The sequence below is a fragment of the Lepus europaeus genome, chromosome Y, assembly GCF_033115175.1.
Source record: "Lepus europaeus isolate LE1 chromosome Y, mLepTim1.pri, whole genome shotgun sequence".
Lineage (NCBI taxonomy): Eukaryota > Metazoa > Chordata > Mammalia > Lagomorpha > Leporidae > Lepus > Lepus europaeus.
This window is the reverse complement of record NC_084851.1, coordinates 7,970,241-8,042,329: the sequence shown is the minus strand read 5'-3', so window position 1 is coordinate 8,042,329 and position 72,089 is coordinate 7,970,241. Positions and strand designations below refer to the sequence as shown.

Sequence of the window (72,089 nt, the reverse complement as noted above, 5' to 3'; positions counted from 1 at the left end):
TTAATGAATATAAATTTCCAAAGTACAGCTTATGGGTTACAATGGCTTCCCCCCTCCCATAACTTCCCTCCCGCCCGCAACCCTCCCCCCTCCCACTCCCTTTCCCCTTCCATTCATGTAAAGATTCATTTTCAATTCTCTTTGTATACAGAAGATCAGTTTAGTATATATTAGGTAAAGATTTCAACATTTTGCCCATATAGCAGCATCAAGTGAAAAAACTACCATTGGATTACTAATTATAGCATTAAATAGCAATGTACAGCACATTAAAGACAGAGATCCTACATAATTTTTTTTTCAAAATAATTAATTTTCTATGCCATTTCCATTTTAACACCAGGTTGGTTTTTTTTTTTTTTCATTTCCAATTCTCTTTATATACAGAAGATCACTTCAGTATATAATTAGCAAAGACCTCGTCAGTCTGTGCCCACACAGAAATGCAAAGTATAAAAACACTGTTTCAGTACCAGTCATAGCATCACTTGGCTTTAGACGACACATTAGGGACAGATCCCGCATGGGGTGTAAGTACACAGTGACTCCTGTTGCTGACTTAACAATTTGACACTCCTGTTCATGGCGTCAGTAATCTCCCTAGGCTCTAGTCATGAGTTGCCAGGGCTATGGAAGCCTTTAGAGTTCGCTGACTTTGATCTTATTCCGATAGGGTCATAGTCAAAGTGGAGGTTCTCTCCTCCCTTCGGAGAAGGGTACCTCCTTCTTTGATGGCCCCGTTCTTTCCACTGGGATCTCAATCACAGAGATCATTCATTTAGGTCTTTTTTTTTCCATGATATCTTGGCTTTCCATGCCTGCTATACTCTCATGGGCTCTTCAGCCAGATCTGAATGCCTTGAGGGTTGATTCTGAGGCCGGAGTGTTGTTTAGGACATCTGCCATCCTATGAGTCTGCTGTGTATCCCACTTCCCATGTTGGATCTTTCTCTCCCTTTTTGATTCTATCAGTTAGTATTAGCAGATACTTGTCTTGTTTGTGTGATCTCTTTGACTCTTAGACCTATCAGAGCTATCAATTGTGAGCTGAAATTGATCACTTGGACTAGTGCGATGGCATTGGTACATGCCACCTGGGTGGGATTGTGTTGGAATCCCCTGCACATTTCTAACTCCACCATTTGCGGCCAGTCCAATTGAGCATGTTCCTAATTGTTCATCTCCTCCCTCTCTTTTTCCACTCTTAGATTTAACAGGGATCACTTTTCAGTTAAAATTTAAACACCTGAGAATAATTGTGTGTTAATTACTGAGTTCAACCAATAGTACTAGAACAACAACAACAACAACAAATACTAAAAAGGATAGAGTATTACATTGTACATCTAAAGTCAGGACAGGAGCTGATCAGTTCATTGTTGCTTATAGTGTCCATTTCACTTAACAGGTTTTCCCTTTGGCGCTCAGTTGTCACCGATCAGGGAAAACAAATGATATTTTTCTCTTTGGGACTGGCTTAATTCACTCAGCATGATGTTTTCCAGATCGCTCCATCTTGTTGCAAATGACTGGGTTTCATTGTTTCTTACTGCTGTATAGTATTCTATGGAGTACATGTCCCATAATTTCTTTATCCAGTCTACTGTTGATGGGCATTTGGGTTAGTTCCAGGTCTTAGCTATTGTGAATTGAGCTGCAATAAACATTAATGTGCAGATGGCTTTTTTATTTGCCAAATTAAATTCCTTTGGGTAAATTCCAAGGAGTGGGATGGCTGGGTTGAATGGTAGGGTTATGTTCAGGTTTCTTAGGAATCTCCAGACAGACTTCCATAGTGGCTTAACCAGTTTGCATTCCCACCAACAGTGGGTTAGTGTCCCTTTTTCCCCACATCCTCTCCAGCATCTGTTGTTGGTAGATTTCTGAATGTGAGCTATTCTCACCGGGGTGAGATGGAACCTCATTGTGGTTTTGATTTGCATTTCTCTGATTGCTAGTGATCTTGAACATTTTTTCATGTGTCTGTTGGCCATTTGGATTTCCTCTTTCGAAAAATGTCTATTGAGGTCCTTGGCCCATCTCTTAAGTGGGTTGTTTGTTTTGTTGTTGTGGAGTTTCTTGATTTCTTTGTAGATTCTGGTTATCAATCCTTTATCTGTAGTATAGTTTGCGAATATTTTTCCCATTCTGTTGGTTGCCTCTTCACTTTCCTGACTGTTTCTTTCGAAGTACAGAAACTTCTCAATTTGATGCAATCCCAAATGTTAATTTTGGTTTTGACTGCCTGTGCTGTTGGAGTATTTTCCAGGAAGTCTTTGCCTGTGCCTATATCTTGCAGGGTTTCTCCAATGCTCTCTAATAATTTGATGGTTTCGGGTCGTAGATTTAAGTCTTTAATCCATGTTGAGTGAATTTTTGTGTAAGGTGATAGGTATGGGTCTTGCTTCAAGCTTCTGCACGTGGAAATCCAATTATCCCAGCACCATTTATTGAATAGACTGTCCTTATTCCAGGGATTAGATTTGGATCTTTGGTCAAATATAAGTTGGCTGTAGATGTTTGGATTGATTTCTGGTGTTTCTATTCTGTTCCATTGGTCTATCCATCTGTTTCTGTACCAGTACAATGCTGTTTTGATAACAACTGCCCTGTAGTATGTCCTAAAACCAGGTATTGTGATGCCTCCGGCTTTGTTTTTGTTGTACAGGATTGCTTTGGCTATTCGAGGTCTTCTGTGTCTCCATATGAATTTCAGCATCATTTTTTCTAGATCTGAGAAGAAGGTCTTTGGTATCTTGATGGGTATTGCATTGAATGTATAAATTGCTTTTGGGAGGATAGACATTTTGATGCTATTGATTCTTCCAATCCATGAGCATGGAAGATTTCTCCATTTTTTGGTATCCTCTTCTATTTCTTTCTTTAAGGTTTTGTAGTTTTCATCGTAGAGATCTTTAACGTCTTTGGTTAAGTTTATTCCAAGGTATTTGATTGTTTTTGTAGCTATTGTGAATGGGATTGATTTTAGAAGTTCTTCCTCAGCCGTGGCATTGCCTGTGTATACAAAGGCTGTTGATTTTTGTGCATTGATTTTATATCCTGCTACTTTGCCAAACTCTTCGATGAGTTCCAGCAGTCTCTTAGTAGAGTTCTTTGGGTCCCCTAAATAAAGAATCATATCATCTGCAAAGAGGGATAGTTTGAGTTCTTCCTTCCCGATTTGTATCCCTTTAATTTCTTTTTCTTGCCTAATAGCTCTGGCCAAAACTTCCAGAACTATATTGAATAGCAGTGGTGAGAGTGGGCATCCCTGTCTGGTACCAGATCTCAGCGGAAATGCTTCCAACTTTTCCCCATTCAATAGGATGTTGGCCGTGGGTTTTTCATATATTGTTTTGATTTTATTAAGGAATGTTCCTTCCATACCCAGTTTGCTTAGAGTTTTCATCATGAAAGGGTGTTGTATTTTATCAAATGCTTTCTCTGCGTCTATTGAGAGAATCATATGGTTTTTCTTCTGCAGTCTGTTAATGTAGTGTATTACGTTGATTGTTTTGCGAATGTTGAACCATCCCTGCATACCGGAGATGAATCCCACATGGTCTGGGTGGATGATCTTTCTGATGTGTTGTTGCATTCTATTGGCCAGAATTTTATTGAGGATTTTTGCATCTATGTTCATCAGGGATATTGGTCTGTAATTCTCTTTCAATGTTGCGTCTCTTTCTGGCTTATGAATTAAGGTGATGCTGGCTTCATAGAAAGAATTTTCGAGGATTCCCTCTTTTTCGATTGCTCTGAATAGTTTGAGAAGAATTGGAGTTAGTTCTTCTCTAAATGTCTGGTAGAACTCAGCAGTGAATCCATCTGGCCCTGGGCTTTTCTTTGTTGGGAGGGCCTTTATTACTGTTTCAATTTCTGTGTCAGTTATTGGTCTGTTTAGGTTTTCTATGTCTTCCTGGCTCAATTTAGGTAAGTTGTATGTGTCCAAAAATCTGTCCATTTCTGATAGATTTCCCTGTTTGCTGGCATACAAGTCCTTGTAGTAATTTCTGATGATTCTTTTTATTTCTGTGGCGTCTGTTGTTATGTTTCCCATTTCATCTCTGATCCTATTGATTTGGGTCTTTTCTCTTCTTTTTTTAGTTAGTTGGGCCAATGGGGTGTCAATTTTGTTTATTTTTTCAAAAAACCAGCTCCTCGTTTGGCTGATTTTTTGTAATGTTTTTTTGGATTCAATCCTGTTGATTTCTTCTCTGATTTTAATTATTTCTCTTCTCCTACTGGGTTTGGATTTGGTTTGCTGCAGATTTTCTAGGTCCTTGAGATGACTTGAAAGCTCATCTATTTGGTGCCTTTCCAATTTCTTGATGTAGGCACCTATTGATATAAACTTTCCTCTTAACACTGCTTTTGTTGTATCCCATAGGTTTTGGTATGTTGTGCTTTTATCCTCATTTACTTCCAGAAAATTTTTGATTTCTCTTTAAATTTCTTCTATGACCCATTGTTCATTCAGGAGCATGTTGTTCAATCTCCATGTGTTTGCACATGCTCTAGGGATTCCCAAGTTGCTAATTTCCAATTGTATTCCTTTGTGGTCTGAGAAGCTGCATGGTATGATTCTAATTCTTTTGAATTTGCTGAGACTTGCTTTATGGCCTAGTATGTGGTCAATGCTAGAGAGGGTTCCATGTACTGCTGAGAAGAATGTAAAGTCCTTAGATGTAGGATGAAATGTTCTGTAGATGTCTGTTAGATCCATTTGGGCTATAGTGTCATTTAAATCTACTGTCTCCTTGTTGATCTTCTGTCCTGTTGATCTGTCTATCTCTGAGAGTGGAGTATTGAAGTCCCCCAGTACTATTGTATTGGGGTCTAAGTCTCCCTTTAAGTCCCTTAACAAGTCTTTTAAATAAGCTGGTGCCCTGTAATTAGGTGCATATACGTTGATAATCGTTATATCTTCCTGTTGAATGGATCCCTTAATCATTATATAGTGACCCTCTTTGTCTCTCCTAACAGTTTTTGTGGTAAAGTTTATGTTGTCCGATATTAAGATGGCTACGCCCGCTCTCTTTTCATTTCTGTTGGCGTGGTATATCTTTTTCCAGCCTTTCACTTTCAGTCTGTATGGTTCATTGTTGGATAGATGGGTTTCTTGTAAGCAGCAAAAGGATGGGTTTTGTTCCTTAACCCAATCGGCCAATCGGTGTCTTTTTACTGGACAGTTCAAGCCATTAACATTCAATGTGACTATTGAGAAGGAGTAACTTTGCCCTGCCATTTGCCAAAGATATTTTCTAATATCTGGTTTGAGATTCCTGTGATCTTTTGCTCTGAGGTTTCCTTCCTTTACCTTCTTTCATATTGGTGACTGTGTTTCTGTGTTTCTGTATGTAATACATCTTTAAGCATCTTTTGCAGGGCTGGACGAGTGGCGACAAATTCTTTCAATTTCTGTTTGCTGTGAAAGGTCTTAATTTCACCTTCATTCACAAATGAGAGCTTTGCAGGATATAATATTCTGGGCTGGCAGTTTTTCTCTCTTAGTACCTGGGCTATATCTCGCCATTCTCTCCTGGCTTGTAGGGTTTCTGATGAGAAATCAGCTGTAAGTCTAATTGGAGATCCTCTGAGAGTAATCTGGCGTTTCTCTCTTGCACATTTTAGGATCTTTTCTTTGTGTTTCACTGTGGTGAGTTTTATTACGATGTGTCGTGGTGAGGATCTCTTTTGATCATGTTTATTAGGGGTTCTCTGAGCTTCCTGTACTAGGATGTCTCTGTCCTTCTCCAAACCTGGGAAATTTTCTGCTAGTATCTCACTAAAAAGGCCTTCTAATCCTTTCTCCCTTTCCATGCCTTCAGGAACTCCTAGAACCCGAATGTTGGGTTTTTTAATAGTATCCTGTAGATTCCTGACAGTATTTTTTAGATTTCTGATTTCTTCTTCTTTTCTTTGATTTGACTGTTTCCTTTCCTGTTCTCTGTCTTCTAAGTCCGATATTCTCTCTTCTGCTTCATCCATTCTGTTTTTAAGGCTCTCTAATTTGTTTGCCATTTGATCTATTGAGTTCTTCATTTCATTGAGGTTTTTTGTCAGTATCGCAGTTTCCTGTTCCACTAATTTTTTCATTTCATTTTGATTCCTCCTTAATATTTCATTTTCTCAAGAGAGATTTTCTATCTTGTCCATTAAGGATTTCTGTAGTTCAAGAATTTGTTTTTGAGAACTTCTTACTGTTCTTATGAATTTTTTGAAATCTGCTTCTTGCATTTGCTCTATCTCTTCATCTTCAGAATCTTGCATTGGCGTGTCTTGTTCACTTGGGGGCGTCATAGTGCCTTCCTTGTTCTTGGTACCTCCGCTTCTATGTTTCTTGCTTGGCATGTTAGAGATAATTTGTGGTGTTTTTGTTTTTGTTTTTTTTTCTCTCGTTATACTATGCCTCTAAGTGAGCTGTCTGTTTTGTTGGAGCCTTAGGGGCTGTGATGGGTGTGGCCAGAGAGCTATGCTTGTTTCTTGAGGTTTAAGGCTGTGTAAAGAGCGACTCTCCCAGATTACTTGCTCCTTGCTGGGACGCTCTCTCTCTTTTTTTTTTTTTTTCTTTTGACTCAGTTGGGAGTGGAGTTGAGGGTAGTTGAAATCTAGCCTCTGTGAGTATTCGTTTGATCTACCCCTGGGACCATACACAGAGTTTATGCAGCCCTCAATGTGTTCTCCAGTTTCGCTAAAGATACTGAGTTTGGCTGAGCTTTACATATGTAAAATCGCGGTGCTCTTTGTTTTGCTTGGTGAGTGAAGGGAGAGGCCTCTGTTCCCCCTCCCCCCAATGTCTCGGACTTCTCAGGTCTTTGTCTTACCGTCCTCCATTCCCACGTTGGCGAGATTCTGTGGCTCTGGCTCCTCTCCCGCCGCTGCCGCTCGGCTCGTCTTGGTTGGTTTTCCACGCGGTGGGTTCCCTGTAAATCCTCTGTGTCTCATCCACAAGATCCGGAAGCGTTTCCTCTGCAGTTTTTTTTCTTGAGTCTTTTCCTGAGGCTACAGTAATTCCACTTTTCTGAAAGTTTATTTTCCCAAACTAAGGCACACGTCCTCACTATCCGCCATCTTGGCTCCGCCCCCCCTATTGTCTTATATTTAAAATCTATCATCTATACCAGCTCTCAAAAGTTCCTACCATCACTTGTGCCTACACCATGTGCCAGTCATATGAATTTCCACCCCTGTGTCTATAGCAGAACTTTCTTTGCTTGTCTCCACTATACATTCAATGATGATCTTCATGTCCTCCAGCCCCTCTGCCTGTAGCCTTGATCTTCTCTCAGTTATCACATCCCTTGTTCAGAATGGTTTTGAGCCTACCATGGAGTCACTTTATTTCCTGAGCTTCCATATCATGCAAGACTTTAGATATCTCTATGCCAGTGCTTGAAGCAATTGTCTTTATCAGATGTATCAATGCCATTTACCTATAGCCATTGTCCTCCTTATATTTCTGGAAACAATATTACCACTTCCCAGGGTTTTTTCCTGTGTCTGTATGCCCAATGACTACATTCTAAACATCTCATATGTGTTCATCTGTTCTCCTTCAAAGGGCTCCAGTTACTTTGATGGCTTGGTTATCTGGTTAATTACTAAAAAGTGATTTTACTCTATAAGTTTTGGCCACTGCCATATATATATATATATATGACCTGGAAGAAACTCCTGGTTCCTGACTTTGGATCAGTATAGCTCCTGCTGTTGCAGCCATCTGGGGAGTGAACCATGGGATACATGATGTCTCTCTCTCTCTCTCTCTCTAACTCTGCCTTTCTGTAATGCTGCCTTTCAAATCAATAAGTCTTAAAAATAATAATGGGGGATTTTAACACCTACCTTTCATCAATGTACATATGAACTATTCAAAATTAAATGAAGAAATATGACTAATCTCCTAAGAGACCAAAGGAACCTGACACCTTTAGTACAGTTCCCCCACAGCTGTGGAGTTTACAAACACAAGATTGAACATGTCCCTTTTGAACACTGGAAAAAAATGGAAATAATAATATCTGAGGAATAAATTAAGATCACAGCACAATATATCCAAATTTATGGGATGCAGCAAAAGAAATGTTAAAAGGAAATGTTACACAAGAGCAAGGAAGACACTATGACGCCCCCAAGTGAACAAGGCATGCCAATGCAAGATTATGAAGATGAAGAGATAGAGGAAATGCAAGAAGCAGATCTCAAAAAATTGATAAGAACATTAAGAAGTTCTCAAAAACAAATTCTTGAACTACAGAAATCCTTAATGGACAAGATAGAAAATCTCTCTCATGAAAATGAAATATTAAGGAGGAATCAAAATGAAATGAAACAACTAGTAGAACATGAAACTGTGATAGTGACAAAAAACCTCAATGAAATGAAGAACTCAATAGATCAAATGACAAACACATTAGACAGCCTTAAAAACAGAATGGGTGAAGCAGAAGAGAGAATATCGGAATTAGAAGACAGAGAACAGGAAAGGAAACAGTCAAATCAAAGAAAAGAAGAAGAAATCAGAAATCTAAAAAATACTGTCAGGAATCTACAGGATACTATTAAAAAACCCAACATTCGGGTTCTAGGAGTTCCTGAAGGCATGGAGAGGGAGAAAGGATTAGAAGGCCTTTTTAATGAGAAACCAGCAGAAAATTTCCCAGGTTTGGAGAAGGACAGAGACATCCTAGTACAGGAAGCTCAGAGAACCCCTAATAAACATGATCAAAAGAGATCCTCACCACAACACGTCGTAATAAAACTCACCACAGTGAAACACAAAGAAAAGATCCTAAAATGTGCAAGAGAGAAACGCCAGATTACTCTCAGAGGATCTCCAATTAGACTTACAGCTGATTTCTCATCAGAAACCCTACAAGCCAGGAGAGAATGGCGAGATATAGCCCAGGTACTAAGAGAGAAAAACTGCCAGCCCAGAATATTATATCCTGCAAAAAAAAAAAAACCTGGTGTTAAATTGGAAATGGCATAGAAAATTAATTAATTTTTTAAAAAAAATATTATGTAGGATCTCTGGCTTTAATGTGCTGTACACTCTTATTTGATGCTATAACTAGTACTCCAACAGTTTTTTTTTTCACTTTGTGTTGCTATATGGGGGCAAACTGTTGAAATTGTTACCTAATTTATACTAAACTGATCTTTTGTATATAAAGAGAATTGAGAGTGAATCATGATGTGATTGGAAGGGGAGAGGGAGTGGGAAAGCGGAGGGTTGTGGGTGGGAGGGAAGTTTTGGGAGGGGGAAGCCATTGTAACCCATGAGCTGTACTTTGGAAATTTATATTCATTAAATAAAAGTTTATTAAAAAATAAATAAATAAAAAAAGGAAATGTTACAGCAATTAGCATCTAGATCAAGAAGTTTGAAAGGCATCAAATAAATGGTCTAACAATACATCACAAGGAACTAGAAAAAAAGAAAAAACCCAAACCCCAAATTAGTAGGATGAAAGAAATAATTAAACTTGAAAAAAATATAACAACACTGAACATAGATTCAAAACGTTTCAACAAGATACTAGCTAATCAACTCCAAAATGTATCAGAAAGATCATCCATCTGAACCAAGTGAGATTTATCCTTGTTATGCTGGGTTGCTTCAACATTCCAAAAAAAGTGAGCTCCATGAATTCAAAGTAAATAGCCTAAATGCCCTTCATGAAATGTTAAAGTTTCATGATTATATGTAAAGACTGAAAAAGACTGCTAATAGGAGTGATGGAACTGGCACTAGATGGTTATCAGATAGTATGAATATGAAATTTGCTCAGGAAACTTCTAGAATTTAGACAGATGATGCCTTACCAGAGAAAAAGCAAAATAATATACTCTGAAATTTCTTGTGCTAGATTTGACATAAATTAGGTTGAGTATTTAGTCAGGTGGTAGATATAAATTCAAATACAATGGATAAATGGGCATATTTCTATGCATATTATACTTTGCCTACTGGGTATACCAGTGGGGAATTTTGTAGGAGCAGAATGGGTTCACAAGGAGATATAATGGATATAAGTAAAATAGTCAAAATTACTTTAAAATACATAAATGTTGCAGGCATTTAAATCAGAGTAATTTTAAGTAGTTTATTTCTTTTTGTTTGTTTGTTTAAAGTTTTATTTATTTGAGTTACACAGAGGAAGAAGGTGATAAAGAGAGAGGTCTTCCATCTGCTAGTTCACTCTCCAGTTGGCCACAATGGCTGGAGCTGCACCTATCTGAAGCCAGGAGCCAGGGATTTTTCTAGGTCTCCCACACAGGTGCAGGGGATCAAGGACTTGGGCCAACTTCTACTGCTTTCTCAGGTTATAGCAAAGAGCTGGATCATAAGTGTAGCAACCAGTACATGAGCTGGCACCCATATGGGATGTTAGCCCTGCAGGTGGCAGCTTTACCTGTTATGCAACATTTCCAGTCCCAGTTTATTTTAATATATTTTTTTCTTTTTGAAATTTTATTTAAGGTATACAGGTTTCCTGTGTTTCATACATACTGATTTAGGAACATGGCGCTATGACCCTCTCCTCCCTCCCACCCTCCATCTCTTCTTCCTCCTTCCTCTCTTATTCCCACATATAATCTTGAAACTGTGGAAATAGTGTCTCAATCTAATGCATGGGCATTTTAAAGTGAATCACAAATGGTGAGACTAAAAAATAAACATGTGTAAAAGGTATTTCATCAAATATATAAGAGTATATCATCTTAAATTATTTGATAGACCATGTAGATGGAAGTTGCTAGGACAACTCGAACAATTTTCAGTGAATTTATCACATTAAAATGTAAATTCCCAAAAGAACAATCCTATATTTGTAGTGAAAAGATTGGTGTGCTTATTAATATTGATAATATGGGATAAAAATAGCAAAACAAAAGAAAAAAATTTTTAAAAATCTGATGGATATGATAAAGTAATTTTCTGCTTTGATCCCCCTTACCAATAATGAATATTTCATGGTGAGCCATAATTAAAAGACAAACATATGCATGCATATTTGCTGAAATGCAAAAATATGGTATGATGCATTTTGGAAAATTTTTAAAAAATAGAAGTTAGTTAACAGATCCAAGAATATAAAAAAATAAAAAACTGAAACATACATCCACTACTGATAATGATTCTGCTGGCCTTTGAATGCTTAAATCCTGTTAACCTGAGTTAGGACAACTTGCAGCATTTAGAGCAAGATCATGTAATGATAAAACAACTCATGGTATCTCTGTGAGGATGGTCATAAAGTACAGTTTTCTTAGCTATCTATTCAGGTAGGAATAATAAATTCTAAGATAAAAATGAGAAAATGTCTCATTTATAGTAGATGTTTGATTTTGATTATAGGATGTAGTAACTAACTTGATAAAATCAGTAATGGAGTAACAATTCTCTATAAAGGATATAGATATAATATTCTTAAAGTTGCATTCAAATTGATAATGAAAATTTTGAGATTTTAAAGCAATAAAATTTTATGTTGCCTAGTGTGCTAACATTTTATTCAACATGTGAGTACCTAGATTCAGAAAATTTTAGCAATACTTACAGACACCTCATAAACTGAGTGTATCATACAGCATAGTAGCTGTGGTATGTGCACAGTTACCTAATAAGTACACAGAAAATTATGCTAACATAATTATTGACTCCAGGCAAAACACAAAATTGCATGAAAAGCAGAAATATGGCTTGTTGTTACATTGTTTTGTGAGTTCACTGCTCACAAGACAAAACACATGCTTGTGGGAAACATTAGATCCTCTAGATCAGGCATCTGGGGGCTGGAGATGGGCTGGAATGAAGAGGTCACTGGGAGCTTCAGTCTCCCCACAGCTTGGGGATGAAGATTCCCACTTTAACAGGGAGGGCAGGAGCAGGTCATTTACCCAATGAAGGTTAGAACTATCTGATTCTTCACAAATGAGGTTAACAGCCCCAAAAGAAAAAGATGATGCCAATTAAGGCATGAGAAACCATGTCTGAGAGCTCTAAAATCATGGTAGTTGGCATACTTAGATATTTTCTAAAGCAGGTAAATGTGACGCTAGCCTGATTGTCAAGAGAAACAAACTTGGATGAGTGCATGCAAAGGTCCAGGAGAGAGTCCATTAACAGCACACATAACTTATCTTGGCCCTACCATGTCCCTATATTTCACAGTTCCCATTGCCCCATAACTGCTCAGTGCACTCTCATCATCATACCAGGCTTATCCTTGGGTTTCCTGTCCTGAGTTTCTTCTCATTTATTTTTGACATGACTTGCAATCTGGAATAACAACATAAGGACTACCTCCAGCCTCCTAGTGAAGATATTATACTCATCCATCCTCATCCAAGATCTTGACCAAGATATCTTAAACTATCTAATAACATCAGAAAACCATGAACCACAAGACAGCACTGTGATTGCTACTGGAGTTGCTGCACAGAGATAAGAGTATGTTCACAGAAAACACAAATTTCTATTTAGAAAACTTCAAAGAATGAAACAAAAAGCACTTGGAATAATAAGTGATTATGGGCCAGCGCCGCGGCTCACTAGGCTAATCCTCCGCCTGGTGGCGCCAGCACACTGGGTTCTAGTCCTGGTCGGGGCACCGATCCTGTCCCGGTTGCCCCTCTTCCAGGCCAGCTCTCTGCTGTGGCCAGGGAGTGCAGTGGAGGATGGCCCAAGTGCTTGGGCCCTGCACCCCATGGGAGACCAGGAGAAGCACCTGGCTCCTGCCATCGGATCAGCATGGTGCGCCGGCCGCAGCGCGCTACCGCGGCAGCCATTGGAGGGTGAACCAACGGCAAAGGAAGACCTTTCTCTCTGTTTCTCTCTCTCTCACTGTCCACTCTGCCTGTCCAAAAAAAAAAAAGTGATTATGGACATGCTGTAGAATTCAAGTTTATTAAATAAACAAGTAAAAGAAAACATAATTTGAAGCTTTTTCTTTTAAGATTATTTCAATTTTTAAAATTTTTATTTAAGGTATAAATTTTCTTTATTTCACATAAACAGATTTAAGAACATACTGATACTTCCCACCATAACACTCCCTCTCCCCCATGTTCCTACTCCTCTTCCTCCTATTCCTACTCTTAATTTTTAGAAAGATCTATTTTCAGAATACTTCACACTCATAAGATTAGCCCTACGCTAAGTAAAGAGTTCAAAAAATACTATGAAAAGAACCACTGTTCCTTAACAGTAGAGATGAGGTCTGTAAGCAATCATCAAATCTCAAAACATTGATTTCATTCCTATGGATGACCTTCTAGGTATTCCATTGGTGATTGCAGTTCAGGGAAATTGGAAAGGCATGACATAAATGAGCTATATATGTATCTCAAGGTTCTAGAAAAACAACAGCAAACCAAACCAATATAGAGAAGAAATCAGCAAAATTGAAACCAAAAAATATAAAAATCAGCAAAAGGAAGAACTGGCTTCTTTGAAAAAACAAACACAATTGACACACCATTAGCCCAACTAGACAAAAAGGATAAAGAAACCCAAATCAATAAAATTAGAAATGAAAAAGGAAATGTAACAGACACCACAGTTAAAAAGTCATCAGAAATTACTACAAAGAGTTGTTTACCAACAAACTGGGAAATCTATCAGAAATGGATAGATTCCTGGACACATACAACTTACCTAAATTGAACCATGAAGACATGAAAAACCTAGACAGGCCTATAACCAAGTCAAAATTGAATCAATAATAAAGGCCCTCCCAACAAAGAAAAGCCCAGGACCAGATGGATTCACTGCTTAATTATATTACACACTTAAAGAACTACCTCCAATTCGTCTCTAGTTATTCAAAACAATTGAAAAGAAGGGAATCCTCCCAAATTTTTTCTATGAAGCCAGCATTATCTAGATTCCTAAACCCAAAGAAATTCTGGGTTATGTACACCATAGAATACTACACAGCTTTAAAAAAATGATATCCAGTCATTTGCAACAAAATGGATGAAACTGGAAACATCATACTTAGAGAAATAAGCCAGTCCCAAAAGTATAAATATCATATGTTTTCACTGATCTGTGAGAATCTGTACAGCACCTAAAAGTAAATCTGTAGAAGTGAAATTGACATTTCAAAAAGGGATGATTTGAACAGCCCTTGTCTTGACTGTTGAGGACTTTTTTTTTTTTTCACAACACTTGTTGAACTCTTTTTTTAACATAGACTTAATCATACATGTATAAAATCAATTGAGGATGGATGTCTATAAAAAAGACAGTGGGAATAAGGGGCGGAGTAGGGAGTTTACAACTGTAAAACTGTAGAGTTTTGTATACATTCCTAAGGAATAAATTCTAAGGAAACAATTTTAAAACTTGCCTTGGAACTGCAAATCCCATTAAGCTTGGTAGTAAAAATACCATGTTAAGTGTTACATCCAGCATTAATTGTTAAAGTGAACATATAGATAGAATTAAGTGTTAAAGTGCTCATCTAAATAGGATCAAGTTCTGGTAATAATAATAATAGATAGAATTAAAATGGAGAGAATGTTCCAACATGCAAGCAGTCCACACAACAGATTCATAAAATTACAATCTATTTAAATGTAATTATGACCTCAGAATCAGCCCTTAAAGCATCCTGGCCTGAAAGAAAAGAACATGAGAGCATTTCATACATGCAAAGCCAGGACATTGTGGTAAAAATGTTCTACATGAAAGATCTCTGTGAGTGAGACCCCAAAAGAAAGAAGGGGCCATCAAAGTATGTACTTTTCTCTGAAGGGAAGAGAGAACTTCCACTTTGCTTATGGCCTTGTATAAATACAGACAGAATTTGAGGTTTCTTTTTTAATAATTTTATAAATTAATAATTTTATTAATAATTATTTATTATTTAATATTTATTAATAATTAGTAATTTTATGATAATATATAATCTTATATAATATAATAATTCATTAATAAATATGAATTTCAAAAGTATAACTTTTAGATTAAAATGGTTTTTCCGCCATAACCACCCTCCCTGCTGCAAACCACCCCATCTCCTACTTGCTCTCCCATCCCATTCTTAATTAAGATTTATTTTAAAATTATCTTTATATATAGAAGACCAAGTCTATACTAAGTAAAGATTTAAAAAGTTTGTACCCACACAAAAAACAAAGTACAAAGTACTGCTTGAAGACTATTTTTACCATTAATTCCCATAGTACAACACATGAAGGACAAAGATCCTACATGGGGAGTACGTGCACAGTGACTCCTGTTGTTAATTTAACAACTGACAGTCTTATTTATGACATCAGTAATCACCTGAGGCTCTTGTCATGAGCTGCCAAGGCTATGAAAGCCTCTTGAGTTTGCCAACTCTGATCTTATTTAGACAAGGCCATAATCAAAGTGGAAATTCTCTCCTCCCTTCTGAGAAAGGAGTCCCCTTCTTTGATGGCCCCTTCTTTCCACTGGGATATCATTCACAGAGATGCTTCATGTAGGTCATTTTTACAACAGTGTCTGACTTTTCCATGCCTGAAATGTTCTCATGGGCTTTTTAGCCAGATCTGAAAGCCATAAGCGCTGATTCTGAGGCCAAAGTGTTGTTCAGGGCATTTGTCAACCTATTAGTCTGCTGTGTGACCTGCTTCCACATATTGGATGATTCTCTCCTTTTTAATTATATCTATTATTATTAGCAGACACTTGGCCTTATTTATATGGTCCCTTTGACACTTATTCCTATCCTTATGATTAGTCATGAACTGAAACTGATCATTTTGACTAGTCAGATGGCAACTTATGGGATCCCAACTTATGTGATTTGGAGTCTCATGGCAAAATTAAAGTTTACCCTTAGGGGTAAATCTGAAGGAACCTGTGCCAAACTGTATATCTTCTCCCTCACTTATTCCCACTCTTAGTTTTACTTGGGTCAATTTTAAATTGGATTTAAACATCTAAGAATAGTTCTGTGTTAAGTAAAATTTTAAACCATTGGTATTAAATAGAAAAAAGTATAAAAAGAATAAAATATTGAGCTGTTCGTTGACAGTCAGGACAAGGGGTGATCAAGTCATTGCTTCCTATAGTGTTAGTTTCACTTCTACAGGTTTCTCTCTAGGTGCTCAGTTAATTGTTACAGAATAGGGAGGACATATTACATTTGTCCCTTTGGGACTGGCTTATTTTACTCCACATGATGGTTTCCAGATTCTTAATTTTATTGCAAATGATTGGATTTCATTTTTTTTACCACTGTGTAGTTTTCTTTAGGGTACATATCCCTTAATTTCTTTATCCAGTCTTCCATTGATGGGCATTTGGGTTGACTCCATATCTTACCTATTGTGAATTGAGCTGCAATAAACATGGAGGTGCAGATAGCTCTTATTTAATTTCCCTTTGGTAAATACTGAGGAGTGGGATGGCTGGGTTACTTGCTAAGGCTATATTCAGATTTCTGATATATCTCCAACTGTCTTTCATAGTGGCTTTACCAGTTTGCATTCCCACCAAGAGTGGATTAGCATGCCTTTTCCCTACATCCTCGCCAGCATCTGTTGTTCATTGATTTCTGTATGAAATCATTAGAATTGGGGTGAGATGAAACCTCATTGTGGTGTTGATTTGCATTTCCCTGATGACTAATGATCTTGAACATTTTTTCATGCGTCTATTGGCTGTTTGGATTTCCTCTTTTGAAAATTGTCTGTTCAAGTCCTTGGACCATCTCTTAAGTGGGTGTTTGTTTTGTTTTTTGGAGTTTCTTAATCTCTTTGTAGATTCTGGATATTAATCCTTTACCAGTTGTGTAATTTGCAAATAATTTCTCTCATTCTGCTGGTTGCCTCTTCACTTTCCTGACTGTTTTCTTTGCAGTACAGAAACTTCTGAATTTGATGTAATCCCAGTTGTTAATTTTGGCTTTGGCTGCCTGGGCCTCTGGGGTCTTTTCCAAGAAGTTTTTGCTTGTGCCAATACCTTCCAGGGTTTCTCTGATGTTTGCTAATAATTTGATGGTGTCAGGCAATAAATTTCGATCTTTATCCCATGTTGAGTAGATTTTTGTGTAAGTTGTAAGGTACAGATCTTGTTTCACACTTCTGCATTTGGAAATACAGTTTTATCAACACCATTTGTTGAATAGACTGTCCTTGCTCCAGGAATTGGTTTTAGCTCCTTGATCAAATATATGTTGGTTGTAGATGTTTGGACTGACATTTGTTGTTTATATTCTGTTCCATTGTTTTTATGAGTTTTTATGTTTTTATATTCTGTTCTATTTGTTTTTATGAGTACCAGCTTGTTTTGATTATAACTGCCCTGTATTATCTCTTGAAATTCAGTATTGTGATGCCTCCAGCTTTGTTTTTATTCCATAGGATTATTTTATCTATTACTTTAGCCATGTGGATTTCAACATGCAGAAATATGAACCAAGACTCCTACCTTACACCTTACACAAAAATCCACTGAACATGGATTAAAGAGCTAAATCTACGACTTGACATCATCAATTTTTTAGAGAATATTAGAGAAACCCTGCAAGATATTGGCTCTTTGAAAAGAGCCCAGAGACACAGGAAGCCAAAGCCAAAGTTAACAACTGGTATTACATCAAATTGACAAGTTTCTGTAATGCATAAGAAACAGTCAGGAAAGTGAAGAGGTAACCAACAGATTGGGATAAATTATTTGCAAATTATGCAACTGATAAAGGATTAATAACTAGAATCTACAAAGAGATGAAGAACCCCTACTACAACAAAACAAACAACCCACTTAAGAGATGGTCCAAAGACTTGAACAGACATTTTTCTTTTTTTTAATAGTTAAGAGATTTTATTTCTAATAGCTATAATTACAGTGCTTGTCGAAATGAAAACTGAAAACAAGTATACAAAAGAGTTGATCACTAATCGTGTATTGAAAGCAGTAAGAGCTTCCACGACACCAAATAAAACAGTTCTGAGGTTTTCCCCAAGATAAATTTAACAGCTCCAGCTTCTTCAGTGTTTATCAAAATACAAAAGAAAAAAAGTAGAGGTATTTTTTGATGGCAAATCGGACCCTTGCAGGCTGAGGGAGAGAAAGCTACTTCACACATGGAGGTGGGGGTGTTTCCAGGGGCTGTGGCTGTAGAACGGGCCAACCCTCTCAGCTTGCATGCGCTCCTGCTGGTGAGACCCCACACATCCCGCCAATGTGGAACAGACATTTTTCAAAAAAGTCAATCCAAACAGCCAAGATACACATGAAAAAAAAAAGTTCAGGATCACTAGCCATCAGGGAAAAGCAAATCAAAACCACAATGAGGTTTCACCTCACTCCAGTTAGAATGGCCCTCATACAGAAAACGACCAGCCCCAGATGCTGGAGAGGATGTAGAGCAAAAGGCACACTATTCCACTGTTGGTGTGAATGCAAACTGGTCATGCCACTATGGAAGGCAGTTTGGAGATACATGAGAAATATGGATATAGCCCTACCATGCAACCCAGCCATCACACTCCTCAGAATTTACTCAAGGGAAATTAAATTGGCAAGCAAAAGATCCATCTGCACCTCCATGTTTATTGCAGCTTTTTCACAATAGCTAAAACAAGGAATCAACCTAAATGCCCATCAATGAAAGACTGGATAATTAAGTTTTGTGATATATACTCTCTGGGACACTACACAGTGGTAAAAAAAAATGAAATCCAATCATTTGCAACAAAATGGAGGAATCTGGAGAGCATCAGGCTGAATGAAATAAGTCAGTCTGAAAGGGAGAAATGTCATGTTCTCGGTGATCTGTGACAACTAACTGAGTACCTAAAAGGAAACCTTTAGAAGTTAAACTGACACTATGAGAAGCAAGACGTGATCAGCCCTTGTCCTGACTGTTGAGGAACAGCTTACTATTTTATTCTTTTTAGTATTTTCTTTTTCTTCTTTTTTTTTATTTTTTGACATGCAGAGTTAGACAGCAAGAGAGACACAGAGAGAGTTATAAACAGTGAAAGAGAGACAGAGAGAAAGGTCTTCCTTCCATTGGTTCACTCCCCTAATGGCTGCTATGGTCAGTGTTGCACTGATCCAAAGAAAGGAGCCGGGTGCTTCCTCTTTGTCTCCCATTCAGGTGCAGGTCCCAAGCACTTGGGCCATCCTCCACTGCCCTCATGGGCCACAGAACAGAGCTGGACTGGAAGAGGAGAAACCAGGACTAGTACCCGGTATCCCAACTGGTACTAAAACCTGGGGTGCTGGTGCTGCAGGCAGAGGATTAGCCAAGTGAGCCATGACACCAGCCTCTTTTTCTTCTTAATACCACTAGTTGAACTCTTCAATTAACAAAGAATTATTCTTAGGTGTTTAAATCCAACATTGCAGCAAAAATGACCTAAATTTAAGATCTCTGTGAGTTATATTCTAGTGGACAGAAGGGGCCATCAAACAAGGAGATACCTGTCTCTGAAGGGAGAGAGAACTTCCACTTTGATTATGGCCTTGTCTAAATAATATCAGAATGTGTGAACTCAAGAGGCTTCCACTACCTTACATCTTACACAAAAATCCATTCAAAAATGGGTTAAAGATCTAAGTCTATGACACAATGGCATTGAATTATTAGAAGACATTGGGGAAAAACTGCAAGACATTTTTTTTTTTTGACAGGCAGAGTGGATAGTGAGAGAGAGAGACAGGGAGAAAGGTCTTCCTTTTTGCCATTGTTTCACCCTCCAATGGCCGCTGCTGCTGGCGCACCACGCCAATCCAAAGCCAGGAGCCAGGGGCTTCTCCTGGTCTCCCATGCGGGTGCAGGGCCCAAGCACTTGGGCCATCATCCACTGCCTTCCCGGGCCATAGCACAGAGCTGGCCTGGAAGAGGGGCAACCGGGATAGAATCCGGCGCCCCGAGACATTTTCATAGGCAAAGAGATCTTGGAAAAGTTCCTTGAGATACAGACAGTCTAAGCCTACATTAACAAATGAGATTACATCAAATTAAAAAATTTCTTCACTGTAAAAGAAACACTCAGGAAAATAAAGAGGCAACCAATAGAATGGGAAAAATTATTCACAAACTATGCAAATGATAAAGGATTAATAAGTAGAATAATAAAGAGATCAAGAAACTCTGCAACACCAAACAAACCAGTTAAGAGATTAGCAAAGGGCTTAACCAGACATTTCTTAAAAGAGGAAATTCAAATAGCCAAGAGGCACATGAAAAAATGTTCAGGATCACTAGCTGTCATGAAATTAAAATCAAAACCACAAAAAGGTTGCACCTCAACCCAGTAAGAATGGCTTTCATACATAATTCAACACAGAAAATGGTGGTGAGGATGTGGGGGAAAAGTTACTCTGTTCCACTTTTGGCAGTAATGTAAACTGGCAAAGCCACTATAGAAGACAGTTTGTGTGGTGGAAGGAGAAGGCCATGCCAAGATGGCCACTGGCAATTGAGTGTCAGTTACTCAGAAATGGCTTTGGAACCCACCTGACAACAGAGCCTGCCTGGCAATGGGCTGTGATTTGTTAGGGCATAAATAACTCCTTGACTAGATTGGCTGCCTCAGCTATTTAAGCTGCTGTACCAACTTAAATAAACAAGTCTGCAGGCTGCTCACCTCTGGCCTGCTTTCACCCAGCCCCTGGGGTCTGTGTGGTGACTCCATACCTCTTGCCCCCACCATACTCCCCCTCTAAGAAAGAATCAACCTCAACATCTGGCACCCAATGTGACTGAGAGAGACAACATGTTGGACTCAGTGAGGTCCCCCCTTGATTTCAGCAAATAGGCCCCTCAGTGTTTTGTGTGCTGTTCGGTTCTGGGAGGGTGAGCACAGAACCCCCTCCTATGGCCCTTTCCTTGTCCTTGTCCTCGGTCTAAGGGACTCCAGGTTAGGCACACTTCACCCAGAAGCATAACTCCAATTCTCAGCTCCCCCCTTTACTTTTGGTTTGCCCAGTGAATTCACATAAGGGACTGATCACCCTCACTGGAGAGAGGTAACACTCTGGAGACACTGTGTGGGCATACAGCCTTGACCTAATCAATCAAGGAAGTCCCCCACTAAGCACTGGACATACTTGGGATCTGATACACCACTGTCTGTTCGTCTAACATAGGGAACCCCCTGCATAATGCCATCAGCCGCTGAGGTGCTAGGAATTTGTTTTCCTATGGCAGCAGTGCTGTGGGTATCTTTCCTTTGGCTAGAGTTGACATGGCATGGCATGCTACGCTTAAACACTCAAACATGGGAAAAATACCCCCCTCTCAGAAAGCAACACAGATTACCAAACATAATGAATCTGTGCGTCATAAGAGCCTGTCACTATAGTCCACCACCTCACAGGCAACAGTCAATGACTTAGGGAGAGAGAGCTCTGACAGTGAAAATGACATGATAACAGACAACGTAGCAATGCCTAGTCAGCCACCCCCCAAATATCCATGGGATGAACTTAGATGACCTTGAGGCAATAACCCATGTGAGGCCATCCCATCCACACCCAGTGAAGATCCTCACATTTGTGGCAGTCCCTGGGCACCCCAGGCTCTCAGGGCAGCCACTAGACTCCATCCCACCCACATGTTTGTGGTTAATATAGGAGTGGACACAGAATTCAGGCCCTGGATTCCAACTCCTGTAAAAAGGCTTCTGCTAACCAAGGGCTGAGGATATGTTTGTGTCTTTACAGAAAATGCAGGACAGCCCATTTGGGTACCAGCCAGAAACATCAAGCCTGCAACTGACAGTCAACCAGAACAAGATGAACAAGCCTGAGAGTCCACCTTGTTAGTGGACACACCTGCTACCGATTGTCCAGCTTTTTACTTGTATTTTTAACTTGCATCTAATTTTTTTTTTAGTTTGACACAGCCAAGACCATGTGCCTCTCTTAGTTCAAGGGTCTTCATGAATTGAAGCTTTTTCCTCTTGCACTTTCTAAACTTAATGCAAAAAAAAATCTTCTTTCTCTTTTTGGTGTGTGCACCTATGAATTTCCATTTGGTACCTAATTCTAAGATCTTCTTTTCTTTTAAGAAGTAAAGAAATGATCATCTTACTGCAGAAAGTAGTCTAAATTTACTTTTCTTTGTTGAAGGCATATTAAATCAGTATTGAGTTAAATAGTAATGACAGTTTCTCTGTGATCTGTCAATATTTATTTCTGTTTTCACACTATACAAGTATGGGAATTTTGCTCTTGTCTTTGTAGAGTATCATCCTCCCTTTCTCACTTCTGTCAATCTTGTTTTCCTCTTTGATGTTACAAAGTATGAATATTGATTAAGTATTTTTATTAAATTTCACTGTTTGACTCAATAAACTTGTGAATTCATGGATTTGTGTCTTGTGGTCAAGTTTTGAAACTTACATAGTATATGTAATTAGAATATTGCCTTTTATTTTTTTCCATAGTTCAGAGAAACAATTAGATTAGTTAATTGCTACTCATTCTAACCTTTGTTTATGTAAGTTTATATTCAAAATTGTATGAATCTAATTTCACTGTATTTGATTGCACTAACTGTGCTTAATATGACAGTTCAGTAGTCATATTCTTTCCCTCAGTATAATGTTCAATATGTTTCATATTAAGTAGATTCACTCTACTTTTAGTTATTTACTTGTTTTTTCCAAACATGCATTTTTATGCATATAGTTTATTGTTATTTTCATGTTAATGCTAATTTTTTGTGATTCCTGATCCCCATTATATTGACTTACATGTTAAAAATATAATGCATGTTTCTGAAGCTTAGGTGATGTAGAATTTCATTTTGGTAGGTTATTTCTCATGTGAAAAATAATACAAAGATTTATACTCATATAAGTAAGAAATAATCTTGGAAATTTTAAAGTTAGTTATTTTTAATGCCTTTTGGTCCCTCCAATCTGAACTACCCAAATAAATTTGTCATATTTGTGGTGAATCTTCTATGAATGGATTATTGGCTCTTAGTTTGCTATTTTCCCTGGACCATTTTCCTTGTCATTGGGAGTCCTCAAAATTTTTATTACAACTTTATTAGACATGTTCATGAATATAATAGCATTAAATATTTTACCTTTCTGCAATGTAGGTTGTTAACATTTTCCCCAAAAAGTGCAATTATCAACAGTAGAGAATGGCATTTCACATAGATTTTCTGAATTAGAAAACAACATTTCATGAGAAATCTTTTTCTTTCATTTGGAACACACTCTTCCTGACCAATGCACTACAAGGTAATGATTATTGGTAGAATATAACTTTAACACTATAAATCTGATTTCATATTTTTCACAAACCTATGAAATATTACTCTCCTTGTCAAGAATGGTGCCTATATACAAGTTCAGAATTAGTTTTGCTATAGCTTTAAACTAATATTGGTAGACTTATTTTCTGAATTCAGGATTTTATCTTTTATCATCATTTTTCCTCATTAACATTCTCATTAATCTACAAAAATAATCCTTCTAAATTTCGTGTTTAAATTGTAAGTTAACCTAAACAGCCTTCATTAAATGTACATGCAGGTACATATCAGCTTTTGTGGTTACATTTTACATGATGTTTTCTATTGTCATTACAGTCCCCAGAAAATATGCCCTCATGAATTTCTGATGTGATGGATTCAATGACAAATTTTATATGTAATTTTTCTATTTAAATATTCATATCTGGTTTCTAAAATGCAAATTCATCCTTTGTTCTCTGAATGATATGTTGCTTATTTATTTCTCTGCTTGGTCAAATTTTTAAATAAATTACTGAAAATTATTTATGTTCATTTGGTTCTTTCTTTGTTGTTTACATACTGATTGACTTCTAATGAATCAATGGAAATAGCTAATTTCTGTTATGATTTTTCTTTCTTGATACATTTGAAACTGATTGATACTTTTTAAAAAGATATATTTATTTATTTATTTATTTATTTGAAAGTGTTACAAGAGAGAGAAGAGGAGGCAGAGAAAGAAAGAGAGATGTCTTCTTTTTTTTCATTTATTAAACTTTTATTTAATGAATATAAATTTCCAAAGTACAGCTTATGGATTACAATGGCTTCCCCCCTCCCATAACTTCCATCCCGCCCGCAACCCTCCCCTTTCCCACTCCCTCTCCCCTTCAATTCACATCAAGATTCATTTTCATTTCTCTTTATATGCAGAAGATCAGTTTAGTATATATTGGTAAAGATTTCAACAGTTTGCCCCATATAGCAACACAAAGTGAAAAAACTACCATTGGAGTACTAGTTATAGCATTAAATAAGAGTGTACAGCACATTAAAGACAGAGATCCTACATAATATTTTTTAATTAATTAATTTTCTATGCCATTTCCAATTTAACACCAGGTTGTTTTTTTTCCTTTCCAATTATCTTTATATACAGAAGATTGATTCAGTATATATTTAGTAAAGACCTCATCAGTTTGTACCCACGCAGAAACACAAAGTGTAAAAATACTGTTACAGTACTAGTTATAGCATCAATTCACTTTAGACAACACATTAAGGACAGATCCCACATGGGGTGTAAGTACATAATGACTAATAATAACTGATAGAATCAAAAAGGGAGAGAAGTATCCAACATGGGAAGTGGGATACACAGCAGACTCATAGAATGGCAGATGTCCTAAACAACACTCTGGCCTCAGAATCAGCCCTTAAGGCATTCGGATCTGGCTGAAGAGCCCATGAGAGTATTGTAGGCATGGAAAGCCAAGATACCATGGGAAAAATAAAAAGACCTAAATGAAAGATCTCTGAGTGAGATCCCAGTGGAAAGAACGGGGCCATCAATGAAGGAGGTACCTTTCTCTGAAGGGAGGAGAGAACTTCCACTTTGACTGTGACCCTATCGGAATAAGATCAACTGACAACTCATGACTAGAGCCTAGGGAGATTACTGATGCCATGAACAGGAGTGTCAAATTGTTAAGAGAGAGATGTCTTCTATCTGCTGTTTCACTCCCCACTTGTTCTCAGAAGCCAGAGCTATGCTGATCCAAAGCCAAGAGCCAGGTAGCAAAGGAAGCCCTCAAGTATTCCAAGTGGCTCCTGATATAGAAGACCATAACAATGCGAGTTCCAGTTTATCAGTTTGTGCATGCTAAATCAGCTAGAGGTAGCCAAAGTCTAAGGGAGAGGAAAACACAGGCCATAACACAAGGTAAAGATATCAGGTGCTTTCTTAAAATTCTGCTTTCCAAGCCCACTCCTCTCTGAAAACTTTGTTCATGATGCAAAAATGTCTTGTACTATTGCAGAAGTGTTTTAAGAGGTGAAGACTCTAAATTGGGGCAAATATATATTTTGTCCTATGTCTAAATTCTCACCTGAACACCCTACACATCTTTAGCAGGATAAACTTAGTTGAAGCACAGGAAAGTTCTGTATTATGAAGGATGACATCTACCAATTAAAAGACAGTGCAGTCCCTTATGTGACACCTTGAAATGTCTCCAGATAATTCACAAATTTCCAGGAAGTCAAACTTACCCAGTTGAGCCCATGTCTCTACATCATGTTACTGCAATTAACGGATGCTTTTCTAGTAGTGATGAACAATGATGATGATTGGTAGGCATTGTCTCTTTTTTGTTATAACATTTATCATGGAGCAAATTCTCCCTGATCTCATTTAAATTGTAATAAACCTATCTAAATTTGGATTGACTGCTGATATTTTATCATTTGCAATTTCAAGTTTGCATATTAATGGCGGAGTCTTACTTAATGAAAAATGATAATGTCATCTCTTTTCCTTTGGTCTCTTCACTCTTTCTTTTTTTAAATTTTTTTTTATTTGACAGGTAGAGTTAGAGAGAGAGAGAGAGAGAGAGAGAGAGAGAGAGAGAGAGAGAGAAAGATCTTCCTTTTCCATTGGTTCTCTCCCCAAATGGCCTCCACAGCCGGTGCTGTGCCGATCCGAAGCCAGGAGCCAGGTGCTTCCTCCTGGTCTCCCACGTGGGTGCAGGGGCCCAAGCACCTGGGCCATCCTCCACTGCCTTCCCGGGCCACAGCAGAGAGCTGAACTGGAAGAGGAGCAACCAGGACTAGAACCTGGTGCCCATATGGGATGACAGTGCTGCAGGCTGGAGGATTAACCAAGTGAGCCAGGGCACAGGACCCTACTCTTTCTTAACTCTCTAAGGGAACTGGATTGTTCTTGCACTCAGAGCCCTATTGCCTATCACCCTTAGGAATCAGGACCCTACTTTTCTATGTCTGTCTGTCTCCTTTGATCCTGGGTACCGCTATATTTCATACAAAAGTTGGAAGTGTCCCTCTGCTTCCAGTTTACAATCATGTTCAAAACAACCATGGCTATTCAAAAAGTATCCCTGACTGAAGTTAAAGTGCAAATGCTTTGCTCTGCACATTGATAAAATAGTTCATGTATTATTTACAAGGGTCATTTAAAACTTCTACAGGAGTGAACCCTAAGGTACACAGTAAAAAGGCACAGCCTAGGGAAAAAATGAGGTCTAAAGAAAAGCTAACAGCCAAGGGTTACTGTTGATCAGAGATGTCTGACCAGGTTAATAATGTAGACCACAAATGGATGTTCCTCAGCCAACCTGAGTCAGCTTCATTCATCTGAAGATATTCAGAGAAGAATTTTTACTGGTTTTTCTTTTTTCTCTCATTATGGGCTTTCCAAATGAGCAACAACATTTTGATCTCTTCTGCCTCCATTTTGGGAAGTAGCTAAAAACAATGATACTGTCTTTACTCAATAGGAGACCACCTCAGCTAACTGTCTCCCTGGTGGAAGCTGGGGCTAAGGTTCCTCCATCACCATTATACTACCAGATTCCATTCCTAGTACACAGTTACTCTTAGGAGCTGTCTGCAAACTGTCTGAAAACTTACTTGTCTCATAGCCAACCCCAAGTGGCTGACATTGAACAGGATTGTTGGCCTAGGAAACTTGATGGATAAAACAGTGGGCTTTAATTAATCTTAAAGTCTAGATAAACTTCTGGTGAGAAATTTCTTTGTAACCTACCAAAATTGCCTTTTTGAAATTCTTTTAAATATGTATTTTATTTATTTGAAAGACAGTGTTTGAGCCTATCCAAAAGCAGGAGCCAGGAGCTTCTTCTGGTTCTCCCATATGGGTTCAGTAGCCCAAGGTCATGGGACATCCTCTGTTGCTTTCTCAGGTACAATATCAGGAACCTGGATCAGAAGCAAGGCAGCTGGGACTCAAAATGGAGCCCACATGGAAAGACCCAGAGGAAGTTGCAGGCTCCTGGCTTTGGATCCACACAGCTCCAGCCATTGCAGCCAACTGGGAAATTAACCAGTGGATGGAAGACCTCTCTCTCTGCTTTTCCTTCTCTCTGTGTATACCTCTTTCATTTAAATAAATGTTTTTAAAAAATATTGAAGGCTTAAAAGGTGGCAATTGTAGTTGTATAATCTTTCTTGTCACCAAGAAGAAAACAGCAAGCAGGTTGAGAATAAACACAAATGAAATGAAATTTCTTAGAAGAGTAGCAAGTAAAGATGAAGCAGCTGAATGCAGATTTCTGTACGGCATGCTTTCAAATTCAAGAAAACCCTTAGCTTTATAAATGTTCATAAAGAAGTGGAGTTAAAATGTTTTCAAAGCACTTTGGAAAAGAGACATTCTAGGGAAAGCAGCTGAAGGTGCCCCAAGTGCTTGGACTCCTGTAACCCATATGGGAGACCTGGATGGAGTTGGAGACTCCCGACTTTGGCCTGGTCTATCTTGGTCTGTTGCAGCCATTTGGAGAGTGAATCAGCAGATGGCAGGTCTGTTTCTCTAACTTTGCCTTAATAAATAAATAAATAAGTTTAAAAGTCTTCCAAGACCATGTAGATTTTCTTCATTTCTTTTTTGTCTTCTGATTTTTATACTTTGCATTGGAAAATTCAGCCTATGAAAGGCTCTGGAAGACAGGGTCCTCGGTAAGACAGAGTCATTGGAAGCTGGACACGGTCAGGGCACTTGGAGATGGAGTCTGAGGCTGGACTCCCACAGGACTACTGGCAGATGGAGTCAGATGCAGGTGCCCATGGGGCTCTGGGAGATGGAGTCACCCAGACGTGCGACACCCTCAGAGCCTGTTGGGAGATGGAGTCCGTTGATGCTTGTCGCTTGCTTGGCTCTGGGCGTTGGAGTCAGGCGGGCACCAGTGGGGCTCTGGGAGATGGGGTCTGAGGGGGGATGCCCACAGGGCTCTGGGAGATGGGGTTCTCTGTGAGGGGACCTCCTGTGGGATCCTCCATGAGACAGAGCCCTTGGAGGCTGGACACTGCAGTGCTCTGGGAGATGGAGTCTGAGGCGGGATGCCCAGGGGGCATCTGGGAGACATGGACTTCTGCCATGCAATACCACAAGGATCACTGGGAGATGGAGTCTGAGGCAGGATGCCCATGGGGCATTCTGGGAGATGCCCACAGATGGAGTCTGAGGTGGGCTAATGTCCCTTATAATGGTGCCCTCTGTTATGCCCCAAGTCCATGGTCCCCCAAAAGTCACACCACCAGAGACCAAAGTTGAAGCTAATAAGCAGGGTCATTTTTATTACGAGTTCGAACTCGGGCCTCTCAGTGCCTCCAGGAGAGGAAGCCCCCCTAGAAGCCCCGAGCCTAATTCTTACAGAGCTTTTATTTTCATATACAAGCAAGTGTTAAGGGGATGCTGTAGATCAAGTTGACACTTCTGATAAGTCCTGACATCGCAGCTGCTGACTCCAGGGTAGTGGCTGGTTGTTATCTACAGCTTTGAACCCTATGGGTATAGATAATTACTTTACATCCCTGGACCTGGGTCAGGGTAGAGTCACAGCTGGCCAGATGGAGGGAAGGAGAGTGTACAATAACAAGTGCCAGGAATGGGCAGCGGTTCAGGTCGTACAATAATCAACTTAATATAGTTACTGGATTACTTAGCTCAACATCTAACATAATACATATTATAAAGTCAAAGACATCTAGCATTGCTTCTTTTTACTAATGGTTGCCTAACAAGCTAACGTGGTTACACTTTAGGTTACATTGAAATAATGATAGCATTAGTAAAATGGATAATAAAGGCATAGTAAAACCTGGTTGTGTGGGTGCCTTCTCACCTCCAAGACAGACATAGGCAGAGAGAGATTTTCCATTTCCAGCTTCAATTCCCAAGTGCCTGCAACACTGGGTCTGGGCCAGGCTGCATCCATGAACCAGGAACTGCATCCAGGTCTCCCACTGGGCCGGTCTTGTTGCGCCCTCTCAGGTGCATGAGCTCCATGCTGGATTGCAAGCTGGGAGTACCCAGGACTCGCACCAGGCACTCTGACACAGAAGGTGGACATCCCAAGTGGCAACTTAATCTGCTGAACCACAACATCTACCCCCACAGAGTAGATTTTAAATCTAACAGTCTATATTATAGATTATTTTCTTTCATTGTTTTGGCTTTTGGGCTTACATCTAAAAAATTACCATGGGAACTGTGCTATGACACAGCAGGTAAAGCTGCTGCCTGCAGCCCAAGAATCCCATATAGGCTCACTTTGAGTCCTGGCTGCTCCACTTACAGTCTAGCACCCTGCTAATAACCTGGGAAAGTAGTATGAGTCCTTGGGACCCTGCACCCACATGGGTGACCTGGAAGAAGCTTCTGGCTCTTGGCTTCAAATTGGCCCAGCACTGGACTTTGCAGTCTTTGGGGGAATGAACCTGTAGATGGAAGCTCTCTGTCTCCCTTTTCTCTAACTCTGCCTTTCAAATAAATAAAAATAAATTTAAAAACATCACAAAATATATGTTTTTTTAAAAAATTATTTATTTGAGTTACACAGAGAGAAGGAGAGGCAGAGAGAAAGAGGTTTTCCATCCACTGGTTCACTCCCCTGGACAGGAGCCAGGAGATTCTTCTGGGTCTCCCATGCAGGTACAGGGGCCCAAGGACTTGGGCCATCTTCCACTGCTTTCCTAGGCCATAGCAGAGAACTGGTTCGGAAGAGGAGCAGCCGGGAAACTGGCGCCCATCTGGAATGCCGGCACTGCAGGCTGGGGCTTTAACCCGCTGCACCACAGTGGCAACCCCTAGGTTCACATTTTTAGAAAAGATTTATGTATTTGAAAGACAGAGTTATAGAGAGGCAGAGGCAAGTTCATGTTTTAAATATAAGTATATGGGTCATTTTGAATGACTTTAAGGTGTGTGTCAAGTTCCAAGGTTTTCTAAATACATATTTATACTTTGTTAAGATTTTGTTTAAGGACTTTAATTTTAGGTAGTGCAACTGTTACCGGTGTCACCTTTTAACATTTTCATTTTCTAGTTTTCAAATTTCAATGTTTCTTTTACATTGTTACTGATACATAGCCAATCAAGTGACTTCTGTCTCCTGGCCATGCCCTTCAGTTCATGCTATGTTGGCGGCTCCGGTTCTGTCTCAATCTCCCTCCAGCCAGGGTCTGGAGCGCTGGGAGCCGCCAGCTTCAGGATCAGCGGGGCTGCCGCCAGGGGGCGCCCGACCCGGCCTTGACGCCCAGGTAGCGCCACGGTTACTCTGCGCGGTGGGCTCCTCCCGCAGGGCAACGACCAGAAGCTCCTTCTCCTCAGGACTGACCCCTGCAGGTGCCTCCGCCTGGGAGCCCATGGCGGGAGCCGCAGCTCCGTTCCCCTCAGGACCGGGCAGGGAGGCACCGTCGGGGTTCGGGGGGCGGGGCTGAAGGAAAGATGCGGGAAAGGCGGTGGTAGGGGGGAGAAGCCACTGTGAGCCTCGCCCCCAACTCCCTGGAGGCCCTGGGCGGAGCCCTGCTCCTAGACTAGTAAGGATTAAGCGGTGAGCTCTGAGTTTAAAAATTCGTTTACAAGGAGTAACTCTGGATTAGCTTTATTTAATTTTTATTATTTATATATTTACTTGAAATAGTAACAGAACAAGCGTGAGCTTCCGTCTGCTGGTTCACTCTGGACCGATGCAGTGTCCAGCACTGGGCCTGTCCAGGGCCACAGCACTGCCTAGAGCACTCAGTTCTGTGACAGCGCAGAACCCGCAGATGTCCCACAGCCATGAGGGGCCTTGTGGAGCTCATGGCTCTGAAGGTTTCCTATTCTGCCGCAGTGCGGTGAGGCCTGCCCCCTGGGTTCCGTGTGAGATAAACTCGGCTGACCAGTGGCCTCAGTGGTCCAGGGGGGACCTCTCCAAGCCTTCCCTCTGCTAATCTCCCTCCCCAGTCTTGTAATTTTAATGTTACAAGTAAGAAAACAGGCAGGTGTCTGAGAAAAGCAACAGTGTTTTAGGGTGAAGCTCTTGCTTCCTCTTGGTGTTACACAGACATCCTGAAGAAAACTTGCAGGTTTCCCTTGGGGCCAAGCCTGACTTCCCTCTTCCAGCTCAAATGTCTTATGGTGACGGAGCACTCTCCATCCAGTCGTGTTCAAGTAACCTCTTTTTAAAATGATTTATGTATTGGGAAGAGTTACAGCGAGAGAGGGAGAGACATCGAGTTAGGAGAAGGAGAGCTTCCACCCAGTGGTTCCCTCCCCAAATGCCTGCAATGGCCAGGGTAGGGCACATTGAAGCCAGGGGTCAGGAGCTGTATCCAGGTCTCCCATGTGTGTGTAACAACCCAGGAACTAGGATGATCATCTGCTGCTTTCCCAGGCGCATTAGCAGGGAGCTGGATTGGAGTACAGCATCTGGGACTTGAACCAGCACCCATATGGGATGTTGGCACTGCAGGTGTTGGCTTAACTTGCTGCACCACAGTGCCATCCCCCAAATAACCTCTTCATAACATCACTTTGGGGGTTGGATTTCAGTGATGAATTGTGGGGAGACCAAAACATTCAGGGTATTTGTTTTTCTGAATTCTGTGAACATCATAGCAATGATTGAACCTGAGTAGGGAGCTATGTGAGCCCTCAGTCTGTGGCCATTTCAGAGAGGAGCCTCTTTGACCTGGGGACCTGCTGCTGTGGGAGACAAGCTTGTGATGGACGTCTGAAGTGGGAGAGGCAGTCATGTGCTGCTGTGCCTTTAACTGACATCTGGGTGGTGTCTGGAGACCTGAAGCTTCCTCCTGCTTTTGGTGTTGGGGGTCCAGTGTAGAGCACACAGAGAAACAACTCCTGTTCTTCTTGCAGACTTGTGGTGAGTGCACCGTGGATGGAGTAGCCCAGTTCAGTCACGCTCTGCTATTGGAGAAGTCCTATTACCGTAAGTCTGAACAAATTTACCTGGTGATTTTTGTCTGGAAATATTTTTTCAAAGCAGTGTTTTTTTTGTTTGTTTGTTTTGACAGGCAGAGTGGACAGTGAGAGAGAGAAAGGTCTTCCTTTGCCGTTGGTTCACCCTCCAATGGCTGCCACAGCCGGCGCACCGCGCTGATCTGATGGCAGAAGCCAGGTGCTTCTCCTGGTCTCTCATGGGGTGCAGGGCCCAAGGACTTGGGCCATCCTCCACTGCACTCCCTGGCCACAGCAGAGAGCTGGCCTGGAAGAGGGCCAACTGGGACAGAATCCGGTGCCCCAACCGGGACTAGAACCCTACATGCTGGCGCCGCAAGGTGGAGGATTAGCCTATTGAGCCGCGGCGCCGGCCTTCAAAGCAATGTTTGAAACACAGAGAATGTAGGGTGTAGATGTTGGATTGTAAAGTGACACTTGCTTCACCCTGGGAAAAGCACTGACACGTTTTTCCATGGTGGCTGTGCCATTGTCTCCTGCCAGCACCAAGGAGACTTCCTGTTCCTCACCCTCCTGCAGCTGTTGTTTTGTTCTTGCTTTGTTGTCTAGCAGCCCTAATAACAATTTTAATGGCCATGTAACCATTTATTTGACCATTTTTAGTGGAGTTGTTTGTAGTTATTTTTTATTTTTAGGAATCTATGTATATTTTGAATATACATTCTTTGTCAGATGTATTTTGTTAACATTTTCTCCCAATCTGTGGCTTCTCTTTTGTTCTCTGCACATAATGGGTCACAGAGTAGCAAATTTAATTCTATGAAGTTCCTGATATTAATTTTTTTGTGGAAATTGTCTTTTTGTGTTGTGTGTTAAAAGTAATTACCAAATGCCAGGACACATAGATTTTCTTCTGCTTTTAGTTCTTGAATGTTTATAATTTGCATTTCAAATTTTAATGTATACACTGATTTGAGTGACTGTACATGTGTAAAGTTTGTGTCTACATTCATTTCATTCTATATTGTTTCTCAACAATTATTTCATCATTTTAAGAAAAGACATAGTATTCAGGCTGGCATTGTGGTGTAGCCAGTAAAGCTGCCAAATAGGATACCAGCATCCCACATGAGTGCAGGTTTCAGTTCTGGGTCTCTAATTCTGATCCAGATTCCTGCTAATGGCCTGGGAAAGTAGCAGAAGATGATCCGAGTGCTTGGGCTCCTGCCACCCACATGGGAGACCAGGATGAAGCTGCTGGCTCCTGGCTTCACCCTGGCCCAGCCACAACCATTGCAGCCATCTGGGGAGTGAGCCAATGGATAGATCTTTCTTTTTCTCTTTTTCTCTTTCTCTCTCTCTGTCTCCCTCTCTGTAACTCTGAGTTTCATATACATAAATGATTTTTAAAAAGGAAAGAAAGCACATATAACATATTCTGGACTGCATGCTGTTAGATATGTAATGTGTAAATATTCTCTTCAAATTTTTAGATAGTGAAACAAGAGGTGCACATTTGATCTCCTGTGCCTCAGTTTCCTGGCACTTAGCTGTTATGTAGACTTTAGAATGTGTGAAGTGATGTCTTTTGTGTGCTAATGTTGGAGGTTCCTGGACAGCCCCAGGCTGCCTGGTTGCCAGGAGAACCAACCCTGTGGTTCCAGGTACAAAATTTTAGCCTCTACCCCAACCTTTTACTCAACTCTCAGCCTTTGTGGAGAGAACTGAGTCAATCATTAATGAATGGCCATAAAGTCCAAAGGTATGGGGTTCAAACAGCTTCTGTGTTGCTGAAGATGAGGAGGTGGGAGGGAGGCTGCACATGGAGGGTTTGGGAGCCCTGTACTCTGCCCTGACTGCCTGGCCTGCGCTCGTCCTCTGGCTGTTCAGGTGCAGCCTTAAGAGAGCTGTGTAATAAGCTGGTATTGGTGAGTGCAGTGTTCCCTGGGTCCTGTAACTCTAGCACATGATTGAAACTGAGGAGGGGTTTGTGGGAGGCTCTGGTTTGTGACAAGTTTGGACACAAGTCATTGGTAACGTGGGAACTTGTGAGTGACATCAGAAGTGGTAGCCTAGTGGGACTGAGGCCTTATCCTGTGCTTCTGATGCTATCGCTAGGCAGACTGCATCATATTTAGACTGAACTGTGGGACTCCAGTTGATGTCTGAGACCCGGAGTCTAGTCGCAGAAGTTCTGTGTTGGATGTTGGAGAAATAATAGGTGAAAACAGTGGACTTTTTCCCCCTAATCTGACAGTGTTTTCAGCTCTTTATAGTGTCTTCAGATGTTAGTTTTGAGGTAAATCCAGTGTATCCGGTTCTACTACTGTTGCTTGTACTGTAGGTGTCAGATCTATAAAATAGATGCTAAATCCAAGGTCATGAAGACACCACTTGTTAAAGACATCCTTCTTTTAAAAATTATTTCTAAGTCTATATTCATATGAGAGAGAGTGCTAGCGAGATCACGCTAGCTCTCATTTTCTGGTTCACTTCCCAAGTACTTGCTGGGATGTGGGGGTGCTGAAGTGGGAGCCAGGGGGAATATTCTGGGTTTCCTGACTGGATGACAAGCACCCAAGCCCTTTTTCCATTACCTCTGCCCCCAGGCTCTGCGTTAGCATGAAGCTGGATTTGGGAGCAAGAGGTGGGCATCAAACCCAGGCATCCCAATGTGGGACACAGATGTCTCAGCTGATGCCACAGGCACCAGGCCAGGTGTCCGCTGTGAAGATACCACACTTTCTCTGTCTTAATGCATTGGCTAATTGTCAAAAAACAGTTCACTGTAGAAGTGTGGTTTCATTTCTGTACTCTCAATTCAATTCAGTGTCTTCCTTTCTTTGATTTCCATTGTTTAGTGTTAAGATTTGAAATGGGGAAGTGTGAGTCTCCTTAATTTATGTTTCTCTGTTCAGGGTTGCTTTAGCCATTTAGCTAATATCCCTTGAAATTCCATGTGAGTCTTGGGATAATTTTCCCAATACATTGCCCATGGAGAAGACATCTTTGGCTTTCCTCAGCAGGAAGCGCCCAGCCTCACCTATACGAACTGCAGCCCCCTGACCAGCAGAGGCTCCCCTCTTAGATTTATGAGTCTGTGGCCACTGGCATCTGGCCGCCTGCCCACCCTGCCTCCTCAGTCCCTTCAGAGGACTCCTGGGATTTTTGAGCACCCAGAGGGGCCTCCAGTGCCCCTTCCAGCCATCCTTTTTGGCTCCGCACTCCTGGTTCAAGCAGTGTTCTTCCTGTCTTTCTCCATCAGGCCTGCTGGCTGCCATGTGGGTGTCCCAAGGCTAGTGCTGGCCCTGGCCAGTGGGTCCAAAGGCAGGGCCATCAGGGAGGAGGGAAGCCTGAGAGGAACAGGCAGTGTCAGGACTGTGGGTGTGCTGCCTGAGTGGTGTGTGAGAAGTGGCGTGAGTGGCAGGGGAGGCCCTCTCCAGCCTCCAGCCTGACTCTCCGGAAGCTCTGGTCACCCACTCCAGCTCCTCCTCCCATCCTCCTTTCCCTTCCTGTCCATGTCCTTTTCCAGAAAGCTCACCCACATGCCCACCTGCTGCTGCTTCCTGCCCCCACCCTGCCCACCAGTGCCATGGCCTGGCTGCTCTTGCCTTACCACCTGTCTCCCTCCTCTCTCTCCGCTATTCTCTCTGCTTTCTCTCCCACTGCCAGCTGATTGAGTTAGGCAAGTCTATCCTGTCCTGAGAGCCCCAGGTCCCCCTTCGACCTCTAACCAGATCCTTCCTCTTCCTCGGAGACCTCCCTTTCCAAGCCTGCCCAGACAGCTGTTCTGTGACTCCCTTCATCTGTGACTTTCTGTTGTGTGGTGAGCTGACACCTCCAAGCATGACGTTGGTGAAAATTTGTGCCCCTCTGTGGTCCTGCTCCTGTCCTGTTCTATAAATATCTATAAATACACATACATACACACACATATACATATGTATATATATACATATATATATACATATGTATATGTATATATATGTATATATATACAGTCACCATACTGTCCTTGTAGAGTCTTATGGCTCAGTTACAAGGGATGCTACCACCCTGACCTACCACTCCAGTGTGTGCCACTTCCTGTGAGCTGCCCTGTCCTGCCCAGCCTGTGGACAGCCAGCCCTGTTCCCTGGCCCCTCCCTGCCTGGCATGGGGTGCTGTAGTGGCAGCTGTGTGATTCCCTGACCATCACCACCAGTCCTGCTGTCTCTTGGCTGAGAATAAAGCCCATTTCCACACAACAGGAACACTGTGTCCCGTGCTGGCTTGTGTCCTCTGTGGTGCTCTGGGGGAGAGGAGGTTTCAAGGTTTCCCCCTCAGGGTGCTGTGTGGGAAAGGGTGCTGTGCAAGGTGTGGGGACAAAGGCCCCTTCCTTTCCTAGATGGCTTGGGAAGTGTCTGGAAGTTTCCTAGTTCTCAGTCCTCTGAATCCTGCTCTGACCACCAGGGGGAGGACCAGAAACTCAGCCTGGAGGCGGGTTGTGGAGCTGCAGGCTTGCACTGTAAAGGCATGGACAGGTTAGGGTGGGCTAGTGCTGGAAGTTAGCACCCTTGGATGCTGGCACGTGGCATTCCCTGCATCCCTCCACCATTAGCTCAGAGCCTGTGTGCCACAGGGCAGAATTGTCCCTTGCAGCCCCTGTGGCAGTGCCCCTGGAGTCGCAGTGTAAGAAGACTAGCCTGGAAGATGCCTCTTCATCCCACTGGAAGCTCAGCACAGCACAGCAGGCTGCCTGCTGCTGGCAGGCCCTGCTGCCCTGTGCAGTGCCCACCTGCAGCACAGAAGACCCTGGGCCCTGCGACAAAACTGCCACACACGGGGCCAAGCAATATGGCTCAATCTGTTTATTTCAAGATAAAAGAATAACAGGAGCCACATCAGCAGGGTGCCACAACCCTGTCTCCACCTCTTTCCTGGGCCACAGACTATCAATAAATAAGTTTCCCAGCTCCAAATAATTAAGATCTCCTTCTTATTTGCAAGCTCCAGCCTCAGCTATGATACAGGGGGTGGCCCTACCCCCAGAATATACAAAATGTTACACAAGTACAATATGTACATGGGGGTGGGGGTGGGGGAAGCCCACTGGCAGCAGCTGTTTCCCCTCATCAGGCCTACCGTTAGCCCCAACTGTCATAGGACCTGACAGAATGCTGCCTACTGCCCTGTCTGGCTGGTGTGCCTCTCAGTAAGAGAACAGGCACCCTTGCATCGACTGCCCCAGCTGACGTTTTGAGGGCTGTTGACTGTGCCTCCCAGCTGGCCTGCCAGGGGGCACAGACACAGAGTGAAGAGCTGACCCAGGCCTGGCCTACCATGAGTGCCACCTGTGCTAAGCACCTGGCCTCCAGTTAGCCTCAGCTTGCCCAGGCCACCCTGCCATTCGGGGACTGGGAGCCTCCCTGAATAAGGGACTGTCCTTGCCCAGAGATGACCCTCACCCAGATACCTCTGCCCAGAGATGACCCTCACCCAAGGAAGATCCTCATCCAAAGATGCCCTCCTCACCCAGAGATGCCCTGGCCCATAAGTGACCCTTGGCCAAAGATGACCCTCACCCAGATACCTCTGCCCAGAGATGACCCTCACCCAATGATGTCCTCATGCCCTGGGTGCCCTGCCTGGAGTGACCTTCAGCATAGGATACCCTTTTACCCCGGATTGCTCCCACCCAGAGAGGACCCTCACCCTATGATGCCCTCCTCGCCCATATACCCTTACCCATGATGCCTCTGGCCCAGAAGTGACCATTGCCCAAGATGTCCTTGCCCAGGTGTTCCTGTCAGCAATGACCCTCACCCAGATGCCCTCACCTGAAAATGACCTCACCCGAAGATGCCCTTGGCCCAGAAGTGACTCTTGCCCATGATGCCCCTGCCCCGGAAGTGACCCATGCCCAGCGATGCCCCTGCCCAGCAGTGACCCTCACCCAGATGCCCTCCTCACCCTGATGCCCTTGCCTGAAATTTACCTTATCTGAAGATGCCCCTGGTGCAGAGTGACCCTTGCCCATGATGCCCCTGCCCTGGAAGTGACTCTTGCCCAGTGATGCCATTGTCTGGCATCATTGCCCTGCCCAGCAGTGACCCTCACCCAGATGCCCTCCTCACCCTGATGCCCTTGCCTGAAATTTACCTGCCCAAAGATGACCCTTGCCCAGAGTGACCCTTACCCATGATGCCCCTGGCCTGGAAGTGACCTTGCCCAGCGATGCCCCTGCCCAAAGATGAACCTCACCCAAATGCCCTCCTCACCCAGATGCCTTCACCTGAAAATGACCTCGTGTGAAAATGCCCCTACCTCAGAAGTGACACTTGCCCAGCGATGCCCTGGCCCCAGAAGTGACCCTTGACTAGATGCCCCTGCCCAGAGATGACCCTTACCCAGATGCCCTCCTTGCCTAGAAGCCCTCACCCATGATTCCCTGTGGCCCAAAGTGAACCTCACCCAGGCTGCCTTTGCCTGAAGATGCCCTTGTCCAGACACTATTGCCCCAAATCTCCCTGGGCCTGGAGATGCCTTCATCGAAGATGCCCTTGCCCAAAGATGATGCTTGCCCAAATATGCCCTCCTCACCCAGATGCCCCCACCCAGAGATGACCCTCACCCAAAGATTCTCCTTTCCCAGAAGTGACCCTTGCCCAGTGATGACCTCACCCAAAGATGCCCCTGGTCCAGAAGTGACCCCCACCCAGAGATGACCCTCAACCACTGATGCCCCTGGCCCAGAGTGACCCTTGCCCAGGTGTCCCTGCCTAGTGATGACCATTGCCTGAAGATGCCTTTTGTGCCCAGATGCCCTCGCCCACAGATGGCCCTGGCCTGAAGATGACCCTGGGCTGAAGATGGCCTTGCCCACAGATGCCTGTGGCTTGGAAATGACACTCACCTGATGCTGTCCTGCACTGGAGATGTCCCTGCCAGGTCATGGCTCTTGCCTGCTCATGTCTGTGCCTGCTGATGCCCCCACATGATGTTCCCAACCAGATTATGCCCTTGCCAGGCTGACAGTCCCAAGAGGGGCACTAAAAACTACCTTGCTGACTTGCCCAGGGAGATGAGCACCCCTTGGTCTCGGCTGTTCTGGGGGCCACACAAATGCTGCCTATGTTGGTTACGGCCTCTGAGGATGGAGCTGGAAATGAGGAGGCCCCAGGAGCCCCTGGGGGTCCTCCAGAGAGGCAGCCTCAAGAGGCCTTTCCCCATCATGGGTTCTATCTAAGGAGGGAAGGGAACTGGGAAGGAATGGCAGGGGATAGGGTGACTAGCAGGGGTGGAGTAGCAAGGATTGGGTTGGGGCTCTCCAGGCTGACAGCATCTGGTGTTAAACGATCATGATCTTAACATCATTATGCTCATCAGCCCAGTAGAAGAAGGGGATGCAGGTGTTGTTGCCCAAGCCTGGGCGCTCCTGGGGGTGCTGGATCTCCTGCAGCAGCTTCCTGACTTGCTGTGCAGTAGGGTTCTGGGTGGACAAACCCTCCCCAGCCTCTCCTCACCCAGGCTCCATGGTGTCAGCGAGGCTCACCTTGCGAAGATCTTTGGATAGATGGAGGGCTCTGAGCAAGCTGCCAGCTCCTCTGCTCCAGTCTGCCCTCCCTGTGCCCAGGGCACTCTCCTCACCAGCCTGCAGGTCAGCAGCATCCTGGAGGGCTGGGGACCCAGGAGCAGGATGGTCAGTGCAGTCTGGGGTAGCAGTCAGGACTCGGCCCTGCCACTCACTGAGCTCACCGATAAGCTACAGCACCAGTTCCTGCAGCTGCAGGAGTTTGATCTGGAAGGAGAGGTGCTCAGCACCCCTGCCCTTGTCCTTGTCCCCTGCCCCAAGAGGCAGCAGGGTCCAGGGCCCCTATCTTCACGTCCTCCTGTCCTGGGCCAGCCAGCTGGTGTACTCCATCACAGTGCCACTCCGTCAGCACTGCCCTCTGGTTTTGGTAGAAGGCAATGTACTCTCCTGCAAAGAGGGGGTGGTGGAGTAGCGCTCAGAGGTGGGGCACACCTGACCCCCATGCAGCTCCTCCCTCTGCCAGGGCCCTCAGCTCCCGGCTCACCGATGGTGTCCATCTCTCCAGAGAGCTGGATGCAGCGATGTTCTAGCTCCTCTACCTGCTTTCGGAGCTCTGCTTTCTCCCCCATCACCTCCAGAAAGCAGATCTGGAGCCACAATGATGGGATCAGGGCTCAGCAGTCACTGGCCCCACCCCCACCCTTCCTGGCCCATGGTGGGAGAGAACCCCTCACCTGAAGCTTCTCGATGTCCCTCTTGAGGGCCTGGTGGGTCTCCCCAGAAACAGAGTCACCCCCAGTCCCAGAGGCTGAGGTCTCAGGCTCCCCCTGTGATGGCACGGCAAGGAGAGCCAGGCACCGGCAAGCGAGCCTTCTGCTCCCTCAACTGCCTGCAGAGTTGGGCCTGTTCTTCCTCGGCTCAGGCAAGAGCTGAAGTAAAGAACATCACCTAAGGGCAAAAGGTGAATGAGTTCGTGTGTGCAGGTGCACCAGCTGTTCCTGGGTGGATTGGTATCTGACCACTGGCTCCCAGGTTAGGTGTGAGGACAAGAAAAAACAAAGTAGGGGGGATCAAGATATAAGAATGGATCACGGAGGGAGGCAGGCAAAGGTGGGATGGAGAGGGCACATAGCACAGCCTGGCTTACCACGGCCTCTTGGCTCTCCAGGTATTCCGGGACAGGCAATTTGGCCTGAGGAATTTCTTCCTCCTCTTCCCCATCTCCTGAGGGCACAGCCAGAGGGATCCCAAATGATCCAGTGAAGGAGGGAGGAAAGCTCAGGGCTCCCCTCAATGCCCAGGCTCCCTGGGAGACCCAGGGCAGCGACTGCCCTGAGGAGAGGGCTCAGCCATCCTCAGAGTCTCTCTGAACTCAATGCTGTGCTGCCAAGGCCCCCTCCTCCCCCTACAGCTGTGTCCTCTCCCATGGGAGCCTCACTCACCCTCTCCAGGGAGGGCCAGGAGGTTCAGCTGAACTTGCAGCTGCTGGTTTTGCTGGGCGGCAGCTTCCAGGTGCTCCTAGGGGCCAGGAAGAGTGAGAAGGCACACAGGTGGCAAAGTCCTCCCACTCAGAGACCCCGCCCCATGCTCGCCAGCCCCTCTCCTGGGTCTCCTGCAGCTCTGGGCGAGCCACCTGGACCGCCACCTTGCCCTGCACCTCCTCACACTGCAGCTGGTCCATGAGCTGCATCTGCAGCAGAATCTGCTTGTGTAGTGCCTCCTTCTCAGAGCTCAGCTGTTAGTAGGCAGCCACATGCTGCTGGTAGGTCGCCTCATACTGCTGAGGTGGAACAGGTACTGGTCGTGCTGCTGTTGCAGACTCTGAGCCTCCTGGCTCTTCAGCTCCATCTGCAGGGAGACACAAGGGGGGTGGGAGGAGCATGAGGGCAGGTGTGCATTTGCTAACTGATTACATTGGTTGCAGGGGGTGGCACAGACCCATGTCTCCTGCACCCAGCCTCACACCTCATCCCCTTCTTTCCCATCACTTTAACTTGAGGTGACACGCTAGACAGAAGGCATCATCTTTAGGGCACACTCGTGTCTAATACTTTACATGCACAATCTCAGCTAATCTTCAATACCTGTATAAGGGAAACACTGCTAGGTTCCTTTGTCAGGAATCTGAGGATTATCAAAGGGTAGCCTTTGTGTAGTGACCAGTAGAGCTGGGTGACATGCCTCTCCTGGGACAATGATGTCCAGACCTGGGAGGAGCCCAGGGCTACCAGCTCTAAGAGACACAGGACAGTCAACATGAAGCTCACCTGTCACTCCAGACTAGAGAAGCCTCCCTCCTGGGCCTAGCACTGCTCTTCCCAGAGACTTGTACCCATGGCCCAGTCCTTTGCAGTCAAGCTGAGCATTACCATTTCCTTCAGCTCTCCCAGCTTCTCATGCAGCTAGCCAAGTTTCTTGGCCAGCTCGTTCTTGAAGTGCTTCTCCGCCTGCAGTGAGCTGGTGAGCTCCATGTTGTCATTGCTCCTCACAGAGAGAAGCAATCCGCTGCCACCCAAAGCTGCTGGATCCGGATCCCAGAACTGGGTGCCCACCTCCCACAGTGTCAGGAGGGCTGGAAACTCAGCCCCTCCCCTCCAACAGACATTTGGCAGGGCCCTGGCTCACAGGGAGCCTTCCTAGGTCTGCACCATCCCCTTTGAAAGCGGGGGAAATGAAGGCCCAGAGGGAAGTGTTTTGTACCAAAAGGCCTTGCCCAGGGAGGCTGAACAAACCAGTCTCACAAAGCCATCCTGCAGCTCAGCCAGCTGCTCCTTGAGCTCCCGGTTCTGCAGGATTGCACAGTTGATGGTCACGAGGTTGCTCTGCATGCGCGCCAGGATCTGCTTGCGCTCCTCGGCCTGGTTGCCCCATGGCTCTGCCTCCTGCTCCAGCTGCAGCAGCCACTGTTCCTGCTGCTGGTTCAGGTGACTCAGGCCTTCACTGCCCTGCATCTGGGCCTGCAGCTGTCTGGCCAGGCTCTCCAGCTCCTTCTGCAGCTTCTCAGCCTCTGCCTGCAGCTGTTGTTCTGCCTCCAATGGCCCTGTGGGGGGTGCTGGGGACTCCAGGGTGGGAGGCTCAGTTGAGAAGGGAAGCAGCCATCAGGGGCCCCAGCCTCTGGGTTTTCAAAAAGCTCCTGCCTTGGTCCTTAGCTCCTCAGGCAAACTGCTTGCCCCCACCTTGGTGCTGGCTTCTTGGCTAACAACTTTCCATATTCAGATGATCATTACCCTTCCAAGCCACTTTCACAGAGTGCTTGACCATACATGATGGACAGAGGGTACGCCACCCCTATTTACAGATGAGGTCACCGAGGCTCAGAGAGATGACAAGACTCGCCATCCCCTGGTGCAGACCTGCTTCCCTCTGCCACAATACCCCTCGCCAGGGCAACTGACACCCATCCTGCTCCCAGGCCACCTCTGCCCCTGCTTACTATCTGGCTCTTGAGCTCAGCCAAGGTGGTCTCCAGCTCCAGCACATGACTCAGGCTGCACTCCTTCTCCTCCTTCAGTGTGCAGAGCTGCCCAGAGCACAGTGAAAAGAGCCATGAGCAGGGGCCACCGCCTCCCTCTGCACCGATGCTGCCCCCAAAACTCAAACATGCAGCCACCTCTGGCTGCAGTCCACAACAGGTGCACTTGATGTGCCCATTTACAGACACCCAGAAAGATCAAGTGAGCTGTCCATGGGGGTCTGCCTCACCTTGGCAGACATCTGCTGCATCTTCTCTTGCCACATGGCACGCTCTTCCTCCAGGCCCTCTGCATACTGGTCCCTGTCCATCCACAGTCATCTCTGTGTCTCCAGAAGCTTCAAGAATGGACGCAGAAGTTTGGAGGAAGCGTCATGGATCCTCACCTCCTGGTCTCCTGGGCTCTAGTCCTCACACAGCCCCCCTCCTCCTGCCAAGCCTCACCTGTTGCACATGTTTCTCCAGCAGGGCCCGCTCTTCCATTACCTGCTGAAGCTGCTGCTTACCATCAGAAACACCAGACTCACTAGAGAACTGAATGGGGAGGACAAGTTGAGAACTGGAGAGCTCCCACAGCCAACACAGGACTCAGGGTCACAGAGAAGGTAAAGTGTTGGCTAGGGCTCCCAGATGAAGCAAACAGGCTCATGGGGAAGCTGTACCAATGGCATGGATAAAACAATGGTTTGGGTGTGTGTGTGGTGCAGTGTGTAGGTGCTACTAGGCATGCCTGCATGCCATAGCAGAGTGCCTGGCTCCAGTCAGTGCTACTGCACTTCCCACCCAGCTTCCTGCTACTGTGCAACTTAGGAAGCAGCAGGTGACAGCCTCCTGGGTTCCTGACACCCACACAGGAGGTCTGGATTGAGTTTCAAGCTCCTGGCTTCCACCTGACCCAGCCCTGGCTGTAGCAGGCATTTGGGAGATGAACTAGCAGATGGAAGATCTCCCTCCATCTCTGTCTGACTTTGCCTTTCTAATGTAAACTGAGATGCTTAAATAAAATTTTTTGAAAAGCTGTATCACTGTGATTCTGATTTTGTAGGTCTAGGCAGGGGCTCTCTGTGCAGAATTCTAGCAATTTTGTGAGGACTATGGCAGGGCCAGAATAAGGATTCAGAATTTCCAGCTCTTGGCTGAGGTCCTCCCTGATAGTCCCTGGGGATGGTGGCCCCAGCAGGCTAGGGCTAGGGTTTCATGGGCTGCAGCCTCTTACTTGTTGCAGCAACAGCTCAGACATTTCCAGCTTCTTCTGCAGGTCCTCCATCCCCAGCTGCAGGGTCTTCTCTATCACGAGGACTTGAAGCCTCTCTTGGAACTCAGAGTTCTGCTGCTTCAGGTCCTCATTGTTTTTGCTATAGTGACAGGTGGCAGCAAGAGGAATGAGCAAACAGAGAGGACAACTTTGGTGACCAACTCACCTTCTTATTGCACCTCCCAAGAACCTTGGTGTTGGAGGGGTCCCCAACAATCAGGTCACTCACGTGGCAGGCCCGAGAGAGAACCTGAGCTGCCTGAGGCCATCGCATGAGCTGGTGGCACAGCTGGCACCAGAGCTGGCTCTGCACACTTCCCAGCCTATATAGACACTTCCTCCTCATGCTCCCCAGCACCCCTCCCCTCATCACCCGTACTAAGGTCCCCCAGACTCCTCCCCCGACCTTCTCCTTCTTACTTGTTCTTGTATAACTCCAGTTTGAGAGCATCTCGCTCTTTGTTGTGCTGCAAACACAGAAAAGCTACTTCAGGACTTGGCAGGACCACAGTAGAGCTGGGGTTCTGGTCACAGTGGCTACAGGAACCATGCCACAGCCACACTTGCACACCCTCACTCTCTGTCAAGGCACTGCCAAGCCCAAGGTCCCGTTGGTTTTTCTAAGAGCTTCGTAAGGGCAGAAGAGGAAGGGAAGGAGCTCTGACTTCCTCTGGCTAGCAGAGGCTCAGACAGTGGGCAGCACTGTCTCTGGACAGTGTCCTGTCCCCACAGGTCTGAGAACATGCCAATCCTGCCCTGGCTCCCTGCCCACCCCCTCTTGCTCTGGGAGTGGAATAGAGGGGACATCCGTAGTCACCTTCCTTTCTTTGACTCTCCCCACAGAAACAACAATGCTGTTACCAGCATCACTGTGTAAACCTTTCCCAGTGCTCCACCTGGCACCAGGCTAACAGCCCTGTTTTATTCTCACAGCCACCCTAGGAGGCAGTGACTATGCCCTCCTCTTTGCCGAGTGACACAAAACAGAACAAAATGCAGTGCTTGTCTGAGATCTGAACATCCTGGTTGAATCCTCTGGGCCCATTTTTGCCCCTAGGGAGGAGGGCACAGACATGGAGGGAAATCAAGTTTGTGTTTGAATCTTCTGTTCACTTGTTGAAGGGACGGTGCAGCATTCACACAGTCTACAACTCAGCAAGAACAGAGGTCAAATGACTCCCAGCCACCGTGTTCCTCTCCCTGGGGTTTATGGACCCTTTCCTATCCTAAACAGCCCCCTCCATGGATGATAACTGGCATGTTCTTCTGTGCCTTCACAGCCCAAGCACCCCCTTCTCTCAGCACTTGGTCTCCAGTGCTCACTGCACAGCCACCCGCACTCACCACCCATCTCAGTCCCAGGTTCTTTTTCACCAATGAAAGCCACATGAAATGGCTTGGACTGCATCTGGGCCACTCCAGGCTGCAGAAGGCACCTTTCCACTCACTCCGTGCTTGGGGAAGCCAGGCTGCTAGTGGCTCACCCTGTCCACCTGCTTCTGCTGCGTGGAGACGACAGACAAAGTCCACTCCTGCTCTCCAACATGCTGGTGGGTAGTCTCAGGCAATTCACAAGGTCCTCAGACTCTCCTGGAATCAGAGGGGTTGAGATGGAGCCCTGAGGCCTCCCCTAGAGGCCTGCCAGTTGCCTGGCTGAAGGAGGGAGGTGCTCAGTCCCACCTGCTTTTTGCCTGGCTGCCTGTTGGGTGTGAGCCAGGACTGACTGTAAATCTGCCTTCTCAGACACAAGAATCCCAATGGTTTAAATGTGAACCTTTAGGAGGAAGCCAAACAAGTGCTCAGAGTGAGAGAAAGGACTGTTGTCCTGGGGGACTCGAGGGGCCACCACACCAGTCACTCACCTGGAGTTGTTCTCTTAAACCCCCTGTTCCTTGGCCAACTTTTGCTGACATTCTTTCTTTTGCTATAGGAAGAGAAAGGAAATCTGCCTTACTGGGGGAGGCACAGATGGCATGGCAAAGGACACGTTCCTGGAATGCCACCATGGTCCTGGATGGGCCCACTGATGAGATCAGATCTCAGGGACCCTGGAGGGGGAGGGAGTGGGGTGCAGACCCAGCAGCCATGCAATGAGCAGACATAGAAGTCACATTACTTTTTCCACTTTATCCAGAACTTCTTGCTTCTGTTGTTTCTGTGGGGATAGTCAAAGAAAGGAAGGTGACTAAGGATGTCCCCTCGACTCCACTCCCAGAGAAAGAGCGGGTGGGCAGGGAGCCAGGGCAGGATTGGCATGTTCTCAGACCCTGTGAGGACAGGACCTGTCCAAGGCTCCCAAGGAAAGAGCATGTGAGTCTTTGCTGGTTTTTGCTCATAGCTATGGAACTGCATCTGAAGATGGGCCTTCCACTAGGTTTGGATTTACAGGGGTGCGCTCATCGTTCGACAGCTCAGCACATGCTACATAGGGGTTGGGGCTGCTCTTAACAGCAGGGATACAGGAATGAAAAGCACAGGTAAAACCCCTTCTCTCCCTGAAGTTTATGTCCCAGAGAGCCTGGAAATCTTGGATTCTTAAAGCTAAAATAGATCTTTGACAACCGTCATTTCCACCTCCTTGGGAAACTCAAGCCCAGGGCAGAGAGGTGCTTGTCCAAACTCAAAGCTCAGGTCAGGGCCTGAGTCAGGGCAGGGACACAAGGCTCATGGCCAGGGCTGAACAAGAGGCCACAATCCCAGGGCTGTGTGGCCAGGATACAAGCAGGGGTGCCTGGAGAGAGAGGAGGCAGAGAGGGCAGTGACAGAACAAGAGCCATGCTGCATGCTCCATGCTCTGGGGTCCCTCCAGCTGAGACCTGGCCCACCCAGTACCATACTCTCCCTCGCAGCAGGGCCCCCAGCCCCTTTCTTTAGAGCCCAGTGGAGAAATGGAAGCCCAGGGTGGGCAGCATGGAATCAGGGGACCCCACTGGGCTCTTACCAATTCCTCTATGGTGTTACTGAGTTTATTAGATAGCTGGAGCCCAGGGCTACTGCCAGCTCTTGGTACCAGCTCTGAGGTGCATGCAGAGAGCAGGAGTTGCAGGAGGGTTGGGGGAGAGGTAGAGAGAGCAGTCATTAGTGCTGGGGGGCATGGGCTATCTCAGCTGGCAGTGGGGCACCCAGCACCCGCTGGGAGAGGGGAGGGGCCTGGCCTGCAGAGCCACTCACCTCCAGATCCTTCATGTTAGAAGATGTGAGGCCCTCTCCATTGATGTAGGACATTGACTAGAAGAGACAAGAGCTCCTGTGGAGATGCTATGCCCTCCACTCCCAAGTCCCTACCCTCAGACTGCCTCTCCTCCCCCACCTCCTGGCAAACTCCTCTGCCCAGCTTGGCCTCTTCCTCCCATGACCCTCTATGCCAGCTTCTCCTGGGTCTCATCACTATCCCCCTCCCTTCCCATGTGCTGCTCTTCCTACGCTTCCTACACCAAGATAAAGTGTCACCGTTCTCCTGGCCACGTCCTCCATCTGCATGGCTTCCAAGAAGAAGCCGTCACCCAGCATGCCCAACACTGCCCAGCAGGTCAGTCTGTCCCAGGATCTCCCCACTCTCTCAGCAATCCCAGCCTCCATTTCTGTACTTTCCTCTCTCTCCTCCCTTTCTGAGTCCCAGTTTCTGGGGCACCTCAGACACAAGACCATTGAGCTGCTGATCAAGTTGATGCAGGCTCTCTGTGGATGGCAAAGTCCTAGGGACAGACACACAGAGGTCAGGAGTGCAGGGGCTTGATGCAAAAGAGGTCCTCAGGCCATGGCTGGCCCTCACTCCCACGGCTTAGGGACTGCTGCCCACACAGGAAGACACTCACTTGGTCTCATCTATGAGGACAGGGCCATGGTCAGCATCATGGTTCTGAGGGAGAAGAAAGAGACAGTGATCACCTGATTTCCAGTAAGAACCACCCAGGGGTGGCAGGAGCCCAGTGCTTTCCAGCAACCTGCCACTGCCACAACCTCAAGAGAAAACCCCATCTTGGCCTCCCCCATCCCAGTGCTCAGGAAGGGTGTCTGGCCCTGGGAACCAAGCTGCGGGAAGAAAGGAGAAGAGAATGCAAAGCAGGCACGTCCTCTGGGAAGGGAGATGGTGCAAGCATAAGGAGGTAGCACGCACAAGGGCAGAGGCACAAACCTGAGTTGGCACCATGCTAGTTAGACTAGTGCTAGGGGATGCTACACCGCCAAGTAACACGGTGGCATCAGCAGAGGGTGGTGCAGGAGCAGCGCGGTCTTTGGGCACCTGTCAGAACAGAGCAGGGGGCTAGGGGGCCATGCAGGAGAGGAGGTGCCTCACTGCCATGGACACAAGGGCACAGGGCAGGTAGGACAGACGTTGTAGCAGTCAGAGTGACAGTCACACATGCTGGGATCCACAGGGGTTGTGGGAATGGCTTGCCCAGGCTTGGGGACACATGACATCTTTTCAAGTGGCCAAAGCTCAAAGGAAGGAGGCTATGACCTCCATGGACACGAGGCCCTGGTTCTCCCTGGACCTCAGCGAGGGCTCTGACCTCCAGCAGCTGCAGCAGGCAGAAGGAACCGGCACCCACATCAGGGAGCATGGCTGTGTCTTCCAGAAAGCCAGTCTCTGCTGCACAGTGACCCTAACTCTAGGCCCCTGCTGGGCTGAGGCTGCTGGTGGTGACGGGGCTCCCTCAAGGTAGCTCTCTGCTGCTCCTCTCTCCTGCTCTCCACCCTTTCTCCCTGCCCTCCTCTCTGCCTCAACCATCAGCTGTTTTTTTCTCCAATGCAGGCCTTTTCAAGGAAAAATGTTGCCCAAGAAGCCTCTCCCTGCTTTCTGGAGGTAAAATCAACCACAGCCGCCTCATGGGCATACATCTCAGCCCAATCTTGCAGCTCCAGAAACACCTACTCTACCAAAAATAAGCCAGAAAATCACAGATAAGACATCTGCCCTGTGACTTGGCATACTGGCAATCATGGCACCTCATCCCCAGGAAAAACTGCTAGGAAACAATGCGGGGATCTAGTACTTGGAGCCATGGAGAAGCCTCTCCTCTTCTCCCAGTGGGACCCCCTCCCGCAGCCAGCCCAATCCAGCTTCTCCCCAGGCTCAGGCCTAAATCTTGGTCCAAGCATCTGGCTCTAGAGACCACCTCATGTCAGCAGGCTAGACAGCCACAAACAGCCAAGATGGCTGAACAAGTTACAGCAGCCAGGGAAGCTGAGTGGAGGCAGGGATTTGCTGCCTGCTCTCTGGACCCTTCATCCCTGGCCTCCGAAAACCACAATCGGCTGCCTCCTTAGAGTCCAGGCTGCAAAGCCTACAGATGAGGATGAGGCATGCTGAGTCTGCAGTTATACCATGACCATGGCCTGGAAGCCACTGCCCACAGCGATTGTTGTCCTCAGAACCCACTGTTGCCTTCACAACGTCTGTGGCTGCAGAGGGCCAGGCATGCCTTCACAACGTCTGAGGCTGCACCCCCAGCCGTGGACCCAGGCTCCAGGTCCCTCCTAGCATCTTAGTTTTCACTGAGCTCTATTTTAGACACAGAAACAACAGGGGAGTTGGGAGAACACTTCTCTGAGCAGTTTCATTTACTTTTTAGGTTTATTTATTTTTTTATTGGAAAGGCAGAGTGTCAGAGAGAGAGGGGAACTCAGAGAGAATCTTCCATCCTCTGGTTCACTCCTCAAATGGGCACCATGGCCCAGACTGGGCCAGGCCAAGCCAAAGCCCAAGAGTCAGAAACACCAATCAGATCTCCCATGTGGTCTCAGGGGCCCAAGCACTTGGGCTATCTTGTGCTGCTTTCTCAGGCACATTAGCGGGGAAGTGGATCAGAAATGGAGCAGCTGGGACTCAAGCACTCACATGGGATGCCAGTGTCATAGGAAGTGGCTTAACCCACTGTGCCACAACACCAAATCCTCTGAGCAATTTTAAATATAGGTACTGCGGCCAGTGCTGTAGTTTAGCAGGTAAAGCAATCGCTTTCAGTGCCAGCATCCCGTATAGGCACCAGTTCAAATCTCAGCTGCTCCTCTTCTGATCCAGCTCTTTGCTATGGCCTGGGAAAGGAGCAGATGGCAGCCCAGGTCCTTAGGCCCCTGCACCCATGTGGGAGACCTGGAGGAAGCTCCAGGCTCCTGGCTTCAGATCAGCCTAGCTCTGGCTGGTGCAGCCATTTGGAGAGTGGACCAGCGGATGAACACATCTTTCTCCCTCTCTCTTTCTCCCTCTCCCTCTCTTTCTCTTTCTCTCTGTCTCTGCTTCTCTGTAACTCTGCTTTTCAAATAAATAAATAAGTAAATAAAAATTGAATCTATGTACCATGATTATTTTGTGCACAACCAAGATCACAATTTTAAGTCTTAGGGTGAGAGCTTAGTCTAGCAGTCAGGATGCCAGATGAGAGGCCCACATATCACTTCAGAGTGCCCGAGTCTGATGCCTAGCTTCAGGTCCTGATGCCACCTTCCTGCTCATGTGAACCCAGGGAGACATGGTGATAACTCAAGTAAACTGAGCTCCTATAAGTCATATACACAGTTGTCAGGACTTCTCTGTGCCTGTGCCCTGCCCAGACTATGTCACTTGGTGTCTCCTCTGAGGCAATAGAGTGAGTCACAGCCCCTGGCCAGACCTACCTGGGTGGAAGCAGCCATGATGGTTGATCAACCACCTGTCCCTTTCCCCAGGCTCATATCTGGATCAGCCCTGCTACACTGGCTTGGCTGAAGGCCCTGGGGCAGTTAGACAGGAAATGCCAACATCATCTTCAGGTTATGGCCTACCTAGCCCCTTGTGCCTGTGCCCTGCCCTTCCCCCACTCCCAGGCTTTCTGAATCACTGAAAGGTGTTCTATGACCTCACAATGCCACCTATGACCTCATCACTTCCTCTGCCTCCCCCATTCACCACTTGGATGAATATTACCCACCTTTAATCTTCACACAGGCCTCAAACGCCAACTCCTCCAGCCGCAAGTCCATTTGGAACCCACCTCCCTCACTTAGCCACACAGCTGGCCTATTGCCGTCTTTCCCCTGCCCCTCTCAGAGGACTCTGTCACCCCCACGGTGTCTCCTGTTTTGTTCTTCTACTTCCACCACTGTGCAGCCAATGCCTTTGCCATCCACAGGCCCAGTGAACATGGTTGAGCATCCCATCTGATTTGTGTCAAAGAGACGAGGGGCAGACAGATTGTCCTAGCCACTCGTCTGTCTGGGTAGCCTCACATCCTTGCTGGTTAGTCCCTCTGGAAAGCTAACTTCTATCCTTGTGATTATAAAGTCAATTCATTTTTTTTTTAATTCTACCTTCTCTACTCCCAAACTAAAATGAAATTCAAAATTTGAAAAATCATTAACTTCCATCTGATCTACTTGCCCAGAGGGCAAGACTTAACAGCATTTGTATTTTTTCAAATCTCTCCTAGTCTTAACTGCACTGGGCATTCAAAACCCCAAAACCCCACAGACCTGCTCTGAAAGTTATTCCCAAATTACCAAATCTTTGAGGTGTGCCTTAAGCTCTCCAAGATGAGAAAAGACATGAGGGGATGGAAAAAATTCAATTAGCCAAGCAGGAGAGGAAGCAGACATAAGCAGACCAAAGGTTAATGGCAGCAACATAAAACAAGCCAGTGGCAGAGGCTCTCCCAAATGAGATAAACCTCAGGGACATGCATACCTGAGAGAGAGCAAGCCAGAGAGGGGGTCTCGGCACTGCGTCCCCTTCCACTTGTCCTATGGGGCAGCGCTACCCCATCAGAACGGTTAAGGTCGAACACCAGCACCTTCAGTATGTCCTGAATGTAGAGGCAGTGAAAAGGGATAAACAAGGGTGGGGAAGACACAGAGACATGGCTCAGAGAGAGGTGAGGATGTTGGGTAAGGAAGAGGTGCAGTCATGAAATGGAGGCTGAGGAAGAGCAGAGATCCACACCGTGGTCCCCCAGGCCATCCTCTCAGACTGGCCATTGCTGCCTCAACTGACAGAGGGAAAAGTCCCCCGGCCCCAGAGTCACATAAAGTGCAGTCACGGACCAGCATGGCTCTCAGACCCTTCCCCAGACACAAGCCTCATTCTCCATGTTAAAACCAGACTTCTGCATAAGAGTTCACTTGAATAAGGGAGGCAACACCTGAACAATTAGAAGACACTGTTCAAATATAATAATATCTGACCGCCTGAAACTGAAGCCCAGGGGAGGATGTGACTTTTCTGAGGTCACCCACAGCCACGACCACATCCCAGTGCCTGGGGCTTCCTAAGGGAACAGCCCAATGGTCGGGGCTGCTCTCATTGGCCTGGCTTTTCCTGAGGCCGGGGATGAGGAAGTAGCAAATACCAGCGACTATGAATGGTTACAAGTTCCTGTATTTTGGATCAATATGAGAACAGCAAAAACTCTCAAACTTTGTAAGTAAAATATTAGCCCTATCTATTTTACAGATGTGAAAAGAGAGACCCAGAAAGTTTAAACAATTTGCCTTAAATTGTATCCCTAGCAGAGGGAAAGGGAACATTCAAACCCAGAATTCTTGACCAGTATCTAACACTCCCTTCCACCATCTTCATTGTCCTCTGGATCCCCAACCTCCCCAACCCCCTATTGTCCCTTAGCCCCCTAGCCCCCAGGAGCCTGGCCAGCCAAGACTCACATCCTCGGTTTGAGTGACAACCCCCAGAAGTGGTTGTCTCAGGGATATTGACATTTTTAAGTTTTTTTTTTTTCCTTTTTTGCTCCTGCAGGACCACCAGGCCTGTTCTTCCACTGATACTCTCTTAACTGGAAAGGAAAAGCAGTTAAGACTCTGGAATGCTCTAAGCCCCTGTGGTCACATCCTACTTCACAGTGTTCACAAAACACTCTCAAGTCTACCATCTGACTTTATGCCAACAACAACCCTTCAAGGGGCTGGAACAATCAGTATATGTCTGAAGAACTGACAACAAGCTTTAATAAAAGGGAATAATGGAATTTAAAATCAGTTTCTAACTCTCACTTCTGTGGTTCTGCCAAGTATCAGCAGCTGCCGTGGGAAAACCAGAGGTAGAGGTAGAAGATTAAACATTATGTCATCAGGAATTGTACTTTGTGTGGTTTGGAAACAAGACAATGGGTCTTTTCTTCCATATCAGAACCTCACAGAACTTCGAGGGTCACCCCAAGTAGCCCTGGAAACCAAGGAGAAAGAGTAGAACCCAGGCATTATTCCTGCATAGGGCCCATTATAACCTCACAACAGGTTCCTATCCAAGCCACAGGGCGGCCTCACCAAGCTGCTCCCTTGCTCCTCTGTGGCAATCCCCTCACCCCAGCTTCAAAAACTCCCCTGGCGAGGCTTCAGGCTATAAAGTTTAGTCTTCTAAGGTCTGTTCCACAGAAGGTAATGCAGCTGTCACTCGAGAGAGCCCTGACTGTGGGGCACTCTCTGCTCCCAGGATCAGGGAAATTGAATGTGAGCCTGAGAACTCGTGCACCCCCCAAAATGTCTCTGCAGAGTAGAAACCTGGGGGAAAATCAAGTCAGTTTTCCCACAGTCACCCAGAAACACTGCCCACACTTCCAGCTCCCCAGGGAACTGGACACATCTCACACTGTCAGTGTCCGAGCTGAGGAAAGGGATCCCCAAGTCCCCAGTCTCCTTGCAGGCGGAAGCAGTATGGGGGTGAGGCCTCTTAGGGGATTGGGCCGGGAAATCAAAGCCCGAGCTTGAGGTAATGACAGTCCTGAGGGCGACTTGGCCTCAGTGCATTCCACTCTGCCCTCCCTATGCTCTGCGCAGGGGAGGGGCGCGAGGGCCGGGACCCAAGTCCTTGGAGACTGCAGCCCACGGACCCCAAGGAGGTCCAGCTTCAGGAGGCGAGAGGTGAGGTCTGAAGCTGGGCCGAAGAGCCCTGGGAGCCAATGGCCCAAAGTCACCTGGGGGCAACGAGCATGTGCGGGGCCTGGGGGCTGAGGGGCGGGGCTGGCTGAGAGGACTTGGGTGGGGAAAGCCAAGGGGCGCCAAGGGGCTCTACCCGAGTGTCTCAGGAGCCACAGAAACCCTGACCGTAGACCGGCCGTCAGAGGGGCGGTGGACTGGGCTGGGGGGCGCGACCCCGACGTTTTACCTTTTTCTTGGCCGCAGCCAGTTTGCTCTGTCTGGTTTCTTCCGACATCGCAGGGCGGGGAGGAGGCAGGGGGAGGGGGTCCACATCACCAGGGTCCCGGCAACCAATGCGAATTGCTCCCGGCTACTACCTCACGGATGTGTGACTGAGCCAGGAGACGCAGGTTCTGGGCAGAACTCGGCCAGGCTGGGTGGGCGTGGTCTCAAGACTTCAAGCCCATTGGTCAGTGAGAAAGACGAAACAAAGAGGGGCGCGTTCAGGTCTCTGCCTGTTCGGAGGCGTCAAAATGGGAGCTGCTTGTGCAGCTCTGTCACCGCCCACTCTAGGGGCGGGGCGATTTCCCTTGGGTGCGCTCACAGCTTTCTGGGAGCCCTCTCATGGCATCCGCCACAGAATTCTAGTTAGTCAGTGGACCCCAGAGGCTGCTCTCCGGCCTGTGCCCTGGACCCCTTTCTCCAAGGCGCCCCTGCACCGGGGCCCTCGGACCCCAGGGCTCAGGAGGTGGGCGCGGAGCCCAGAACAGGGGGAAATTGCATCAGTTCATGACCCCTGTCTGACTCCTCCCAGATGAGCCCCAGACGTTCTCGTTTCAGAAAACCCCTCAGGGACTCCTTTCAGGTCCTCCAGACACTGCCCCTCTCACACCCAGCCCTTCCTCGAGGGGCCCCACGCTGATCCCGAAAGCGCGCTGTCCCCGCACAGCTGATCCAGTTGGGCGCTCCCCGGTCCCGGCTGCTCCTCCTCCCGCACCCCCATGGCCCCCTTTCCCCTCAGAGCAGCTCCGGGGCCTCAGCCTCTCCCAAGCTTCCCTCCAGGACTGAGCAGGACCCAACTGGAGCTGCCGCGGGGCCTTCCGATCGCCGGCAAGTAGCCTGTGCCCGCTCCCCCACCCGTGCCTGCGTCCCCAGACCCGTGCGTGTGTCTGCGCCCCCTGGACCCATGTGGAGACCCGTGTGGATGGTTCCGGACCCCATCCCGTGAGGGTGGCTGCGCCCCCCAACCCCATGAATGTGCCTGCACCCCCCGACTCGTGAGGATGTCTACATCCCCGAGCCGTGAGAGTGGCTGCGGAACCCAACCCCGTGCGGGTGGCTGCACCCCGACCTCTTGAGGGTGCCTGGGCCCCTTGACCCGTGAGAATGCCTGAAGTCCCTGACCCCATGAGGGTGCCATCGCCCGTCGATGCCAGCACCTCTGACACCGTGAGTGTGCCTGGGCCCCCCAACACTGTGAGGGTGGCTGCAGATACCAACCCCATGAGGGTTGCGTTCCCCCAACCCCATGAGGGTGCCCGTGCCGCCTGACCCGTGAAGGTGCCGGTGCCTCCCAACCCGTGAGGTTGAGGTTGCCAGTGCCCACCAACTCGTGAGGGTGCCAGCGCCCCCTGACCCCATGTGGGTGCCAACACCCTCCATCCCGTGAGGATTTCTGAGCCCACCCAACCGGGGAAGGATGTCTACATACCCCCAAACACACAGTGGCAGTCACAGCTGCCCCCAGCCTCCCCCACCCCAACCGTAGCCAACAGTTTCCTGGGCAGACAAAACTCTGGGAGGCTCCTGAGCTGTCTTTCAGAATCCCTATCAGTGCCCCCTGAGGAGCATCAGCCAAGGTAGGTACCTGCCATACCTGCCATTCTGCCTGCTCAGGATCTCATCTGCCCGGTGCACCAGCCGCACACTGGGGGGCACATCTGGGACCTCAGGGCCAGGCCCTCCCTCTCCCTACTGCAGCTCCAGACTCCCTCTTTCCTGTTTCTGTCCTTGTGACAGCTGGCTTCTTTCCCTTCCTAGCCAGCCTCAGGACTCACTGCCACTGCCCAGGGCCTCCGTGGCTGAGATTGGGGGTTCTCAGGACAGGATCCGCACTCACTAGCAGACATGGGTGCCCTTTGGAGCTATCAGAGAGGCCAGGGAGTTTGTGGTTGATGGTGTAGGGGCTGGGAACTTGGAAGGTGTTGTCATGGGGCAGCCAAAGGCCTTTGAATTTCCTCCTGGGCATGCCACACCTGCCGCAATCTGAACTGTGCTGCTGGGGGCAGGGGGCAGGGGGGTATCCAGCCCCCCAGCCTGGGAGCTCCACCACAGGCCAGGGGTGATGGCCAGGAGTCACCTCATCCCTTGGGTGTGCAATTGAGCAGTGGCCAGGGGTGAAGCCCCTGGTTGCTTGATGACCTCAAAGACTGAGAATCCTCTGCACCCTATCAGCCCAGGCAAGGCAGGAATGTGCAGCCTCCTGCCTCCCTACTGGGTGTTGTCACACCTGCTACTGGCTGAAGGGTCCTCAGCCCCAGGTGAAGCCCAATAGCCAGGGCGGGTCAGCTATTTGGAATTCTGCCCGGCTGGGCCGTAGTGTTGTCCCAGGGCCCAGCTCTGGGGGGCTGGCTCTGTGGCATAGCAGATAAAGCTGCTGCCTGGGACACTTGGCACAAGTTTGAGTCCTTGCTTCTTCACTTTTGATCCTGCTCCCTGCTAATGAGTTGGAAACTAAGTTGTTTCAGAAAAAAAATTAAAAAAGAAGACTGTCCTAATTTCATAATTGGCTCCCATGACTCATCCATGGTTATTAAAACAGCAACAAGAGACCATGTGGGAACGGGCCCAGGCCCTATATTTATCACTTGCATTGGCTTCATGAGCTGAGACCTCACGTGGAGTCTTCAAGGTCAGATAATCAACTTGGTGAGGGTGGAGTCAGGTTCACACAGGGCATTGGGAGCTGGCTTCGAGGGAGCTTGCTGAGTGGACCACCCAGCCCAACCTGACCCACAACACTGCTGGGACAGGCGAACCTCCCCACGAGGCTCTGGACTGCCAACTCCGAGGCTGTGGCAGATCAGGGGCCACCAGAAACTGCAGACAGATATTTGGGCTGCCCATGGGTTTGTGGCACAATTCATGGTTCTTGTGGTGCAGGGCCAGCAGCAGCTGCCTCACCCAGGAATGTGTCAGAAATGCAGATTCTCAGGCCCCAACCAGACCCACCCAGTCCCAGATGTGTGCTCATCATGCCTGTTGATGCCACCTGTGCACTCCGAGGCTGGGCTTTGGAGCTGAGGGAGCCTGGACAAGGCACTGCTCTGGCCCTGCTTCTGTCCCCCACCTCTAACCAGGACATGAGCAAGACCTCGGGATGCTGGGGGACTCGTAGCCTGGCAGTGCTGATGGACAGGCTCATCCTGTCCATCACACAGTGGTCATCATGGTAATGGTGGTTCCCATACTGCTGAGGAGATGAGGCCTGAGCAGAAGTGTGGGTGGAAAGATGACTGCATCACAGGACCCCAGCCCTGGCAGAGTCCCTGGCTGTGAAAGTGGCAGAAGGGAGAAGGGTGAGGGGCAGGTGGGGAAGGTCGAGTGTTTGCTGAGCTCTTGTGCTTGGGGTGTTCAGGCCCCATGACTCGTGGGACACTGGCGTGGACCAGGCAGTGTCTGGACGTGGGGACTGTGTGTGCCTGCAGGACATCCAGTCTGCAGCAGCAAGCATGGCAGTGGGCCAGGGTGCAGGGTCTGCTCAGAACCCTAGAGAGGGGGATGGGGTGCGAGGCCTGTTCAGAACCCTAGGGAGGGGGATGGGGTGGGGTCTGCTCAGAACCCTAGGGAGGGGGACAGGCTGCAGGGCCTGCTTAGAACCCTAGGGAGGGGGACAGGGTGCAGGTCCTGCTCAGAACCCTAGGGAGGGGGGCAGGGTGCAGGGCCTGCTCAGAACTCTAGGGAGGGGGCCAGAGTGCAGGGCCTGCTCAGAACCCTAGGGAGGGGGACGGGGCAGGAACTGCTCAGAACCCTAGGGAGGGGGAGGGGGTGGAGCCTGCTCAGAACCCTAGGGAGGGGGAGAGGGCAGGGCCTGCTCAGAACCCTAGGGAGGGGGCCAGAGTGCAGGACCTGTTCAGAACCCTAGGGAGGGGGCCAGAGTTCAGGACTTGCTCAGAACTCTAGGGAGGGGGATGGGGTGGGGCCTGCTCAGAACCCTAGGGAGGGGGAGAGGGTGGGGCCTGCTCAGAACCCTAGGGAGGGGGACAGGGCAGGGCCTGTTCAGAACCCTAGATAGGGGGACGGGGGATGGGGTGGGGCGAGGGTGCCCAGGAGGTGGCGGTCAGCTGAGGATTCCTGATGGAGCAGAACCAGCTGGAGGTTCCAGGGGAAGAACAGAGAGGAGGAGGGGTGTGCTCGGGGTTGTGAGGGGAGTAGGAGGGAGGCCAAGGCCTGGGCATTGGGTCTGGGGCACCTGGGGCACTGCAGGGTCTCAGCCCTCTGAGGCCGCACTGGCCACCGGGTGGAACCCCCTGAGGAGCCATGGGAGGAGTCACATCTGGCCCAACATGGCTCCGGGAAGAGGTCCAGCACTGCCCCCAGTGTGTCCCTGGGAGTGGCATGGGCAGATTCCAGTCAAAGGTCGATGAGTGTGGGGGATGAGAGTCACGGTGCCTTTGGACCAACAGATGAGCTGACATGGGAGGCTGTGTCCTGCAGGCAGCACATGTCCACTGAGCATCCCCGAGGGCTGAGCAGTGGGACTTCACAGAACAGGTCCTGCACTCTGGCCCCCTCCCTAGGGTTCTGAGCAGGCCCTGCCCTCTCCCCCTCCCTAGGGTTCTGAGCAGGCTCCACCCCATCCCCCTCCCTAGGGTTCTGAGCAGTTCCTGCCCCGTCCCCCTCCCTAGGGGAGGGATGGTGGTGCCCCAGCCACAGGGCAGACAGGCAGAGCTTTGGGGAACTGCAGGCTGGCAGCATCAGAAAGCTGAAAGGAGCCCAAAATGGTCTCCTTCTCCTGGAAGCCTTCCTTGATAATCTGTGATGCCTTCCCTCCAGGAAGCACAGGACCTACCTTGTTCCTCCACTGGACTGAGAAGTCCTGGCGGCTAAAGCTTGGGAGCAACCAGTCCTTGGGCTTCCAAGGGTCAGGTCGGTACCCCATATGCAGCAAGTGCCTGAAAGAACAAGTGAGCGAATGCAAGAATAAAACGAAGATGAAATGAATGGAGTTGTGGAACGAGGAGGAATTCTGGGGTGAGGGTGGGGTGATGAGCTGCACTTCTATCTCTGGACACAAGGGGGCGCCGTCGCTGCAAGGCCTGGCCTGGGGAGACAAGGATTCAGAGGCCTGAGACCCTGGGGCCAGGGCACAGGTCAGCCCTGCCTTGGGACCGAGTGTGGGTCACAGCAGTGGCGTCCCCTCCCAACATGGGCAGTGATCTCGGCCTTGCGGGTGGCCCAGCAGAAGCGGCTCCAGCCCCGGTCTCTGGAGCTCTTCTAGGCCTTCCCCAAGGTATCTACGGCCGCTGATCTTGGGGCTGTCTCCGGGAGTGGGGGGGCTGTGCCAGGGCTACACCCACACCTGCCTGAGGAATGGGAGCCAGGTATCCGCGTGTTTCCAGGAACAAGAACAGGCCACACTGCCACAGGCACCCACATTGCAGTTCGCACCAGTGCCTTGTAGCTCCCTGGTCCACAGAGCACACGCATGCTCCACCCAGCACCCACAGCATCACCCCTGAGAGCCTGGGCTCCCGTCCCGGCTGCACAGAGCCCCTCTGTGTTCTGCAACAGCCGCTGTGTCTTCCACACAGCTGTGCGCCCCCAGCACTGCGGTCACAGGCCGCCCGATTCCTCCACACGGTCCCTGCATTCGGGGGTCCAGGATGGCTGCTTGGGGTGGGGACACCATGGAACGGATGCATACGATTGCTGGTTGTCCGGTCCCTGCTCGCGTTCACTTTGCTCACTTGGAGTGGTGGCTTCCCCCCTGGGTCACCCTCGTGGGCGAGGTCTCTGGGATTACTGGCCCGTCTTTCCACGCCAGACTCCTACCAGTGAAGTTTGAGTTTTGATGACGTTTGCCTGAATGAAGTGCAGGCGCTCCTTGATGGGCGTCCCTCCCAGCGAACCCACTGTGAGCTCAGAGCACCGGCAAGTTGCAGGTGCCTCCAGGGCGCCGGGCACTGGGGAGCCGAGGCCCGGCCCCGCCCACCGCCCCTACCTCTCCTGGCTTGGCCCCGCCCCCGGCTGCCTGCTCAGGGTTCGGCCCTGCCCACCGGGGGGCCTGCAGTCAGGCTGAGGGGTTGCCCACAGCGCAGCGCCTGCTTTAGGACGACGTGTGGGCCAGCTCCTGCAGGGTGGTTACATGGGTGTGCTGTCACATCATCGTTTTAGGAAATATCCAGGCGGGAAGCAGCAGAAACCAGGGGCTGCTGGGCCCAGCCATGCTGTTCTGGTCCCACCTGCCCTTTGAAAGTCGCCAACGGGCAGATACCACCCCCCACCCCACAAGGAGATCCTCCCCTTCCCTGTATCCTTTCCTTCCATGGACTCCCGGGTTCCAGTTTGCTTCTGTTGGTTATAACCCAGTGCTGTGAGAATTGATGTTGAAACTCCACATGCTGAAGTTACCCCAGGTTTGACCGGTCACTTTGACTGTTCCAGTGATGCTTGGAGTGCTTCCTGGCACCAGACGTTCTGAAGGCACAGGCTGGGCGGGGGTTCAGATCCCACCAACCGCTATCAGCCTCCATTTTCCTCATCTGTGCAATGGGCACGATAGTCCTACTGCCTCACTGGGGAAGAAGGAGGCCTTTCCTAGGCAGGCTCTCCTGGAGCTCCTTTTGCTGCCGTTTTTTGTTTTGTTTTGTTTTTGTTTTTGTTTTAAGATTTATTTTGTTTATTTGAGAGAAAGAGAGGAAGAGAGAGAGAGAGGTCTTCCATCTGCTGGTTCACTCCTCAGCTGGCTGCAATGGCCAGAGCTGCACCAATCCGAAGCCAGGAGCCAGGAGCTTTCTCTGGCTCTCCCACATGGGTGCAGGGGCCCAGGCACTTGGGCCATCTTTCACTGCTTTCCCAGACCATAGCAGAGAGCTGGACTGGAAGAGGAGCAGCTGGGACTAGAACCAGCACCTATATGGGATGCCAGTACTTCAGGCCGGGGCTTTAACCCACTGCGCCACAGCACTGGCCCCTGCTGATTTTAATGTTCTCCCTGTGGCACTGAGCACCCAGGGCTCTGGCAACTGTCAGGGGGTGCCCCCGTGTCAGCCGCAGAGGGCAGAGGTTGAGTCAGGGACCCCAGCACCAGTGGGCCCACGGGTGCTGCAGCTCTTCCTGTCTGAGTCTCCTCCCCATACCTGCCCATGGGTTGTTTCTTCCCTGGATCCCTGCAGCTTCTCAGAAGCTATGGAGGGGGTTGTGTGCAGAGATGGAGATACTTCATGCAAGCCTCACAAGGTGGCAGGGGAGGGGGTGTGGGAAGCCCCACTTTCCAGAGGCTCCCGCTGCAGGTGGGGACTGCACAGACCTGGTCCAGCATCCTGGAGGCCGTGCTGTGAGCCCTCTTCTCTGAATTGTCCCAGAGTCAGCCGCTCAGGGCTGTCACCCAGCAGGTGCCTAGTGCAGGTTCCTAGCATCAGCACGCTGCCCCCCTCCCCAGCCTGACTCTCTTCACCCCCTCCTCGTCCCCCAGCTTCATGCATGGCTCTGTCTCTCGCAGGGCCTCTGGCTCACATTTCCCCTTTGCTGTCCAGCCCCCCAGGGGCCACCCATAACCAGTGGCCCTCCTCCAGAATCTCATCTCCAGCCCACAGCACCACCCCCAGGCATGCACAGGCTGTACCCCAAACCCTCCTGGGACCCACCCCCTGCCAGCTCCTCAGCCTCATGCTGGGGCTCACAGACCAACAGTCCTGGGGGCAGTCTGTGAATGCCCCAAGGACCTGTCCCCCTGAGGTGTTGCGACACCCCAGCTTTGTTCAGGTAGCACATGATGAAGAATCACATCCCTTACCTTAAAACCAATTTGTGTCTAGATTCCAAGTGGGTTAAGGGGTCAGCATTGTGGTACAGCTTGTTAAGCTGCCACCTCTGATGCCTTCATCCATATCAGAGCCCAGGTTTGACTTCCAGCTGCTGTACCTCTTTTTTTTAAGATTTATTTTATTGATTTGAAAGACAGAGTTACAGAGAGAGGTAGAGACAGAGAGAGAGGTCTTCCATCCACTGGTTCATGCCTCAGATGGCCGCAATGGCCGGAACTGCACCGGTCTGAAGCCAAAAGCCAGGAGCTCCTTCCAGATCTCCCAGCAGGGGCTGGCGCTGTGGCACAGTGGCTCCTTCCAGATCTCCCACATGGGTGCAGGGGCCCAAGGACTTGGGCCATCTTCTACTGCTTTCCCAGGCCATAGCAGAGAGCTGGATTGGAAGAAGAACAGCTAGGACTAGAACCCAGCACACATATGGGATGCCAGCACTTCAGGCCAGGGCTTTAACCCACTGCGCCACAACGACAGCCCCTACTGTACCTCTGATCCAGCATCCTGCCAATGTGCCTGGGAAAGCAGTCGAGAATGGCCCAGGTGCTTGGAACCCCTGCATCAATGTAGGAGACCCTGATGGAGTTCCTGGCTCAAGGCATCAGCCTGGCCCATTTCGGCCATTTGGGAAGTGAACCAGTGAATGGAAGATCGATTCTCTCTGTATGTCTCTGTCTCTCTCTGTCTCTCTCCTGCCTTTCAAATAAATAAATTAAATCTTTAAAGACAACAATAACAAAAACCACAAAGTGAATTTATTGCACACAGCACATATCTGGGTCTTGCTTTTCTGTCCTGTGTGCCTTTTTACTGGGGAATTAACACTGTGCAAATGCAACATGACTGCTAATACAATTTGATTTAAATCCAGCAACTTCCTGGTGCTTTATCCTTGTCCGTGCTGGTCTTTGTTCATTTTGTCTCTTCTTCTTCCTGTTTTTTTTTTTTTCTGGACCAGTTGAATGTTTTCTATGACTGTCTTTCCTATCCTTTGCTGCCCTGTTATATATCACAATTTTTAGCTTTTGCTTTAGGGTTTACATCACCTGTAGGTGACCACTCTGCCATTGGGGTCCCATGTGGGACACTACAGCTATTCTGGGGGTGTAAGAAGTCTAAACAAGAACTCTGTGCTCTTTTATCCAGTAGGCTGCCATGCACTGTATTTCTACTTACATTATAAACCTCACATTCAATTATTTTTGCTATAAATAGCTGATGATAACCTTAAAGAGATAGCCTTAAAGAGATTTTAAAGAACATTGTATTAACCTATATGTTTCTTGTTCCATTGGAGGAATCCATATGTTCCAATTGACTGTGATTTTTCTCCTGGCTAAATCAGTTCCTTTCATGTTTCCTGAGCTACTGTCTGTCTGTGATGAAGACTGCCAGCTTCCATGTGTCTGTCTGTAAAATTCTTTATTTTGTGTCCTGTGTTGTGGTGCAGCAGGTTGAGCTGCTCCTTGCGATGTCATCATCTCAAATCAGGGCACTGATTCAAGTCCCTGCTGCTCCATTCCAACCCAGCTTTCTGCTAATGGCCTGGGAAGGCAGCAGAAGATGGGCCAGGTACCTGGACTCCTGCCACCCATGTGAGAACCCTAGGTGCTTTTCCAGGCTCCCAGTTTCAACCTGGCCAAGCCCTGGTTGTTGTGGATATTAGGGAAGTAAACCAGGAGATGGAAGATATTCTCTCTCTCTCTCTGTTTCTTCTGCTCCCTCGTCCCCTCTCTCCCCTCCAAATAAATCTTTTTAAAGTCTTCATCTCACCTTAGTTTTTAAATGTAACAGTCTCAATGTGATACAACTTTAAATTATAAAATTCATCCTTTGAAGTTGTGTACAGTTCAACCACCACCACTGTCTAGTTTAGAACACTTTTGTGACCTGCACAAGAAAACCTCACAGCCATGCCTGCTCTCCAGCCACTCAGGCCTCCTCGACTCACTCCCCAAGCCTGGGCAGCCCAGTTCTGCCCTCTGTCTATGGTCCTTCCTATTCTTGGCACTTCCTGTCATTAGACTCACATGCTGTGTGGCCCTACTGCCTTGCTGTTGTCATCTACCATGTTGCAGCTGACTGTGACTCGGTCTTTCTGAGGGCTGAGTCATAGTCCACCATATGACTGGATGTGCTGTCCATTCCCCAGCTGCTGGGGATTAGGGTTTCGATGCTTCAGCTGTTCTGGACACATTCATGTGCAAGTTTCCCAAGGAAATGTTTCTTCAGTTACCTTGGGCTGTCTTCCGCCCGGCCATGGGGTTGCCGGTCCAGCAGAAGCTCTGAGAGACTGCCAGTCTCCTGTGCACAGCAGCTGCCCTGTGGTACAGCCTCATCAGCAGTGTTTGAGGCTCTGCCATCTCCTGGTCTTCACCAACCCCTGTTGTTCACTCACTTTCACCTTTGAAAGTCATTTCCCTGTTGTGCAGAATTCTGGGTTGACAGCTTTTTCCTTTCAGTTCCTTAAAAAATATGATTCCACTTCCTTCTGGCTTTCAGTGTTTCCAGTGAAAAGTCTTCTGTTCTTCCTCTCATTTTTGTAACCTCTGCTTTCTCTCTGGCTACTTTTTTTAAGCAGAGGGACAGAGACTCACATCCACTGGTTCACTGCTCAAATGCCCATGTAGCTGGGACTGAGACAAGGAGAAGCTGGAAGTGAGGACCTCCATCCAGGTCTCTCTCATGCATGGCAGTGACCCAGCTTTCTGAGCCATCACTTGCTGCCTCCCTGCGTGCACATTAGCAGAAAGTTGGAACCAGGAACAGGGATGAGACTTGAAGGTCATAGCCTAGTTTTATAATCTTCTCTGTGCTTGCACTGATCAAGTTTCTTGCCTGTGCATTATTAGTTTTTATCATTTTTCAGAAACGTTTAAACAACACTTCCTTGAATAAATTTTAGCTGTCTTTCTTCCTCCTCCTCCTTCTCTCCTTCCCTCTCCCCATTGGATCGCATTTTGGAGTTTCTGTACCTTCTCTGCTGTTCAGAGAGCTCTGTAATGTTCGTATTCTGCCCTGTTTCCCTGACTGGCTGCTAGACCCATCCACATCCCAAGAATTGCACTTTTCATGTCTTGATGTCTGATTTGGCCCCTGTCATCCCTTACAGAGGAGCTCCACCCAAGTGCCTGTTCTTCCCATGCCTTCTCCAGCACACACAGGGCTTGTTTGCTGGCTGCACTAGTGTCCTGCCTCTCACTTCAGCACCCGCATCCTGTCCAGGTCTGTTCCAGTCCATTTGTTCTGGGTCACATTTTCTTGTTCCTGTGCATGGCTGATAATTAAAAAGATTATTGTGCATCTCATGTTGGGTAATGGATTTCTTTCATTTTCCATAGCTTGAACTTTGTGTAAGATGCAGTCATGCTCCCAGGGTGGATTTTGATGTATTTTTTTTAGTAAAGATTTGTATTTATTTATTTGAAAGAGTTGCACAGAAAGAGCTAGAGACAGAAATCTTCCATCCATCAGTCACTCCCTAGATAACTGCAATGGCCAAGGATGGGCCAGAGCAAAGCCAGGAACCAGTAGCTTCATCCAGGTTTTCCATGTGGGTGGCAGTGGCCCAAATACTTGGGCCATCTTTCCCTGCCTTCCCAGGCCATCAGCAGTGAGCTGGAATGGAAGTGGAGCAGCAGGGACAGGACCTGGAACCCCTATGAGATGCTGGAGTTGTGGGCAGCAGCTTCAACAACTGCACCACAACACCAGCCTCACGGTTTGGTAGTTTTGAGGCTTTTCTGCTTTGTCAGGTGGGAACAGAGCATCCTTTGGTAAAGCCCACTGACAAATCCCCCTTCAAGCAGCCTCTTCAGTACTGTGGGCTATGGGAGGTCCCCTGCCTGGCTGGGGTTAATGTCAACAACAGCAGGTCCTCTGGGAGTTGGGAACCCTTCCCAGCAGCTCCTCCCCAAAGCTTGAGGAGCTCCCTCTCATGCCTGGGCTGGTCCACACCCAGCCTCTGCCTGAGAGCACAGCTCTGCAGCACCCACTCTGACTGACCTTCAGCCTCTGACACCCTGCTGCTCTGTCCTGATCCTGCTAGATTCCCCCAGGTCTGTGTGTTCTCAGCTCTGCCTGCAGCTTGAGGGGAGCCCTGCTTTCTGCCTGAGCTCCCTTCTGTCCTGTGACCTGGAAACTCTCTTCTGGAAGTAAGCTGGCACCCCAGGGTCCCCTTACTTCTCTCCTTCCTCTTAGAGATCACTGCACCATGCTTTTGTTGCCCAGTAAAGCCATGATTTCCTGTGATTACTGCCTGTTTTTTTTTTTTTTAGTTGTAGAAGGTCAGGTGTGTGTGTGTAAATTGAGTTCCCATTACTACTATGGTTAGAAGCAAAAGGCCTTCTTTGTTGTCATTAATTGTCAGTTTTCTTGATGATATTCCTTTCTCATTGTTTTAAATTTTCAACTTGTTTCATTACCACCAATATGAAAGAGCTGTTAGAGCTACAGACAAAGCCAGATGGACCAAGATGACCATGCCACATCAATCACTGCCAGTTGATGGCAGAGCTCCTGGGATGCTTGCTTTAGCCTTGGTCTCTTGTTGCCCATGGTCACAGCCCTGCCTTTCTCATGCCCAGTGAAGCTGTATATTCATCTACCATGGCTGTGAGGCCAGCTGCTCCTCCTCACAGGCCAAAAAGCTGGTGCTGCTAAGCAGGGTTGGCCTGGAGTCCTCCGCTGTAGAAGCCTCCCGGTGCTCAGGCCAGGAATCTGTTCCCCTACCCTGCCCCTGCCCATGCGTTTCTGGGGATGAGACTCAGTGCTGACAAGGCCAGGTTAGGATCTCTCCCTGCCTCTTACTGGAAGATGCTGAGCAAGTTGCTCCTCTTTCTAGATGTAGCATCTAAACCATAAGGTTACAGTGAGCATTGAATGAGGCTTTGCAACATGTGTATCACATGCAGTAATTGATAGAGTTCATCATTATCCTCACCACCATCATCATCACCATCATCATCATGATCACCACCATCATCATCACCACCACTACCATCATCAACACCATCATCACCATCATCACCACCACCGACATTATCACTACCATCATCACCATTATCACTACCAACACCATCATTGCCATTACCATCATCATCACCATCACCACAATCATTACCATCATATTCAACATCAGCACCATCATCATCTTGTTCCTGTTACCACCAGAGGACAGCTCCTCAACTGACCATCACATACCTTTACCCTGTGGGCTCTCCTGAGAGGTGGGCTTAGCCTTGTTCTTCAGCCACACTGTGCTCTACCTATCACCCCCTCTCCCCAATACAGTTCCAGTTGCACAACCCTCAGCCGCAGAGACTCAGGACTCATCTTCTTCCATTTGATGGTCTCCAAGATGGAGGCTAAGTCAGCCCCACAGGGAGGCTTTCTCTGTCTGAACCCCTCCCATGCCTATCCAGGGACCCAACCCCTCCCCTTTCTGCTTTATTTTTCTTTCCAATATTCAGTATGTATCATGAAATTATATATTTCTTTATTCTTTATAAATCTTTATCACCATTAACTACAGTGAGGGCTGTGTCTCCAACATCTAAAACCATTCTAGAACATCTAGAACACCTAGTAGGTGCTCAATAAATACTGTTTGATCAAATGAATGGATTCTGGATGCCTGTCCTAAAGCTGAAGCCAGCTCTGCCCCCTAGGCCAGCAACATTGACCTGTCAGTTAGGTGCATATCTACTGAGCACCTGCTGTGGGTATGGCTCTTGGCACCCATGATGGGTTGAATTGACTGCAACCTCCTGCACTCCTTTTGTCTGATGGGACCCTGAATCCCCAGCTGTGCCTGAAGAGCCTCTGCTCAGCCAACATTCTTGGTCCCCAGTGATGGAATCCAAGGGAGGACTCAGAAGGAAAGACACTATGCCACACATGGAATCCCCTGGAAGGCTAAAGAGAGGATCTCGGAGAGTGCACTGGGATCAAGGGTGGGAGATGCTAGCAACAGCCCAAACCCATGGCCAGGACCTGTCAGGGACTCATTGGACCAATTATGAGGTGGCTCCCATGGTTTCCCAGCTCCTGATGCTCACACCTACTAGGGTCTTCTCTTCCTGAGTGTGTACTTGGCCTGGTGGCCCACTTGTAACAACTATAGTACTTCACAGAATAGTGGCAATTCTGGTGCTTCCTAACAATGAATCTTTGGCTTCCATCTCCCTCACCTCTTGTACCCTCTTGCTTATTTATTCTGATGGAAGGCAACTGCCATGTTGTCAGCTTCCTATGGCAAAGAACAGAAAGAGGCTCCAGCCAAGATCTAGCAAGAAACACAAACCCTGTGCCAAGACCCCAGTGGGCACCAGATCCTACTGAGAAGCACATGAGTCAGCTTGGGAGCTGATCTCTCCCTATCGGAGCCTTCAGCTGGGACTGCAGCCCTTACTGCCTCCTGGCTGCAGCCTTGTGAGAAATCCTGAGCCAGATGATGCAGCGAATCCATGCCTGCATTCATGACCCACAGACACTGGAGAGTCACAAAGGTCTGCGGCAATTTGCTCTGTAGCAACTGATAATGAATGCACATGATGACCACTGCGGGGAGCCCTGGTCGCTAGACTGACAGTGAGTGCTTACCTTTCACAGTTCCTGCTCCTTTGTCACTTCTCCAGATGTAGAACTCCCCAGTGGAAGTGCTCGGCTGGCTGCATTTAGGTCATGTGAGGGAGGAGAGGGATCCAGGTGCTGTATGGCCAAGTATACACTTGTGGTAACCTTGACCTTGACAGCTTCCTGGCACTTACTAATTAATGATCAGTTACTGAGTCATTACAGCCTTGTCTGCTGGACTTTAGACTCTGAAAGGCTAAACATTTTCCTTGCTCTTCCTTCTCCTCCACTAAACACAGAGCCTGACATGTAGTTGCTGTGCGTTAAATGCTTGATGAATGCATGGGTAGATTGACGGATGGATGGGTAGATTGATGGATGGATGGATGGAGAGATCCATGAATAGATGAGTAGAGAGGTGGATGGGTTGCTGGATGGATGGGTAGATGGATGGCAGATGGGTAGATGGATGCATGGATGCTTGGCATCACACATTCCACATTCCATATATTTTCTTTTTTACATGAGGCAATTGTTCCCAAATTTTCCCTATCATAAAAATCAGCTGGGATACTTCCTCAAAATCCAGAGTTGTGTGCTCCCTCCCAGGCCTGCAGTGAGACCTGGGAAAGTGTATTATAACAGGTGCTTTCTGCTGTTCTGATGTTTGGGCAAATTTAGGTAAGCTGTTGCTATAGCACAGTTTGTCTTTAGATCTTGTCTCTCTTGGAGCATCTGAGTATTTTCTAGCCTTCTTCCTGGGGACATACAACCTTTGTTTCTTCCCTCCAGTCACCTGGAGGGCCTTCTCTGCATCCTGCCTGCTTTCTCCATGTTCCTCAGGCACTGGCCCTGCCAAGGACACTGGGGACCCTTGTGCAGGGTTGTGCACAGTGCCCCAGCCTCCTCAGTACCAGTGGAAGCCCTGAATTACTGAACCCATTCAGTACTGGGCTCTGGGGATGGTGAGAAAAGACACAGCCCCCAAGAGGAGTTTCACAATTATCATTAAAACGACTTCCGCTGCTGTGTGCCAGATGCACAGGGTGGGGGGGATGGTGAGTGCCGTGAGACATGAGGTTGGGCATGAGGTCAACAGCTAGCACTTCAAGGGGGCTGCATGGAGGAGGAGCAACTTCAACTGGGCTTCAGAGGCAAGTGGCTGAGTTCAGTAAAGAAGAGATACTTACCTAAAGAAGGAAAATGAACCAAAGGGAAGAGGGTGTCAGGCAGGCAGTAAGCTGAGGACATGTGCAGAATGGGCAACAGCTCTTCCAGGAGTCCCAGTTGTCCATTAGCGCATCATCAGTCACCTGCAAGGTTTGGTGGCTTGGATGAGTGATCACCATTTTCTCAGCTGTAGTTGCTGTGGGTCAGGAGAGGCTCAGCTGCATGGTTCTGCCTCGCGGTGTTTCACCAGATGGGAGTGAATCCTGGGAGGCCTGAGTGACAGGCTCAGCGGGGCATCTGTGCAGCCTCACGTGGTCTCAGGGCGCCTCTGTGCACCCTCACCACATGGCAGCCCCCGGTTCTCATAGCGCTGGGCACAGTGCTCTCATGGCACCTAGGGTGTTTCTGTGAAACTGGAGAGAACACAAACCCCCTCTCTCAAAAGAAGTGTTGTCAGAGCTCCTTTACAGAAGCACTGGGGCAGGGGTGGAAATCACTGTCTTCTGCCTTGGAAACCTGCTCAGTGGCAGCAAGTTTGAGGGGCACGTGGGGGCCATGCTGCCCCTTCAAAGGGGACCTCCATGGTGATCCCAGGACCTGAAGATGCAGAGACCAGAGGGCTCGGCTCAGACTGGGCTCTGGGCAGGAGGGGCAGTGAAGGGCAGTGAGCAGGCCTGGCTTTGGGGAGGGAAAAGTTGGTGCTGTCAGTGAACAAGTGAAGAAAGGGGAACCACACAGGGATGTCAGCAGCACCAAACTGTGGACTCAGCTTGTGAGCACCTGGGGACCCCGGGGTCTTTCTCATCTGCACTGCAACCCCATTGCTTCTCCATCCATCGATGTCCACATTAGTGCTTTGCATCTGGCAGTGGCCTGGTTCTCTACCAATCAAATTGTGGGCTCTCCTCCCATTCTCCTATGGCTGCAGCAGTAGCAGCTACAAGGAGGGTGATTGTTTTTAGTTAGGTACCTCTAACTGTTAGATGGAACCAGGTGGCGGGTGCACAGGCCCACTCTCCACCACCTTTGCACCTTCCTATGAGTCTATGATTATTTAAAATGAAAAGTGGGGGGAAAATCCATGTTACATTTTTCTTTTCTAGAAGTGCTGGTTGGCTGTTTCATCATGCATTCACCATGGTCATTTATGTCTGTAAACTTGTACCTCCTAGTACTTACTTGATAATTCTGGAATCTCACATCCTACCTGTTTCTATTAGGGGTTGCATTTTCTGTCTCTCCTTCACAGTGCTCTGTCTCTGGTACACTCTGATTTTTAACTCCAAGATGTTCATTTCCCTTAGAGTTGTATTTTGCTCTATCCCAAAGTCTGGGTGAAAATCCAGTTCTTCTGGAGCAAATTTCTGTTTGCTTCCACAGTCTGCAAGGAGTGATTCCAAACCTGGACTGCGTAAGATTTAGTTTTCCTTGGGAGGTGTTTGGGCCACCCAAGTGGTACGGATTCCAAGGCCGTGTTTCATGATGTTGTCACCCAGCAGCTGCGACAAGCTGGACAGGTTTCCCTCTGCCCCATCCGGGGAGGCTCACCTGTGGTTCTGGTGAGCACTCTGGGTAGCCTGCTCTGAGCATGGTGTAGGCTCACTGGGCACTGGCTCTGATCTCCCAGGCCTAGGCTGATGCCAGGTGAGAAGCCGCTCCTGCAGATGGAGCCCTGATGCCTCTCTCCCATGACTCAGTTCCCTCACACCACAGAGACCACCCCGCTGCCCGCCCCAAGAACTGTGCCAACAATGTCATGAGGAGTGCTCAGGCCAGGGCCCAGGCTCTGGCAGCCTCCAGTGAGCCAGACTGCTTTCATTTGTGGATCCGGAGGGTGTTATCTAAGTCAAGATGGAAACCCTACAGGGTGCAGCAGAAAGGAGACAGGCTCTGTAGGCAGAGCTGTGGTTCAAGGTCTGGCCTGCACATTGGCCAGCAGCACATTTCACACATCCACCCATGCACTCCCTGATCCATCTGTCCATGCTCTCACCCACTCATCCATCCACCTACCAATACATCCACGCACCAACCCATCCCCTCATCTATCCCTAATCC

At 47.5% G+C, this 72,089-nt stretch overlaps 1 pseudogene; it reads right to left on the bottom strand.

Moving 5' to 3' along the window:
* Positions 1-39,487: 39,487 nt before the first annotated feature.
* On the bottom strand, positions 39,488-55,748 carry LOC133754067 (golgin subfamily A member 2-like; annotated as a pseudogene).
* Between the last annotated feature and the right edge of the window lie 16,341 nt (positions 55,749-72,089).